At 41.9% G+C, this 64,239-nt stretch overlaps 1 protein-coding gene across 1 annotated transcript; it reads right to left on the bottom strand.

Moving 5' to 3' along the window:
• Window positions 1-22,581: 22,581 nt before the first annotated feature.
• On the bottom strand, window positions 22,582-49,468 carry LOC124123020 (bcl-2-like protein 2). Its single transcript, XM_046486263.2, has 2 exons — window positions 48,885-49,468; window positions 22,582-27,384 (listed from the first exon to the last, which is right to left on the bottom strand). Exons 1-2 carry the CDS (start codon window positions 49,323-49,325, stop codon window positions 27,244-27,246), a joined length of 582 nt encoding a protein of 193 aa, XP_046342219.1. The 5' UTR covers window positions 49,326-49,468; the 3' UTR covers window positions 22,582-27,243.
• Window positions 49,469-64,239: the final 14,771 nt, after the last annotated feature.

Raw genomic sequence — 64,239 nt, forward strand, 5'->3', positions numbered from 1 at the left:
ACTTAAATCATGTTCGGTTTCAAGGTATTTTTCTTCAAGAGTCTTAGTGACATGTAATTATTTTCGGAATCCAGTTTAACAACTGCACGTCTTTCTTGATTTTTCCGAAACATCTATCAACCCACATGGTTTTGATTTTCGCCTGATTGCTGGAGTCTGTCGACTAACAACATTTTTCAGCTTGTTGGGGGACATACCAAGAGCTTTAGAAACTCGTTTCAAGTATTTATTAATGGCATAAAGGGTTTTCCTCTTTCTGCTTCAGATTGAAAGAAATCATACACCTTAAAAATCATGTTTCGCATCAGCTGAGTAGCGCATCTTGTCAGTCAACAACGACGTATACTATGTAGCACGTGCAGGACGTGTTTGCGCTGTTCCTCCTGCCGTTGTACCCCCTCCGTTCAAGATGTCAACTTGCACACATAACAGGATGATAGTTCCTTCACAACTTTTTCCAGTAATGGGAAAAAATAACAAACAGCAGATATTGTTGGGTACAGGGTATTCATTGCCGTTGATCGTATTGACGGTTAATAGACTATTACCGAGAGTTATGTTGTCATTCGTCGTTCTCAGTTGGAGCCAACGGACTGTACCTGTCAGGACTTATGTGTAGAAAATAAAGTAATGTCCAAAAGAAAGTATACCACTTAAAACATTTCCACTATTTTCATAGCAAAATCATTATTATTAAGACTTAGATGTGTCGCACATGTACAACCAAATGTATTCGGTGACAAAAAACAGACTATTTCTTGTGAAAATCGTGCATTTTGACAAAACGACTATAGTCTGCGTATAACGAAGAGAACTTGCAAGAGGCACTTTATAAACTAAGCACCCAGAAAATATAACACGTTTAACGGCTATACAGAGGGAGAGAGTCGTTGGTATGGCGCAACAGGGAGTCACGCACGCCGCTATTGCAGAACGTTTCGATGCACCCGTGTCACCATTAACAGATTGATGCAACGTTTACAACAGACAGGACAGACATCAGACAGGCGTAGAAGCAGGAGACCACAGGTGACCACGCCCACTGACGACCGTCACATCCGGTCCATTCATCTCCGGAACGCTTAATTATAGCGAAGGCGACGGCGGCGGTGGCACTGGGGCACAGGGTCCGCCGACAGATAGTGTATAGGAGATTAAGAGAACGTGGTATCAGAGCACGTCGACCCTACCGCAGAGAGATATATGTCAACACCGACGTAACTAGCTGACATGGGCCAGGCGAGTTCGACGCTGGCAAGTGCGAGACTGGGGACGTTCTCCGATGAGAGCAGACATTGCTTGTACAGAAATGATTGTCGGCAGCGAGGATACAGACGAGTTACAGACCGTTTAGCGCCAAATTGTGTTGAAAGTTCAACCATTTGGAGGCGGTAGCGTCATGGTCTGGGGAACTATCTGCGGTCAGCACCATACCCGTGCTCGTGGGGTTCACCGAAGTGGTAAACGTCTGAGGCCTGCATCACTTGGGGCTTTCCTCCCACATTAAGCTGACACGCCGCGATATAACTGGAATACTGTTAAAAGCGGCGTTAAACCCAACTCACTCACTCACTCACTTAAATATCCTTACACTTTCTCCTTGGGGAATGGCAGCGGATCACCCCAACGTCATCTGATGTTTGACGTCATCGGTGCGCCGTCGTGTTCAGGCGTACATTAATGCACAAGGTGGACATAGTCGGTATAAAGTTGGTCTTGAATGTGCTTTTAGAGATTTTAAAGTCAAGTTGAACAAATGTTGTAACAGTGATATTGTGCAACTTGTCTTTCTTTACTCCCATGCGTCTTTGTGTCTCAGCCATTGGTAAAGTTTTTGCTTGGATACCACGAGTAGTTTAACACATTATGTTAAAACTCTGATGAAATATATACTAGTACATACTGACTTTCTACATGCTTTTGTTTTTCTTTCGTAGTCTTTCAAACTCTTGATATACTTTATTTTGGACATTAGTTCAAAATGGAAAATGGAAATTGAAGCTAAAAATAACAGCACAATATAAGCGTCGTTTGGGTAAAAAGCAGCGCTTGGCATGCGTGATCGATGACTGCCTTTAACCTGCGGGATGTTTGTACATGCACGTTCCTGATAATATAAAACACTGTACGGTGGGTTTATCGTGTTTATGTGGAACACGATAGTTTCATCTGTGGAGTTCAAGTCTCACTGTATGAATATCCCGGTTAATAATGTTAGACCTGCGTATCGGGCACTGATGGCAAAGTTGTCCGCGGCGCACAATATCGCCGGGCAGAGATACGTGTTTAGCTGCCTGGATCCAGTGATCGTTCGTATTCCCCCGATTATGCCCATGGTAAACATGGTAAATATAGTAAACATGGTAAACGTCGAGTACCTGTGCCACTTCGAGCTCCCGAAGAATATTAAGTCGACATGTGACATGTTAACTCTGTTCTCAAAACGTCAAAAAGCAAACTCCCCCTGTCACCGTCTTAATGCCCCTTCTGTCGTGGACCTAGATAAAGCGTCATTGGTTCTGTTTGGGTGTGTTTTGTTTCGCTGAAACTGACTTTTTTAAATAACCTTTCACATATTCAATCTAACAGTAAAATTTATAAATTATTAAATCCAACAAATAGTTCCTGTCTTCTCATTTATTGGATTCCAGGATATCGTTGAAAAAAAACACAAAATAAAACTTAGCGCTACGACGGCCGTAAGCCTTATTTAAGTTATGGGAGTTATGATGACCTTAACGCTAAAGTCGCTTTGTACAACGGCACCCAGAAGTAACCCAACGCCATGTCTCGTACCTATTGAGAACACTCAAACCTCCGATATACTTTCTAACTACTGGAGTTTTGCACTGGTGTTAACAGCATATTAATGACAACCACATCAACGGCAACACACTTTACTTAAAGGCGGACTATGCTCCAGTTTTCGGCCCAGGGCACACGTTGTCATCAATGGCGCGTGTCAAACTAAGACGTTGTCTGTGTATAATTAGAGTGCTCGTCAACTACAAGATTGATATCGATCGTAAAATGTAAGTTCACTGACAAGAAAGCATTTTTTTGTAACCATTGAAATCGTATTTGATAAGACTGTCAACGGACCCGGGCGTAGTCTCCCTTTAAACACATTCCATAGTCTTATGATCAGCGCTTGGGCTAACTACCACATTCACAAAATGTCAGTGTGAAAGGTGACTATCATTAATTTCACATTCCACGTTAATATACTTCATGTAGTTGCACTAAGGCGGTTTACAGATATATATTATTCACGATTCTCATTAATATTTACAGCTTAAGATCGACACAAGCGCTCGAATTTATAAATCACTGCAAAACCATCCGTGGAATGTCCCACGTGAAACCTACAACCCCCCAGCACGAACATAGGCCGTAAACAACCGACTGATTGAGGCAGTCTGGTGTTGGTTTGGTGTCCTTTTTCTATTGAACAGGTATCAGTTCCGGATCTGGTATCTTTGACTAAAGATAAGAAGGATAATAACATGCGATGCTGGTGGTACCTGAGGCTGTTTGGTCGAACTTGATCCATGTCGTCAACTCGGGATGAAAGTAGTTCTGATGAGACTTGAACTTGAAACGATGTCCGCAATGAGTCGTACACATGTATGAGCAGTCGCAATTATTACAATTGTTGGATGATTAGAAGTGGTTCCTTGAAACCAAATGGTCGTTTTATCTAAATGTCATCTCTGAAATTGATCTATGTTTGTTATGGATTGATAAAATGTCATGTTTTTTTCGCAGTGGTGTAGTGATAGGGTCGCCAAGTGATTAGAGCGTCCGCTTGCCATCCCGAAGACCGGGTTCGATTGCTCATGTGGTGCCCCTGTCTGGTCTGCCCGCCAGCTGTACTGTTGCTAGCCTTGCTACAAGGCTGTACTGAAAGAAAGGTGCATGGGTGTGTAGTAATTCTATCCTCCTAATAGGCAAGTCTAGATATGTGGACAGTTTTTGGACTCCAGTCTCTTATAGAGACAACTTGTTCTTATTTTTTACGTCATCTAGAAATTATTATTTAAACTAATAATTATTGCCTAAGAGACTTGTGCAAGCCTGTAGTGTTGCTTAAAGAAGGGTAAACCCTCACCCTCTCACCCGGGTGCAAGTTGGGTAAAGTAACCTCAACAGGGATCTTGTGTATGTTAAAATACACACTAAAGGACTCCAGGTTTTTTCATAGAAAATCCCATATTTTGGTTTTTTTTGTATTTGCCTCCAACTGGATTCCCAAATTATAAAAAAATATATTCCAATAGAGCTTCTAATTAATCTACGCTTGTCATATCATGTATGCTTTATGCCAGACGCTGCCATTTTGGTAGCTGACTATTGGACTATAACATGACCCGTTGTGTATCATTAGTCCGCCAAGTTTCTACCAACTGTGGTATTTTTGGTCGAGGGAGGATCATCGTCGTCGGTTGTGAAAGAGTGAGTGAGTGAGTGAATGTTGCGTAACGCGGCTGTTATATTCCAGCTATATTACATCGGCCGCTTTGAAATAGTCTCGACCAGGAAAATAAGTGGAACTCCACAGGGGAGACAACTATGTACTATGTACGTCACTGAGATATCCCTCAGCCCAAGGGGTGGTGCTTTCATAGTCAGTTAACTCCCTTGCCTCGGGAAGATGTTTGTTTGTTTGTTTAACGCCGCACTCAGCAATATTCCAGCTATATGACGGCGAGTTTGGAGCAGACAATCCAGTGATTGACATCATGAGCATCTATTCACGCAATTGGGATACGACGACAAACCGATCCCGTTAGTCGCCTTTTACGGCAAGCATAAGTTGTTGAAGACCTATTCTACCCCGGATGTTCACGGGGCCTCGGGAAGATGACGCACCTGTCAGCCCATTCGTTGTCTCCAACAGTGATTAGAGTGCAGGCCTAATCCCCCACACCACCAACACCTACGGTGTCTATGACCATTGGAGTCGGTGGGGTAGCCTAGTGGTTAAAGCGTTTGCTCGTCACGCCGAAGACCTGGGTTCGATTCCCACATGGACACAATGTGTAAAGCCCATTTCTGGTGTCCCCCGTCGCGATAGTGCTGGAATATTGCTAAATGCGGCGTAAAACCATACTCACTTACGTCAGCTTACAGTGTTTATTTACACTGATGCTGCAATTCTTAACACGAGGCTATCAGATACTGGCATCACCCCAAGTCAAACATTGGGTTTAATAATTCCACAGACCATTTTGATTTTGTAAATTCTAAATTCTTCCTTGAATAAAAGGGTACTTAAAATTCATGAATGGATGCCGTTCGTGTTCGGCAGCAATGGACGGACAATCCATGGTTACGTTAAAATCAATACCCAATTCCAATTTAATGTCAATCGTGGTGAAATATTCATTAATACAATTAAGATAAGCCTGCAAAATGCGGTCAAATTGTTTCACTGAGTCAAGTGACTGCACTGTGGTATAAATCTAACTGATAAGGCACTGCTTGATGCAGTCTGCCCCGCATGTGGCGTTATGTTGCTGACTGCAGCACAATACATCTGTGCCATTGAGGGGGTGGGGCTTGGTTGGAGGGGGGGGGGGGGGGGGGGGGGGGGGGTCCACACGAGAGGCTTGTCAATATTTCCCTACGTCAATATGGTTTGCAACAATGTCAAGGCAACTCAACCCACGGGAAGTTGGAATTGCTGGTGGTAAGGGGCGTCTAAATATAGATCGGATGGTCTAGACTGACAATTAGTCCCTGAATTAAAGTTATCTCATTTAAAAAATATATATATCTACAACATACATCAACAACAAATATCAAACTGGAGCCCAGAGCAATCCTTAATTTCCTAGAGGGCAGTCGGGTAGCCTAGTGGTTAAAGCGTTCGCTCGTCACGCCGAAGAACCGGGTTCGATTCCCGACATGGGTACAATGTGTGAAGCCCATTTCTGGTGTCCCCCGCCGTGATATTGCTGGAATATTGCTAAAAGCGGCGTAAAACCATACTCACTCACTCACTTAATTTCCTAAAAAATCTAGGCTTGCCAAATCATTCCAGACTTGAGTTGGACTTCTTTTTCAATTTTATTCTCTTGGGTCTGGGAGATAGCCTACGGACGGTCAGGCTTGGTGAATGGTAGATTGCGTGTCATCGCACCCGGATGTCGTGTGTTGCTCAAAATGCCGAGCACTTGTCTGTCTGGTCCAGTCTGGATTATTGACAGGCGACTGTCATACGGATGGAATATTGTGTGTGGCGGTAAACATCAACGTCAAAGCAACTCTGAGACTACCCAGAATGAATACGGAGGGAGATTGTGTCTCTGTAGTGTGATATTTTTCAATAATATCCGGCCTCGACACCAACGGTGGGTTTCACAAATTGCAGTTATTAGGGAATCGAAAACGGAGTTTCTCCTTGACGAGACGCTATGGCCACTAAGCGTTCCTACTTTTGTTTGATTTTAGCCGAGGTAAATTGTTAAAACATGTGTCTCAGATGGAGTGCACATCCATCTTCCCGAAACAAGGGATTTTGATACTCAGTTAACTCTCTTGACTCGGGAAGATGGTACACATCTAACGTGGATGAGAGCTATAAATATTAAAACACAGCACAAGTAACTTGCTGAAGATATCAAAGCCCAGTCTACAACACGTACGCCATGTCCACGGGTTTTAAGGTACAAACGGCATGTCGGCTGTCTGGGCGGCAACAGGTCAGGTAGGTCGAACCGTGTTAAAACATCGTCACAAACTATGTCCAGGGGGTACATGTCAAACGGATTCCAGGCCTCCATCATCCGTTACCTCGAGTTACGCAATGTTCGAGACAACCGAAGTGTCCAGATAGGGAGGTAACACATCAGACGGAGATCAACCGTGCATTAACCTCGAGTTATGGATGTTCGAGATAACCGAAATATTCAGATAGGGAGGTAACACATCAGACGGAGATCAACGTGCGTTAACACCGAGTTATGCATGTTCGAGACAAACGAAGTATTCAGATAGGGACGTAACACATCAGACGGAGACAGCCGTGCGTTAACATCGAGTGATACATGTTCGAGACATCCAAAGTGTCAAAATAGGGAGGACGGAGATCGGACCTCGAGTTAACCTCCAGTTATCCAATGTTCGAGACAACCGAATATCGAACCGTGAGTGAACATGGACATTCTGCTAAAATCAACAATTTCAATGAGAAGACAATACCAGTTCAATGATGAAACATTCCATGTACAATACATAGACATTCACCAACGGCCAGACTAAAATAAACACGTTCAGTATTTCGTAATTCTCAACTAGATTCTTTTTCCTGGGCCTCAATGCACTTTGTAAAACATTTCAGAATTCTTCATCTGGCTAGCCATTTATTACAAGATGCGTAAAATGATTTTTTTCAGCTTCTTTGTCGACTTCTATTTATGCTACATTCCGGCTGGTCAGCATACAGTCATTCGCGTCAGACTCCATCGCACTGATGACTCAAGATGCTTTAAAAACAATGCCTTGGGGATCTCCAGTTTCGTTTGATAGTTTTATACAATTACTCAACCGAACATCAGACACGTGGCAACACTTTTAAATGATGTCGCCACAGAAGTACTCATTAAATATTCACCTTTCCTTCTTATCGGTTCTTTAGAAATATTTATTCTCTTTAACTTGAACACAGAAGTAGGATGGCTTGCACAGAGCAATGATTATATGTAGGCAATTTGCATGAAACATTCATGGCACTGGTGCCTGCGACTGTGTCACGACAATACACCGTGTTTGCCCCAGTGTATACAACTACCTGGCGGTGTAATGATGTGGAAGATCCCACCAGTACCTTGACACCACGTGGACTTTAAAGCTTCTATTTAGGGGTCAACCATTTTGTATTTTCGGGTATTGGGATTAATTTTTATTGTACATTATCTTTTCCCAAAAATGATGCAAAAATATTCTGACCTCACCTTTTAAAAAGAAGAAGAATTTTCTTCTGAAAAAAATATAATGGGTACGTTCCTCCATCGCGGGTACGTTCTTCAATCACGGGTACGTTCCTCCATCACGGGTACGTTCCTCCATCACGGGTACGTTCCTCCATCACTGGTACGTTCCTCCATCACGGGTACGTTCTTCAATCACTGGTACGTTCCTCCTTCACGGGTACGTTCCTCCATCACGGGTACGTTCCTCCATCAGTGGTACGTTCCTCCATCACGGGTTCACAGACCCCGACTACGTTCAAGAATTCCCGACCCGTTAGGATCAGGGGTAGAATAGGTCTGCACCAACCCATGCTTGCGACTAACTAACATTTTTCAGAAACATATGGTAAGTCAATATAGGTACGCAATTATGAATAGATAATGCAGATACAATATAGATAGAGTAAACTACGGTTATATCGAACTCAAAGGGACCACTGATTTTAGTTCGTTATACAGCAAATGGACGGGTCCAAAAAGAGTTCGTTATAACCGCCAGTTCGATAGAACGTGTTCGTTATAAACGTAGTTTACTGTAGATTTGTGTCTTACCCTTTACCACTGGCATGGACATTGTTGGTGTGATGCTGACGGTTCAAAACACGAATCATGTTTAGCCGACATACGCGGCCACTGTGAGGGGTATATTTTTATGTTTAATTATTTTATTTTTTCCGAGAGGTATATACACTCTCCAAAAACAAAGAAAAGCACAGGTAGATTTTTAGTAAATTTATTGTACCGAATAAAGTCGATATATTTAATTTAATATCATAGATACAAATATGACATTTTGGAGCTCGATAGTCACATGTTGTCGTTGTACAAAGACACTGAAAACTGTTCATTGTCATATCACATAAGGCAACAAGGCTGCGCTGAACTCAGTATTTCGTGTGACCGCCCCGGGCAGCAATCACGGATCTGCATCTCCTCGGCACTGACTGGATAGGTGTACGAATTCTGTCCTGCGGAATTCTGCGCCATTCTGCTTGTAACGCGTTGGCCAGTTGTGGGAGTGTCTGTGGCGTGTTCTGACGTTGACGTACACGTCGATCCGAGTTCAACCCAGAGGTGTTCGATTGGGTTGAGATCCGGGGCTCCGGAGATATCAACGGCCAGGGCATGTCGTTGATGTTGGCATTATGAAGGTAGTCTACAGTGACATGAGCTGTGTGCGGTGGAGGGTTGTCCTGTTGAAACAGCTCCCTCTGGCGGTCAATGATTTGATGAAGGCGAGGTTGAAGAATTTTATTCATGTAGAGATTTGCTGTCAAATTTTCCTGAACCACAACCAAGTAAGATCTCGTGGTGTAGGATATGGCCCCCCACACCATGACACTACCGCCACCGAAATTGTCGAATTCACGTACACAATGTGGGTCAAAACGCTCACTTCGACGACGATAAACACGTTGTTTTTTATCTCGAAGGTGAAGAAGAAATCGTGATTCATTGTTAAACCACACTCGTCTCCAGTTTCTCAAATTCCAAGGCTGTAAGGTATGGGACCCAACGCAAGCGTCGCTGTCGATGGATCTGTTGCAAAACAGGGACGATAACTGGTCTTCTGTGTCGGATTCCAGCCTCGCGAAGATGGTTCCTGACAGTCTGGTCCGATATCCTCCTCAAACCAGGGATGCTTCCTGCAGTCTCCGTAACTGTGGCATTTCGATGACGTTGGTGGAACAGTCGAATGTAGCGATCCCGTGCAGGGGTGGTAACTCTTGGTCGGGCGGTTCTCGGACGGTCTGCAGTGGAACTGAACTGTGTGTATCGGTCACAAAGGCGGCAAATGGTGCTGTGGTGGACGTTGAAGTGGCGTGCAACAGAAGACTGCGATTCCCCTCTTTGGATACGCTGAGTCTCGGCATTTTCGAACTTGAAAAATGTTTACAATTGAATGACAAATTATTGGCGTATGCTTGCCTTTTTATAGCCACTACCACGAGTTACGAATGCCATTACTTGCACGTGCATTTTGCTCCACTGTTTTCCTCTATGACATTTTTTAACACGTGTGAAAACAATGCCGTTTAAGACATTGCAAATGGACAATGGCTGCGTTTTGACGCACCATTTATCGAATATCAGGCCAACAAAGTTTTCCAATAACATATATCGAATTTATAAACCGGATTTTTTGTGTAGTCAGGTTCAATGAACCACATACTACCTGTGCGTTTCTTTTTTTGAAGAGTGTATGTGCAGCTCTAGCACGTAACAGAGAATTTGGGTTTCAGAGATTGGACCGTGCGCTCGAACTGAATAAAGTTTGATCTGCAGGGAAACTGGTGTCGATATGGCAGCTTTATTTTAGAGCACCCACGTCAACATGGGATACACGTCATAACGTCAACACACGTCATCACGGTGTCTGTTGGTGCATCTGCTGGCAAGGTTTGCTCTGTGTCTCTACCGGGGCAATATGGCTCATGTCCCACTTACAGAACCAGGTGACGAGGAACATCAGGTATTAACTACAGACAGTGTCATCCAATTCACTCATACGTATTCCGTTTCATCCACCTTGTTTAATTGAACCCGAACGTATTTATTAGCACAATTTCAATAACAATAACCGTTTGGTTACTTGGCAACAAAACACTACGAAATTATATTGTTGTCATCCTTTATGAATTGACACCAGGGCACCAACACTACCACTACGACCATTACTGCCACTACCACTGCCACAGCCACTGCCACTGCCACTAACACTGCCACTGCCACTGCCACTGCCACTAACACTAACACTAACACTGCCACTGCCACTGCCACTATCACTATCACTACCACTACCACTGCCACTAACACTGCCACTACCACTACCACTGCCACTGCCACTGCCACTGCCACTGCCACTACCACTGCCACTATCACTACCACTGCCACTAACACTGCCACTAACACTGCCACTGCCACTGCCACTGCCACTAACACTGCCACTAACACTGCCACTGCCACTGCCACTATCACTACCACTACCACTATCACTACCACTACCACTGCCACTGCCACTGCCACTGCAACTATCACTACCACTGCCACTATCACTAACACTGCCACTACCACTGCCACTGCCACTGCCACTGCCACTATCACTACCACTGCCACTGCCACTGCCACTGCCACTAACACTGCCACTGCCACTGCCACTGCCACTGCCGCTGCCACTACCACTGCCACTGCCACTATCACTACCACTGCCACTACCAGTGCCACTAACACTGCCACTAACACTGCCACTGCCACTACCACTGCCACTGCCACTGCCACTGCCACTGCCACTACCACTACCACTGCCACTAACACTGCCACTGCCACTAACACTGCCACTAACACTGCCACTAACACTGCCACTGCCACTAACACTAACACTAACACTAACACTAACACTAACACTGCCACTGCCACTACCACTACCACTGCCACTAACACTAACACTAACACTGCCACTGCCACTAACACTGCCACTAACACTGCCACTAACACTACCACTAACACTGCTACTACCACTGCCACTGCCACTGCCACTACCACTACCACTAACACTAACACTAACACTAACACTAACACTCACACTACCAATACTATTTGAGGGTGTTCGGCTGGCCCAGTCGTCTAAGGCACCGCAATTCGCAATTGCGTCTTTGCTACCGTCCCATGGGCATGCCTCAAACCTATAATTGAGGATTCGAATCCCGGTTAGCCAAGCTTACGTTTCTCGGTTTGTCAGCACCATACCCATGCTTGTGAGTTTCACAAAATTGGTGAACGTCTGAGACCTGCATCACTTCAGGCGTTCCTCCAACATCAAGCTGACACGCCGTGATATGATATAACTATTTAAAATACTGTTCAAAACGGCGTTAACCTCAACTCACACACTACTACTACTACCGCTACTACTACTACTGCTGCTGCTGCTGCTGCTGCTGCTACTACTACTGCCGCTACTACTACTACTACTATTACTACTACTGGACATCTGCTGCTACTACTACTGCCGCTGCTGCTACTGCTACTGCTACTACTACTACTACTACTACTACTACTACTACTACTGGACGGCTGCTGCTACTGCTAAGTCGGACTATTGCAACAACAAATACTTTGCTACCGTCAGTATAGCATTGCTCTACTGCTGCAACTACTACAACAATACCTGCACTTACTACTTCTACATCTGCGACTACTGCCGCCGGTTGTCGTTATCACCATCCCCAGTGTTGCAGCAAACGCCAGTGTATATACAAACAGTATTCGGGGAGTGCTGAACGAAATTCAACAATGCGCACAGTGACTCACGCGATATTAGACAGCGCATATAAACACATGCGTGATAAAATCAAATGAAGTGTACTTAATTATGAATGATAATTTCATCGCAGCAAAGGTATCAGAAGAAACGGGGAATAATTACATCAAGGCTTAAAGTACCTCAAAAGCTGAAATGTTTATCGTTGAAGTGCAATTCGCGTTTCGGGTGCAGTCTTCAGAGGACTTGCAGTATATATCATGATATGCCTTGCATCCCATTGCGTGATTAACGGAAATCAATTAATTACCACTAGAACAAGCATATACAGAAATAACCATTAAGCGACATGACTAATAATTTACAAGGCATGGTACAGTATCATATTGACGTCAGTCTCACGTCCAAGTGGCACTTTGAGCGCTCTTTAATCTAAGCAGACTTATGCTGCTAAGCTAGATGTTAAGTAACACACATAGATTGATTACAGAACCCTCCAATATTGATGAACGTCTGCACATGTGTGAGGGACCATTCCAAATATTTAAAAAAATGTTTGTGTCATTAGCGCTGAAATTCTGACAGCCATGCATAACCAATGTGAAAAGAATAGGTAAAAACTATACAATACTGTGTTTGTGTTTGTTAAAGTACGGAAGGGTTATTGCAAAAGATATATCACTTTGAGATTTAATTGGAATTTGGATTTTGATACGTTCCCCGTAGCAGACGACAGCAATGGCGCAGACGACAATACGGGTACACATGTATTGACTGAATCGAGGTCGGAGGGTAGCTTCCCACGGCCGTTACACAATCCATTTGTCAAAGTGCCGTGCGTGAATGAGTTTAACGACAGATTTAAATAGATCTTATGTGTATAACATAAATTATAGAATTTAAAGTATGCGGACGAACACTATGGGTTTACATATGTTGATCAATTCCTACAGTGAGAGGCCTCAGTTGTGCAGACAAAGGCAACGGTAAAAATAATTGGCACTATTATTGAATTAGTTGTTTACGTTGAACAATACGGAGCCGTATTCAAAAGCTTAGGGTTAACAAAATAATGTCAACATGAATTTTTGAAAATTGTGTATAGTGGTACGCAAAAGCCCTCGCCACTTGAAAAGAGAATCACGAAATATCGCGGGGACAGAATCGGCAGTTTCATGACGTTTATATTTAGCAGCGGGTGCATCGCACGTACATTTCCAGCACAAAATGAAAGAAAATAACGTGTAGATGTGGTATTTTAAACGCTAGCGGCTAAGTTCACTGCCAATACATATAACCTCTTGCAGCCACCTGCCGATTCTTACCCGGATTGGAACCACGTGATCTAAACTCAATGATGTTTATCGCTAGCAAAATTACTTTTGAAAAGAGCACTTCGTATCTTTTGGTTATAACTGTAAGTTATATTACTTTTCGCCGGAATGGCTTAATTTTACTTTATAAGTATAAGCACTCATGGAGCCTTCTCCATTAATCAATCATCGCGATATTTCATGATTCTATTTCAAGTGGAGAGGACGATAGCCCCTTAGTCTAAAAGCAAGCAAAAATTCACACACTATTTTACCTGACCTGACCTGACCTGACCTGACCTGACCTCATCTCATCTCATCTCACCTCACCACACCATCACTTCACCTCATCTCACCTGACCTCACCTGACCTCACCCCACCCCCACCTCACCCTCACTGACTCATGGCACAAATATAGTACTATTGATATTTTTTGAGGTATTTACATATGAAAATTTAAGGGAGAGAATTTATGGATGCCAACTTCTTTATTATGTGGAACACAACGTTTCGGAGTATATACTCACTCCAATCTCATTAAAATCAGACCTTAGTTCTCGCTACCGCTTAATAAAGATCTGAAGACATCCCATTAGGGGTCACGTCAGACCGACCTTTCATCCGACCAATCAGTGCGTCGCTTACCAGATTATGAAAGTGACAGTCGGAATGTGATTTCTAATCATACAACCTCGAAAACTTTAACATGGGGTATACCGAACGATAGTTACGGGTTTAACGACTGATTCCTTACAATCTAGACAATCTATTGGCCATTCCAGAATGTTTTTTGTTCAGGTTTCAAATTTTTAATCGGAATTTGTCAAAATATGTTTCGAAGTGAAGTCGCCAATTTGAAATTAGTGCCGTAAAGCACGAGAAAACTGCCTTCTGATTGGTCCTTCCATTGGTCGGTCAAAGTTCGCGCAAGGTCGGTCTGACGTGACCCGTAATGGGACGTCCTCAGATCTTTGTTCAGCGGTAGCGAGAACTAAGATCTGATTTTAATGAGATTGATACTCACTCCTTATTCTGATGAATGAGAATAAACTTCCAAACGTTATGTTCCCCATAATAAAGAAGTTGACATGCATAAATTCTCTCTCTCTTATGCGTATCACATCTAAATGCCATTCACAGATTTAATTTGAAAGAAATACTGTAATACGCCCTCCTCTCACCTGTCTACCTGCACGCACCTGTGGATGGTATCACGCGGACATGGGTCCTGTCAAAGAATTTAGAAACCCATGCTTGTCGTAACAAGCGACTGTGCTTGTCGTAAGAGGCGACTAACGGGGTCGGGTGGTCAGGCTCGCTGACTGGTATACGATGACATGCATCAACAAAGTCAGCGAGCCTGACCCCCCGATCCCATTAGTCGCCTCCTACGACAAGCATATATAGTCGCCTCTTACAGCATGTATGGTTGCTGAAGACATATTCTACCCGGGATCTTCACGGGGCCCATCACTATCATGTTGGGGCTGTTCAGCCTTGGAAGAAGTTCATGATGCAACCATTCCAGGAATACCGTCCCATTCATTTAACTCCGATTTCCTGGCCTCAAAGACTAGGTCGCTGCTGTCTGTAAGACCTTTAGCCCAAGTGCCAAAATGGTGGGTCAGATAGCAGAACGGGGGAAAGCTGGGGGGCGTTAAATGGTGCCACATGCAGTCTGTGGCGTGATTCCTGTTTCCCCACGTTTCATCAAGACACACTAATTGAAAAACCTAGTTTCTGAATTCCAGGACAGTACGGAGATAGGTTGGCCTCATAATGAGGATGAAATACTTTTCCCTTGACGTTGCCCTATCGTCAACCCGCTTAGTGTATATATTACTCAGAATTTGCTATGGATCGAGTTTTGATAATATCAAAAAATCATCCAACAAATAAAAATTGAAATATTCCGATACACAATGATTCGGCAACCCCTATCGGACCTCAATTTCATTACGAACGGATAGAGGCATGCAGTCATGGGCACGTTGCGTAGGAGGCGCTTGAAAACCTGTGTTTGGATTTATCGGGACAGAATCACTGCACATCATTATCAGAGAGCACACCAACAGTTGCTACTGAGGATTGCAATAACTGAATGCACTTATGCCCCCTCAGCATCAAAGACGTCGTTGACGACCGAAGAATCAGGCAGAGGCATGCTTGAAACTGGGTCAAAACAAAATCACGTTACAAATTCCACCTCAGCATAGCCTTTTTTGGTGTCAGTCAAAGTGTGATCAGCAGGGCATGGAATCGACACCAAACGTTTGGATCAGCTACCCAGCGACATGCAGGTGGTCGACAGATTTCTATCACACACAACAGGAAAATAGGTTTCTCCTGACTGCCACCGCACACAGAAATGACCTGCGGAACGCCAAAAGCTTTTACGTTTCTACCTATAATACCCAGTCACGTTTGGAGTGGGGTGAAGATCCCGTCAAGTGGACAGACCATGACTGGGCTTCAGTACTTTTCACTGATGAATCGAGATATTGTCTAGACTTCACAGGGGGCACGGGTGGCCCCGTCGTCTAAGGCGCCGCAATTCGCTGTGCAGAATTGCGTCCCTTAAGCACGCCAGAAACCTATGATTGTGGGTTCGAATCCCGGTTCGCCCCGATTATGTTTCTAGGTTTGTCAGCAACATACCCCTGCTCGTGGGTTTCACCGAAGTGGTAAACGTCTTAGACCTGCATCTCTTCGGGGTTTACTCCCACATTAAGCTGACACGCCGCGATATAACTGGAATACTGTTAAAAGCGGCGTTAAACCCAACTCACTCACTCACACTAGACTTCACAGATCGTCGTACCCGAGTGTGGAGATTTCAAGATTCCAACGTAGCCGAACATGCCGATATGGAGGGGGCTCAATCATGATTAGGGGTGGGATCAGTAAGGGTGGAAGAGCCGATCGCCATGTCCTACAACGGGACACGATGACAGGTGTGTGCTACAGGGACGACATTCTGGATGTTTACGTGAGAACGTGTAATGGTGCAGTTGGACCGGACGTCATCCTCATGGACAGAGCCTACTTAGAGCAGGAGACCATTGTCCGCTTGGAGTGTCCTGACCGCTCACCAGAGACCGCTCACCAGACCTCAACCGCCTCGGTGGTCCTGTGGTAGATCGTCCGACCGGAGAGCGGAAGGTCCGGGTTCGATCCCCGGCCGCGTCATACCAAAATACGTTTAAAAATGGTACTTGTTGTTACCCTGTCTGGCGCTCGGCATTAAGGAGCTAAAACAAGGACTGGTTGGCTCGGAGTCAGTATACTGTGTCTGAGTGGGGTATTCATGTTAAACTGCTGCATGGTATCTCAGTGGGCTAGCACTATAAATCGGCATCATTCCGGACTAGTACAAGCAGCCACACACACACGTGCATGCACGTCGCTATATAAGTGGAATAATCTTGGACACGTCGTTAAACCCAATTTCACCTCACCTCACCAGACCTCAACCCGGTTGAACACCTGTGCAACTAGCTGGATACGGGTGTTCTGACTGATTAATGGTCACATGTTGTTTGATGGTATTGTGTGACACATGACAAGGGACTTGTTTATTAAACATGTCTTCAAGCAATATTGGCTTTGGCTATTTCAACAGATGAACACACTTTGACGAATGACCTTTTAAAGTCGCTTTAGTACTTTGAGTAGTATATTTGAACCCTAATTCCATCAAGGCAGGTACTAGTCAGCGAGTGTAGTTTTGGAGATGTTAACATAACCTTTAACCTAAAACCGAATCGTTTTACGAGATGGAAGCATGTGTACGTTACTACTGCATTAATTATAGTGTTCTTCGTGTTTGTACTCTTTCAGAGTTGATAATATCCGGAACAGACCGCCCCTGTAAAGTGTTTTCTCCCTATAGTAATTAACAAGCTCCCATTTAGCAATACGACTAGACGGACATCTAGTCTCTGGAATGAGTGAGTGAGTGAGTGAGTATGGTTTTACGCCGCTTTTAGCAATATTCCAGCAATATCACACAATGTACCCATGCCGGGAATCGAACCCGGGTCTTCCGCGTGACGAGCGAACGCTTTAATCACTAGGCTACCCGACCGCCCCCACGAGGGTCAGAAATGCACCTATGCATGTATGTATCCGTGTGAACATATTTAAGATCACTCATATATCTGACACTCGTGACGTATGTTGATCTAGAAACATTCAAGCGACAACACAAGAGCCTGTTGGTTGTAGTGTGGAAGCGAACCCGGTCTTACACTGTTAGGCGTGACGAACTGACGCTTTTACCACTAGACCCGTGAAGATCCGGGGGTAGAATAGGTCTTCAGCAACCCACGCTTGTCGTAAAAGGCGACTATGCTTGTCGTAAGAGGCGACTAACGGGATCGGATCGCTGACTTGGTTGATGCATGGCATTCTATCCCAATTGCATGCTCGTGCTGCCAATCACTGGATTGTCTGGTGCAGACTCGATTATTTTACAGACCGCCGTCATATAGCTGGAATATTGTTAAACCACAAACCAACCAACAACCAACTTTAACCACTAGACTACCTCGCTATCCCCAGCACTTTCAGTGTGTTAGTAATACCCGACCAGGCCCGGGGCAGACACAAAGTTGGCTGTGGAATGTTAATGTCCCACTAGCTGGAATGTCACCAGTTGGTGGTTTGGAAGACTCGTATTTTCTAAAATAGGTCAAGAGTTAAGTCCAGAAGGCGTTGTAAGTCGCCCTATGCAGTTTTATTGTCAGAACGTTATAATGCCTTCTCCCGTAACATAAGTGAGTGGGTTGGGTTTAAAAATGTTTTGAGTACCATAAGAGCTAAATCAAGGCTTGCAAGTTTAATATCGAAAAACACCAATAGTTGTGCGGTTCGCATACTAATTTGCCATTGGGTGAAAGTACCGAAGACGGGTATGGTGCTGACAGGCTAGTGATCATAAATATAGGGTTAAACCACCGATAAGCAGATCCTGGCACACGTAAGGGACGCTATATACCACGAATCAGCAGATCCTGGCACAAGAAAGGGGCGCTATATACCACGAATCAGCAGATCCTGGCACAACTAAGGGACGCTATATACCACGAATAGGCAGATCCTGGCACATCTAAGGTACGCTATAGACCACGGCGTGTCGGCTCAATATGAAAAAACGTCCACAGTATTTCAGTTCGTTTTGACGATAGCCACTCTGGTGAAAGCAACGAACACAGGCACAGTACCAACAGTCCAACAATCATAGACACACAGAATATACGATGCCACTCTGTGCTGTGAATTATGACGACGGACATGAAGAACTGTAGAAAACATCATCTTTTGAGTAGCGTAATTCTAATAACAAATACGGTTCGCAATGTTCAGCCTTAAACCTGTATTATACTTTGACCTTGACTGCCACGTATTGGGGTGCCGTGTGTCAGCCTCCATGTATGGAGATAATAAATGACACCATTTTATTTACATGTCGTAAAGGTAAAATGTAGACCAGAAAAATATAGGTCACATAAACAATCTAATGATATATTTTTGTGTGTCTGAATCGTGCGTCTAAAAATGAAGATGACGCATTTGCCTCTCAAGGCGTGTCTACATGACATACTGCAGTAATAACACTGTTAACACTGTCGTTTTATGTCCACAAAGGCGTCACTCTCAAGACACGGGGACACCATGTACTTTAAACAACTACATTTTAACTCCTGTGTGTATCATCAATACGTCCTGTCATACAATGGAATTTAGAAATACCCTCGCAGTGTGAGCTGAAATTGAACATATGCATTCCTTGCACGCTAGCTCCGACGAACGTTTAAGCGACATTCGGCTATTACAGTATGACCCCAGGTATCTCGGCTTGCAACGCCTTTGATGCGAAGATGTTGATGTCAGTTTTCAATAAGATGCTGACTCGCTGATGACACTTATATGGGACTGTTTACCCTGTCGGGAAAGTATCATTTTTCGGTAAAGAAACGACCTCCTTTTGAACAAAGACTGAAAACAATGAACGTAAAGTCGGTCACTAGACTGTATTCAAGTCACGATTGTTGTCGATGGGATCACAGTATCATTCGGCACAAATCGACCGTTTCCGTATGACTGTGCGATATCGGAGTGAAGGTTCCAGTTACATGACTTTAAAAAATAAACTCTGTGTTAAAAACGCAGTGAATGTGACCGATGCATCTAAGTAGATTATAAAGCTGATTGTAATCCACTCTTTCCTAAAATAAGCGAGCCTACTGGCGCGTATGTTTTTCAAGGACAAATCTTAGTTGGTTTAGGTGCATTTCGGACACTGAGAAACACGGGCTTATATTTCCCAGGGAACATTCTGGATATATAAATAGCAGACAATTCCTGTTATAACGAAGTCTGATATATCGAACCCGTAGTTAGACTATGTCCCCATCAGTCTACTGTTTGTCGTAAGATGGAAATATATGGATGTGTTGGTCAGGCTCGGTGATTTGCTGGAGCAATGCCTAAGGAATGGGTGAGTTGGGTGTGACGCCGCTTTAAACAGTATCCCAGGTATAGCACGTCGTATAATCACCAGGAATTACAGTATCTTTTTTCTTTATGTGAATAACAAATTTCGGATATAACGAATACATTTTGAGGATCCATTGAAGATCGTCATATTCAGAAAATGTTTCTTGAATTCCGTTCAAGTTTTAGTCGTTTGAGTGGGACTGGTTTGTTTTGTGTTAGTCTTCACGAGGTATACGGAGCGCTATGTCCCTTACCAGTACATCACCCACAGGTGGTGGGTTCGAAGCCCGATTATTACCGTAAGTCCTTGAATAGACGCCTGCCTTGAATACACGCAGAGTCTGACACACTCACAGAGTGAAATAAACAAACGCTCCAGCGTCTATTCGGATTTACGGTATTCTAGTTTTTCGCGCCATGACCGTGTCTGTCTTTCCTCCACATCAGGTTGACACACCAATTGATAACTGAAACATTGGTAAAATCGGCTATCACCATTATGCTAATCACAGTCTACAGGAAGAACAACGTCCGCTCATTTGTGCGCATGTCCCTGGACCACCACCATCTCAACCTCCCGTCTGGATCCGCCTATGCGATTCGTGCGTTTCTTTCATTTATGAAAGATGACACAGTCCACAGGAATAGCCAGCCACTTGAAATGTATCATATTATGTCTCTTATGCTTCCCCTGACGAAAGTAATGTTTACAGCAAATAAACTTGAGCGTTGATTGCCTTAGCTTGCTAGTCTCTAATACGACATGCTGACGATCCCTCATTTTGTTACAAAACTTTTATTGGTGGTTTAACACCGATCAGGCAGTCTATATACGATTCCCTGCACTCTTACGATAATGAGTATTGTTAAATCATAATTTCACATTTGAACAGGATAAAAATACACTGAATGCAACCTATCGAATTGGTTTCAAAATAGCAAAGTGAAATATCTTGATATGTCCCCTGTATTGATGGCTTGTGGATTCATTGTCATCCAGCCGAATAATTGTCAAGAAGGCGTGTCATGGTCATGTGGCGTCTGTAGTGGTCATGACATGCTGAATGAGATGAGAATCAGACAGTGATTCCTATTACACACATTTAACACACAGTCACCAAGCCTGACCACCTGATCCATTTAGTGGCCTCCTACCACAAGCGTTGGTCACCCAGGACCAATTCCATCTGGAATCCCCAACTGGTCAAAAGTCACAATCCTGTGAAGATTCCAGATCAGAATTGGTCTTCAGCAACCCATGCTTGTCGTGAGAGGCGACCAACAGGATCGGGTGGTCAGCCTCGCTGACATGGTTGATGCATCACATCCAAATTGCATAGACTGATGCTCATGATATAACAATCATTGCACAGTCTGGTCCTGATTCGATTATTTACAGACCGCCATCATATAGCTGGAATATTGCTGAGTGTGGGTTAAACAACAAACAAACAGTAGTCACAATCTGTGATATTTACCATGTCATCCTTTGTCAAGCTCAGTGACTGCTGCTCTTATTAATCACTGGTTTGTCTGGTCCAGACTCAACAGTTTACAGGCAGTCGTTACATAGGAGGACTTTTGTGAAGTGTGATGCCTAGCTGCAATTTGGTACAGTGAGGTAGCCTAGTGTAACGCATGTCCAAATCTGCTGAAGATCCGGGGTAGAATAGGTCTTCAGCAACCCATGCTTGCCGTAAAAAGCGACTATGCTTGTCGTAAGAGGCGACTAACGGGATCGGGTGGTCAGACTCGATGACTTGGTTGATGCATGTCATCGATCCCAATTGCGTGGAACAATGCTCATTATATCAATCACTGGAATGTCTGGTCCTGACTTGATTTTTTACAGAATGCCGTCTTATAGCTGGAATATTGCTGAGTGCCTATGTATACAGTGTTGACAGAGTGCAAAGATATGAATTTGTGGGAGTATTTGGGTCATACCATCAATTATTCCTTGATAACCATGAACTTGTTAATTTTAGACCTTGTTGATTTGTGTTACTGATTTTCTTAATCTTGTTTATTAATCAATATGTCAAGAGTGTTGAGATGATTGATAGAGAGGTAGGAGTGTAATAAAAAAATGCTGATTTGAGGTTAATATGCAAAAGAACAAACTTACAAACCAGATGAAACAAAATAAAACAGTTTTAGCCTTACCAGAGCTACCACTATGAACCGCCGTCATATAGCTGGAATATTGCTGGGTGCGGCATTAAACAACAAACCAAAAACCAAAACTGCCTTCAATTCTCTACTTGGGTTCAATGAGTAAATTCAAATCATCAACACCAGAGTATAATCAATCTCGATTATCTGCCGAAACAGACTCCATTGGGCGCGAAAGGCACAACAGTGATAAAAATTATATGAATGAGTCATTGAAAATCAGTGATGAAACCAGGTGTTTGCGAAAAGGATAAACATGTCCTGTGCTACTGGTAGCAATCACAAAGGGTGTTAGCTGCCTTTAGCATAAAAACATCCTCACCATACAGAAGTTCAATTAAGTCAAAACATGGGATGTTTTCTCTCTTTTATTCATGAAATGTATGATCTTATTTTACACTATAACACAGTCACAAGACACGGAGATGCATGGATTACTGGACTGAACTGATTCACATCTACATGTGTGGTTGTCTTTCCTTTAACAAGTAACAATTGAACCACCAGCCACAACTAACTGCCCTTTCCTTTGTACATTCATCACTGTTGTCATGGTGATTCTACCAAATTGTAGTTTGCCACAAAAAGACATCAACAAAAGCAGTATCTTTTAGACACTGAACACCAGGGACTCCTAAAACAAAAGGGCATCTTAATAGGTTTTAATGTATACAGGATGAACATAGGACTTAACAATATTAATAATTTAATGTTTTATCCATTTTGGCTCAAATAATGGTTAATAATTCAGATGTTTTAAATATTCTTGAAAGTTAGGCTATCCAAAAACAATGATTATCTTATAAATCACCAGATGACATTCTTCTATAAGGACAATGATATCAACAATACAAGAGATATAGGCTTCTTTACAAACTTGACATGATCAAGGGTTTTTGTCATCTCGAGTTGCTTCTGCAACATATACAAGAAAATCAGTATGTTTGTGAATAAACTTTTTCTGCTATTAATATTCAAAATATGACATAAAAATAAACCATTTCTTAAACATAACCAAAAACAACCATGCAAAGGTTGAAACAAATAAACCTGCTTTCACATGAAGCCAAAACTCGACCCATGGGTTCAAATTTCAAAGTAAAACTTTTTCAAACGTCTAATCTTTGAACTCAACATTTTTAAATAATTTGAAATCATTACCCAGGTATCAATCTAAGCACTATATGATCTTCAGTGACCACATATAGACTGATGCCCACAGACTCAATGACCAGGTATTCCATGTGAATATGAATTATTGGACCCATCAGAACATGGAGGGAAGATATATATACTGACATTGAAGGTGATGTGGATATAGATTGATATATATATACATATACCATGTTGCCATTAACATCAGAATCTATCGGCATGACAACACTATTCAGTCACTTGATGCCCAAACAGTTCAAACTCTTATCCATATTATAATTTCTATTGATTACATTTTGGCATCAAGCACCTGTTAGCATGGTTAGAATGAGCCTTCATATTGTCACATTTTGAAGATAATGAACAGAGCACTTGAGAAGACTTAGCACAAATACACTACACACTATTAATAATGACCTCAAACTGATGTATTTTGGCTCTGTCAAACTTGTGTAATTTAAAATGCTTGAAAAAGAAAATCCATAGTATATGTTGAAATGATAAACACGAGTACATCCTAAAAGTGGAATCTGATAACCATGATAACACTCTCAAAGTGGTTTTCCAGAAGTAAATCTAGCACTACATAATGGTCACCAGGTGCTTCCACAGCACTGTAAATGATCAATATCATCAATGCAATCGTACAACATCAAAAGTCAAAATAAATTTGGCACCTATCAAAAGTATTATATTCATATGGTGTCCAAACGCAAGGTTTTGAATATCATCACAATGTAAACTATATTTACAACAAACAACAATCTCAAATCAACAATTGCAAAATGAATGTGATCACATCAAGAAAACCTCCTACTCATCCAGGTTTGGGATGAACATTCTCATACCAATCAAAGACATCACAAATCCTTCACAATGATATCAACTTCTACATGTTCTAGACAAAGGTTCAGACAGTGTGTCATCTTACTTCATTTCTAAAGCCTGCGTTCATCAAACCATCCACAGGATCACTAAACCTTTTTTATCAAAGAAGTGATCAGTTGTAGACAGTTTTACTATTCCTTCAATAATAACCAACTTCAGGGCCATGTTCAACAAAGCGATCTTAGTGCTAAGACTATCGCAAGCAATGTTAAAATATAGAAATTACGACCATCTTAGTGCTAAGATTGTTTTGTGGAAAGGTGGCCCTGGTCACGAACTGGGCACAAGTGTGTCTTAATCACAGTATCAATGTTCCACATATAAACGAGGGACCCTGACTGATACACTATGTTTCTTGATCTAAAATATCTAATTGATTAATTTAACTTTTATTATGTTCAAAACTACCCAGAAAAGACCTCTTCTTGCTGCTGATTACATTATTCATGGTACTGAATACTGCTGTGTACCTTGTGACGTTAAACATGGCATCTGAAGAACATTATTGTGGCGTGGGATGGGTCGTTTTCAGGCTGTAAGACCCCATATACACATGACTATTAAGAGGGATCATCATAATTGCACATTCTGGATGTCTTGTGGACCATCTAACTCAAACGTTCTTCTGACCTACAAAAATATGTCAAGAAACAAGTCCGCAAGGAACAGGAAATAACATTGCATCAAGAAATAATATTCCCTAATATTTCCCGTTTCACATTAAAGGATAAGACAAAAAATAATGCAGCGTTAGAAATTGGTACTAGTCCTGCAGTCCTAGCCAAACTGCCCAATAGTTAAGGTATAAGAACTAGTAGAAATTTGCCAATTGGAGGTTTTTTCAATATGTTATCATTATAAAGACTGGTGGACTAAAATGTTAGCTTCTATCTCTGTAATGTTCGTCATTTGAAACATAATGAGTTCAAGAATAATGGGTTTTGAGTAATTATGTTAGCTGTATGTCTTGAACATTGTGTTGAAGACATCCTCCACATTCATCTAACTTTGGAATATTGCAATGAAGTTCTGAGACAGAAGCATGTCGATCCCAGGGTGGGGCAGAACGGACATCTTGTCATTCTGCAGGGTCAGAGGTCATGCAAGTACAGTTTAGTTATCAACTGAGTAACAACAATCTTTGTGCGATCAAACATTGGTCCTTGACCCAACTTCACCCACAGCCTTATCACTGCAGCTGTAGTGGCCAAACTCTGGATATTCTCCAGAGGACTTTTCAATAAAGTCTGTTCCCCCAATCAATAAATAAAATATTTTGCCCTCAATATTGATAGGGAGTGAACTGAGTGGCGCCATCATTACCCATGCCCCTGCTATTGATATGGGGAGCACATTATTATGATTATACATGTAATTGTAAAAAAGACACTAATTTACCATAATCATAGGCGGATCCAGAGAGTCCCCTGCCTTTTCATTGTAGCACGAACGCACGCACCCACCCACGCACGCACGCACACAGAGAGGCACACAGAGAGGATTTGGATACTTTGGACCCCTCCCTTTTAAGAATGCTGTATCCACCCTTGATAATTGTTTGAACCAAGTCCCTCGTCATTCCTTTTGGTGATCTAAAACGGTTCTTTAAGAGTTAAGTTTGATGTTGTGAATCTCGTCACAACCTCGGAAACTTTTCCAGGGCATTGTTCCACAAAGCGATCTTAGCGCTACGACTATCGTAAGCCAGTGTTAAAGTATGGGAGTTACGATCACCTTCGCGCTAAGATGGCTTAGTGGAACGGGGACCAGGGTAGTGTAGGTCAATTGTTAAAGCTAGGTCATCTGTCACATGCCTTCACATGTCATATTGTTTAAGAGTTTGTATGATATGATTCAATATAGGACAACTAAAGTACCTCATTTTCATGTGTTCATGATTTCTTTTATCGACTGGTAAATATAAATTATAAGTAATAGCATTTAACATTTAACAAAGCAAAGAAAATACATTTGCATTCCAGCTCCACCAATTATTTCTGCAAATAACAGTATTTCACTGTTTCGTCCCAATCTCATTTAAACTAACAACCTCAATTACAAAGGTACTGCAGCAGACAAGCACATCCACATCAGAATCTTTGTCAGGCCTTATACACTTAATATGTAACAACAGAAATAGGTCAATAAAATTCTTCATAATACTCAAAAACTGTTTCAGTAGGCATTGCATGACATTTACATACAATGAACACGCCTGCATCAGAAACAGATTGATGAAAACAACATAATAAAGAACAAAGGAAACGGTTGAAGAGTACCGATTGGCTAGCGACTAATATTTATGATGAATTAATTAATAAAATGAATGAGTTGTTGTGTAGGAAATAAATAAAAGGCATTCATAACATCAGATGAACATGTATCCTACAAATTTTGTAAAAACTTCCCTGAAAAGTTATTAAAATCACTTCGCCATTATGACTCACACTTGTGAATAAGTGTCGCACATGTCTGACGCCTGCTGTTAATAATTCAATATATATCCCTGTTTATCCCGTCTTGTGAATTAGTTAGCATTCAGCCATAATGAGTTCACTGCTCATGTCATAAGCATCTCACAAAAGACAAATGCCATATCCATTTCATGGCGTTTTCCCCCCAAGAATTTTAAAACTGTTTATACCACTGTCTTTTTCCCAACTGACATGTTGGAAGTATGAGGTCATCCAGAAGATTCTGTATACATGTATCCACAATACATGGAGAAACACCAAACTTTAGTTCAACTGTTGATCCACTTCCTGTATGGCTGTTGCATTCTGGGAGTCCAACTGATCATGTTGTGACACACAGACAGAGAGACAACAACAAAGCCAAATACCGCTAGAGAACTGATTTGGGTCCACACATTTAAAGCCAGATTTCACAACTGAGGAAATAAATATCACACATATTTATCTCCAAAGTATTGACAGAGAGTTTGGTCGCATGGTGTTGTTGTCCCTACTAGCGTCAGGACTTCTGCGTGAGAATGGCTCCCAGGGTAAGTACCCCTATGGCTCCAGCTGCGTATCCACAGATCTGCCGTAATGAAGGCCAAGGGTTCTCGTTTCGCTTCTCTGGGCCTTGTTCGTAAAATGCTACAAACCCTTCCTGAAAAATAGAGAAGAATGTGTAAGTGATAATTGTAACAAAATTATGACACGATTTGTTTTGCTTGTTTGTTGTTTAACGCCGCACTCAGCTATATGACGGCGGTCTGTAAATGCTCAAGTCTGAACCAAACAATCCAGTGACTGACATCATGAGCATCCACGCAGTTGGAATATGATGACATGCATCAACCAAGTAAGCGAGCCTGACCACCTGATCCCGTAGTCGCCTCTTACGACAAGCATAGTCACCTTTTACAATTATGATATGAAATTACTCTTTGTATACCATGGATACTGTGAAACTTCAAAAACATATTTAGGACATGTAACACAAACGGAATCCATATTGGTATGATAAGCACTATGGTGGAACAAAGGCTTTGCAAGCTTGTTTAGCTTCAGGTTAACTGAATTTTCTTTGTTGGTCACACCTTTGCCAGTTGTAATTAATTTCGTGACAAATCAGCCCCAAGATAGTGAGTCGTGGTTTACAAGTAGCTTTCACCAGTTTTAGTAATCATGGTTATATTACTGAGGTGGAAGGAAAGCCAGAATTAATGCAGGTCTTTCATGTTTAACACTTTAATGAAACTGTGCAGAGTTATTATGCTGACAAACTTGAAAACATAAGGGTTAATCTGGGGTTCAAACCTGTGTTCATAGGTTTCTTGCATGCCCAAGGGACACAACTCTGCAGCTTATCTGACAAGTTGGCCCAATTTAAAGTAAAATGTATATCCTTCATATGTTCCTTCTCATGCAATCCTTCATTCAATCCCTTTAGTTATTTAGTATTAGTTTCTCTCCTCTCTCGATCAGCCATTCCTCAGATACTTCCCCCCTTTTCTCTCTCTCTCTCTCTCTCTCTCCCTCCATCTCCATTCATTCCCTCGCTCTCAAAGTCTCATTCAATCAAATCAAATCAAACGTTCCATTCACATCATCCCATCTTGGTAACTAATTTGAAACTCATCAATGAAGAATGTTTTCAACAAATGGACACTGAACTTAAAGTCGCCTAAAGAGAAACTGCATCAAAATAGACAATAGCTGCTTCTGCCATCCTAGCAACCAATGTGATCTGCCCCGTGACGGAATCAATGGCGCCTACACGGAATACACAACACCAGGTGAGGAGGAAGAAGATAATGTATTGCACAAAAAATATCTCTCCATGGATTATTGCTACAAAACCCAATCAATTTTATTGATCTCCATGCAGGGCTGGTTTCAAAATATTTTATCTTATTCGTATCAGTATTAAAAATGAAGGGGGTCCTGCCCTCTTGGGTTTGTTCCTGCAGTACTTGAATCTAGGGACCCCAAAATGTTTACCCTTTAACATTAAAGCTATGACAAGGGGGACCCTATGACTTTGGTGCTTAATTTCAGACATTGATTACCATGACAGACAAGGTACGTAACATAAACATACCTAGCAGCGATAGAAACGATTTTTGTCCCCTGGTCCTTATAATGACAAGTAACAAAACATTTACAAAAGGCAAATTTCTACTAGTCCATATGACACCTTAACTATTGGGCAGTTTGGAAAGGACTGTAGGACTACTTCTATCGCTGTCTGGGGTTCAAACCCATGACTAGTGGATCGTAGTGAGTTGCAATGCCAAATCACTGGGCCACCTTGCCAATCATATGATCGACATGGTCATGATGAGATGTGTGTTTCATCGTTTTGGCTCAATTGTTACAACGGCAGGTAATTGTATCAATGTTTATCAAAGAAAACAGGTTCTTCTGGCTAACAGTATCCTCATAACATTGATTTAGCCTGGAAATTTCAACTTCAGGTTTATGACTGACAAACAGGGAATTTTCTGTGACTCTTTCCTTGGTATGACTGACAAGTATCTAATCACAAAGCACCGTTTAAAGTTATAGGCGTGCTTGAGGTTTGCTGCCATAGGCTCTGAATCAAGGGACCCCTAAATCTGTAACTCCCAATCACAAGGACCCCTCGACTTTTATGCCAAATATTGGACACTGCAAAGTTAATATTTACTCTTATGTTTGTTTGTTGTTTAATGCTGCACTCAGCATTATTAGAGCTATATGTTGCTGGCCTGTAAATGATTGAGTCTGGATATGACAAACCAGTGATTGATATTGCCATCCTGTACAATGACACGAAATCAACCAGTCACTGTACCTGACCACCCATCCATATGGTCGCCTCTTATGACACGCATAGGTTGTTGAGGACATTTGCTAACCCAGGATCCCCAGTGGGTTTATTTACTTTCAGCATACTAAGGTGATGTATCAGTGCAGCAACGAGTGGATCAATCAGCTGTGATTGTATCTATCTGCACTGAAACGTCTAAGCGTAAATAGGCATTGGGAGGCTGTCATCCACACAATTGTTCGTGATTACCTACATCAACCTGCGTACATTCAAGTCTTGATGAGTATCACCTCAAGGGGAACCCTAGACAAACCCTGATTAAGCTCAGAAACATAATAGTGTATAGCATGACTGATTACATGCTGTAACCATGACGATGAGGCGCGTGAGGAATAAAAGGTGGGCAGAAAGTTTTGAGATGGCCCCCCAAGGACAAAATGAATGCCTACATGCCCTGAATACTCTGAATACACTGAATACGCCTACACATGAGTACACATTGTACACCTTGACTCGAATGTCACCCTGAACATGGGCGCAAGATGGAGCCAGGAGTTCACAATGCCTGTGATTGGTCGATTGCCTCAGTTGATTAGTCACATGGAGAAAGATCTGCCATTATGACATTGGTTTGTCTCACTGCATCAAGTCACCAGTGTTGTAGATAGTATGAGGAATGGATTGAACTAGGGCTCGGACGAGTCCAATGTACTACCTGGGTACCCAACCCCTAATACCCGACCCTACCCGGGTACCCACTGTAGGTCTCAAGAGTTGGGAACAAAATGTCTGATTGGAAACTGTTTTACCGCAGCCCTGGCAAAAACTATTTAGATACATATATTTAACGATCAGATCATGCGTACACTGAAGTTGGCGGAAGCCTTATCTTTATTCAAACATATACAAGTCAAAAGGAATGTGCGCACCGTCATGAAATGCGGACATTAGCGACTGTTAGTGTAACCAAGCAGTGAGTTTTTGTCATTAAACAATTTAACACGTGACTAACCACGGGTCTGGGTAGTACTGTGGGTACCCGGGTCAAACTCTGGACCCATCCGACCTGAGTACCAGAGCTACCTGTCCCAGCCCTATATTGAACACTTTGATGGTCATCATATTTGGTGAATTAAGAATGAGAGTGACGATTAAGAATATTATGTACCAGATTAATATTAATGTTAGGTGAGGATTGAATATCCAGCATTATTTCCTGAATATATCCAAACTGGGCAACAAATGTCCAGATTTTCGTGTACATTTTCAAACTTTGCAATTTATTAGAGACATCTTTTCCTTTTAACATATTTAAGTATCTTTCTTTACAATGATAACAGATTTAGTTCCATTATAAGTTCATAGTGGTAGCTCTGGTAAGGCTAAAACTGTTTTGTTTCATCTGGTTTGTAAGTTTGTTCTTTTGCATATTAACCTCAAATCAGCATTTTTTTATTTAGACTCCTACCTCTCTATCAATCATCTCAACACTCTTGACATATTGATTAATAAACAAGATTAAGAAAATCAGTAATACAAATCAACAAGGTCTAAAATTAACAAGTTCATGGTTATCAAGGAATAATTGATGGTATGACCCAAATACTCCCACAAATTCATATCTTTGCACTCAACACAGAAACTCAAATAAACAGTGGTGCTGTCAATACCAAGGATCATAAGCAAGGCCAATCTGGGATTCAAACACTGATCAATTACATTCTAGCACTGAAGGGAAGAATCATATATATAGTGAATGGGTTCAACATAGTGCTTCTTACTTCAGATCAATGCTCTTGAGGGTGTTGAGCAAACAACATGATACTAAGAGGTGTAATACGGGATGTTATCTTGACTGACCCTACACATGCAGTACACAATATCACAAATCAATTAGCAATTGCACAGTTTCCCCAATACCTCCCATATACCACTTTCCACACCACTAGCTAGCTATAGGCTATACCACTTTCCACACCACTAGCTAGCTATGTAGTATATACTGTGTGTGCTTTACACAACCACAAGATCAATACTGTTTCAGGCAATATCTGGTTCGGCATATTCAGTTGGAGGACACCATTAATTATTTGGGTCTAATCCATATCACCAGTCTGCTAAAGTAAGATTTGTTTGTTCACCCACATCATAAATACATGTAGTAGAATATTGCTTGTAAATGACAGTGCTAGAGATCATATCACCAGTTGGCAAGCCTAAGATTTGTCTTATTGAACTTACCATTTTCCATTTATAGTGCCTTATGGTCTCATAAAAGTCATAAATGTCCACAACCTATGTCCTATTTGGCTGTTGTGTGAAGGAGTGGGTTTGGTTTAATGAACAGCATTTCAGTAATATCACAGGATATCAGGGATAGTATTTTACACAAGCCATTTACCCAGAGTCAAGTATACGGCATCTTAAAGACTGGAACAATTACAGAATTAACACACAATGCCATTTAGAAAGTGGCCAAATGTAACATGTGTTATATTTGGGATAACACTTTCTGAGTAAAGTACAGATTCTCGTACTTTTTTGGGTTGAGTCCCGGCCCGGGATTTGAACCCATACTGCCAGAGTGAGGCACCTAATTGCCTTCACATGAAAGTCCGACAACTGGTAGTCTAGATCACGCATGAGAATCTGTACTTTACTCAGAAAGTCATCCCATAACTATGTGTGCAACTATTGGGCAGTTTGGCAAGCGCTACAGGGCTAGTGCTGCTTGTGGGTCCTTTAATACTAATAATAGTCGTGGGATCCTTTGTGGAATGTTGTTTATATGTGACTTTCTTTCAAGAACTCTGTGTCAGCCTAGGACCCTTTACCTTGAACCCAGGAGCAACAAGTGCTGGGGGGAGAGACAAGATTCTGCAGGGCATGTCCAGCTACCCAGTGAGGGCGATCTCGGCACTACGCCTATAAGTCTATGTTAAAGTAAAGGAGTTACGATAAGATCGCTGAGCTTGCTTTGTGGAACAGTGCCCAGGCAGGTAGGAGAGGCTCTGATTCCTCAGGAACCAAGGACACACAAAAACTGCAGATAACAGCCACTTGCAGTATTTCAACAACCTCCTACAGGGCATACCTTGGTACACATTGTTGTATGTAATGGAGGTCAGCACACAATGGCATCAGTGCAGCTCTACTTATGTTTACAGACTACTTGTAGCAGGGAGACATACTTCTCCAGCATGAACAAGACATATTCCTCCAGCGTGAACAAGACATATTCCTCCAGCATCAACAAGACATATTCCTCCAGCATCAACAAGAGGCATTTCTCCAGCATCAAAATGATCAACAAGACATATTCCTCCAGCATCAACAAGAGGCATTTCTCCAGCATCAAAATGATCAACAAGACATATTCCTCCAGCATCAACAAGAGGCATTTCTCCAGCATCAAAATGATCAACAAGACATATTCCTCCAGCATCAACAAGACATATTCCTCTATCATCAACAAGACATATTCCTCCAGACATATTCCTCCAGCATCAACAAGACATATTCCTCCAGCATCAACAAGACCTATTCCTCCAGACATATTCCTCCAGCATCAACAAGACATATTCCTCCAGACATATTCCTCCAGCATCAAGAAGACATATTCCTCCAGCATCAACAAGACATATTCCTCCAGCATCAACAAGACATATTCCTCCAGACATATTCCTCCAGCATCAACAAGACATATTCCTCCAGCATCAACAAGACATATTCCTCCAGCATCAACAAGACATATTCCTCCAGCATTAACAAGACATATTCCTCCAGCATCAACAAGACATATTCCTCAAGACATATTCCTCCAGCATCAACAAGACATATTCCTCCAGACATATTCCTCCAGCATCAACAAGACATATTCCTCCAGACATATTCCTCCAGCATCAACAAGACATATTCCTCCAGCATCAACAAGACATATTCCTCCAGCATTAACAAGACATATTCCTCCAGCATCAACAAGACATATTCCTCCAGCATCAACAAGACATATTCCTCCAGCATCAACAAGACATATTCCTCCAGCATCAACAAGACATATTCCTCCAGCATCAACAAGACATATTCCTCCAGCATCAACAAGACATATTCCTCCAGCATTAACAAGACATATTCCTCCAGCATTAACAAGACATATTCCTCCAGCATCAACAAGAGGCATTTCTCCAGCATCAAAATGATCAACAAGACATTGAGTTGGTGTTTAATACACCAGGACACTGAAACTGCAACTTTTTCATAAGTTAACAAATGTTTAAGCAATAAACTCTATTGAAAGAGAGTAGATTTTGTAGCATGTTACAATTACTCTGAATAGTAGCAGTTTGTATATATTATTAATAAAAACTTTAGTAATTTGACACTGTAGCCCTTCAAGCTCAAAGTTCCTAGAGGAAGACAGCAAATCAAATATTGATATGATCCTGTAGAGCAGGCTGTTTACATCAGGTGAGGTGAAATGGGGTTTAACATCGCATTCAAGATTATTGCACTTATATAGCGATGTGCATGCACATGTGTGTGAGTGTGTGTGGCTGCTTGTGCTAGTCCGGACTGATGCCGATTTATAGTGCCAGCTCACTGAGATACCATGCCGCAGTTTAAAATGAATACCCCATTCAGACACAATATACTCCTAGCTGACCAGTCCTTGTTTTGTACCCTTAATGCCAAACACCAGACAGGGTACAACAAGTACTATCTTTTAACGTCTTTTGGTATGACGCGGCCGAAGATCGAGCCCCGGACCTTCCGCTCTCCGGGCGGATGCTCTATCATTAGACCATGGAGGCAGTCCTCTTTACATCAGGTAAGGCACAAACCCTACTGGCTATTTCTTGCCTTGCAGAAAGCTTGTGTGTACATGTGTCATGAGAGGCAACTAACAGGATTGGGTGGTTAGGCTTGCTGACTTGGTTGATGCATGATCGATGCTCATGATATTAATCACTGGATTGTCTGGTCCAGACTCGATTGCTTAGAGACCGCCGTCATATAGCTGTAATATTGCTGAGTGCGGCGTTAAACAACAAACCAACCTACCAACATGTATCATGATGTATGACAATGACGGTTTTTTTCATAGTCCATTTGACATTCTGAAAATGAAGTTGACACTTTCCAGAAATTGCTGTTTCGGTAACATGGATATTGGATACGCATTTTTGTTTTGATTATTTTCTTTTTTCAACTATTGGCTAATTGTACATAAAAACATAAGTCTGTTAGATGACTTTAAGAACCCATGGGGAGTTTCAAATCAATATAACTGGGACCAACAGCACAGCTCGCTGATGAGAGTGAGTGAGTAGGTTTTCATGGTGCTTTGTAGCAATTTTGCAAAAATATCCTATGACACCCCATGCTGGGAACTGGCCCCTGAGTGCGTGACAAGGAATCATTGCCAACACTAATCGACACATTGCCCCGAGAAACTCGTTGACGGAAAGAGAAAAATAAACAAAAAAATCAGAGATAGGAAACAACATCACCAGTCAACAACAACACTGTAGGGCTTTAACGGCACACCACAATCCATTTATTGATAGATATCGATCTAACCCGGATCTTCACGGGTTTACAACACAGCAATAAGAGGGGAAAGCCCAAACTGATGCAGGTCTTAGACGTTAGTTTGGTTTGTTGTTTAACGACACACTCAGCAATATTCCAGCTATATGACGGCAGTCTGTAAATAATCGCTTCTGGACCAGACAATCCAGTGATTGACATCATGAGCATCGATCCACGCAATTGGGATCAATGACATGCATCAACCAAGTCAGCGAGCCTGACCACCCGATCCCGTTAGTCGCCTCCTACGACAAGCATTGTTGCCTTTGATGGCAAGCATGGGTTGCTGAAGACCTATTCTACCCCGCATCTTCACAGGTCTAGGTCTTAGACGTTTGCCACTTAGACAAGCACTGGGATGGTGTTCACAAACTTAAAGAAATATAATCAAGGAAAATCTGGGTTTCAGATATACGCAAGGAAATTAACAGCAGCCCAACTAAAACATATATGTAACTTCGTAAGATCATAGTCAAATAATAAAACAGTGGCTTGAATAAAAGAGACAAAAACGCATAATCATAAGAAATCTCTGCAGAACTGTCTTGAAAGCTCTTGTACATGTTGTAAATACAAGCAGAAAGTAAAATACAATTTTATTTGTAATATTCATACCATGTTAGTCTCACCCTTGTTGATACATGATACGATACTGATTTGGTGGCACAGAGTATTCCGTGCACCGGACATTTGGTGGACTACTAAACATGCTGACCCCAAGAATACAGGCACCTGATTTACAGCGCGGGTGACGGGTATGGTCATTGAATCAATACACACCTACCATAGTACACTACAGACACCACTGGGTGGTCAGGTAGCCTAGTGGTTAAAGCGTTCGCTCGTCACGCCGAAGACCCGGGTTCGATTCCCAACATGGGTACAATGTGTGAAGCCCCATTTCTGGTGTCCCCCGCCGTGATATTGCTGGAATATTGCTAAAAGCGGCGTAAAACCATACTCACTCACTCACTAACTCACTCACTCACAGACAGACACCACTAGAACTGGAGCAGAAAATCATAGCTTCTCAATGAAGTGTTTTGGAATTTTTCCAAAGCCAAACAAGCGCCCCCCAGGTTAAGGTATTCTGCTACTCAAGTCTTGACTTATCCAACTTCAAAAGGTGAGTCAATAACAGTTGGACAAGAACCAAATATCTATACACTACTGCGGCAGGCTCAAAGCCCCTAAAGCCTCCACTTGTGTTATTCTATTACCTCTGTGGCTAAACTCTCCACCTGATCACAAGGATATACATATCTACCTATTAGCACGCAGATTTATTTGAAGTAATTTGACAGACAGGAAAAAATTTCAAAACAAGTCTGGAATTCTGTACTGGAACTCTTGATAAAAATTTCAAAATATTTCATACTGTTACGAAATTCCGAGGAAATAGTATTGAAATATGGTATATTTTTTTCTACTTGAAATATACTACTAAAAAAAAGTTAAGGACCACATGATTCATATTGAGTGAGTGAGTGAGTGAGTGAGTGAGTGAGTATGGTTTTACGCCACTTTCAGCAATATTCCAGCAATATCACAGCGGGGGACACCAGAAATGGGCTTCACACATTGTACCCGTGTCGGGAATCGAACCCGGGTCTTCGGCATGACGAGCGAACGCTTTAACCACTACGCTACCGACAGCCCCACATGATTCTTAACTATAGTAATATGAAAGAATCGGGTGGTCTTCAACTTTTTTTTAGTAGTATGCTTTGGCACGATCTCCACGCAGGTAAGTCAAATTTGGTGCCACCCTGACACCCAGAACACCCCTATTAAAGTGGAGCAGTATTCATCCAGTCTTGAGGCACAACCATAGCAGTCAAATATAAGAAGATAAACAGATCCAATTAGAAAAATCAAGTGACAATGTATCATATTGTATGACACACTCAACAATATTACTTCAGTATCATGGCAGGATGGGAACCATAGAAACTGCAACCTATGGGTTGATAACATGAGCACCATTCACATCAGTTATATATATCACACAGTGTCAGCTTAATGTGGGAGTAAAGCACAAGTGATGCAGGTCTCTGATGTTTACCACTTTGGTGAAACCAACGAACATCGGTATGGTGCCGACAAACCTAGAAACATAATCAGCTAACTGGGATTTGAACCCAAGATCATAGATTTCTGGTTTGCCTAAGGGACGCAACTCTTCACATTGACTTTGCAGCACCTCAGACAACTGGGTCACCCATGCCCGGGCTGTACCCTAGAGATCAAATTGTATCAACTTTAGGTATTGTATTCTGTGTTGAACCAAAGCAAGGAGTCTATGACCACCCTCAACTTGAACCACTGCTAGTGTCATTATACATTGGTTTATTAGACTTAACTGATCATAGAAGTTGTATCATGTACTGGTCTTCTGTGGTTATAATTAATTGGGTTATCAGACACTGAGTGTGTTCCTACTGATACCGTTGTTGTCATTTGAGCCAGATACTCCCAACAGTGAGAGACTCCCTTTAACATGTTTAAGAACTGACCCCAGGTGAAAACACTTTGGATGACTGCCAACGTTTGTACACATTCTGGTTATTGAGGGGCAAGATATTCCTGATTCCTCCCTTCGCTATGATCTGGGTGGCTACACTTTGGACCAGTGCCAATAACAGGTGCTTGTAAATATTCAAGTTAAGGAGAATCCATTCATCCATAGAGACTTCAGCCCAATTCATACAGCAGTATATTCACACATGACTAGCCCACACAGCACAAGTCAGTTCCCAAGGGAAAGTACAATAGATTCAAGCCTATTCAACCATCACGTCTTCAAATCAATAACTCCACATTCAAAGCAAACTCATACTACAGTTTTCAATTAAGATCTGTTCAGAACGTAGAATTCAACAGACATGCCAGTAAAAAGATGAAAACGAAAGCAATGTTAGATAACTGATGGTACAACTTGCATTGATAAGACGGCAGACATGCCAAATAGGCAGTGCAGAGGTAATGAGTGAATCTATCTATTAGTGTGATGACAATCGTTACCAATAACTCTGTCATCGTTTACACAAACATGGTATTATATGGTCATTAGGAAACCAAGCTACAGTGTACAGGTCATGCGAACATCTAAACTACCTCAAGATCACGACAACTAGACGAGCATAATCATCTGTGAATCAATACAGCTAAAGGTCAGGTGTGTTTGGGAAATGTTAATGAACCCACTGACAACGACCAACAAGTGCATATATGTTGCAATGGAGTATACTGGATTGTTAGTGTTATCGATAGGCTATGAGTATGGTTCTAATGTCAGGGAATGACTCTGAATCTTGGATGTATGGCGTGTTTGTGTGCATGTTTGTGTGCATGTTTGTGTGCATGTGTTTGTGCATTTGCATGGGTGTGCTTGCGTGCGTGTGTGCATGCGTGTGTGCATGCGTGTGTGTGTGTGTTTTTCATTTCTGACAATATCATCATTTACGACTGAACGTGCCCGACTGACCACATTCTTTAATAAAAAATGAATGAGACATTATGAAGTAGCATTTTCATATCATTGTATTTGTAACACACATGGCATCTCGTCTGAATAATTTTCATAAGCTGTATGCAAGTTGAGATTCAAACCAGGACCTCCTGAATAATAAGCAAACACTTTGACCACAGAGCCACCAAATCAGTGCCTGGTCAAAATGCCGACCCATGCAGTTAGTTCAAGGCTGTAACGGATGTAATACGGAAGAATTTTATCCCGCCCCCCACAACGACTCTCATCGTGTGTCTTCCTCAATCTCAAGTCATGTGAGAGGTCCTAATACTTTCCTTAGCCAGCGCCCTACACAACCCTGACTCTATTAGAGCTGTTTCGAAGCATGTAATTAACTCACAGGAATGTTGGCACAGGGCCAGATCGTTCATGGTCATTTTTCCCAGCTAGTTATCTATCAGTTGCTGGTTAACTCCATACCAACAATAAAGCTGACAGGTCACACAAGGGGTCCAAGTACAAGCTGACTGCTCCTTGTACAGAACTAGCCTGTTAGCCCAAGGCTACATAAAACCAATAAGGAACAGTAAACTGCTGTTGGACATTGTTGTCTAGTAGCTATTATTGCTTTCACAGTGTCCACCGATTTCTTTTTCATATGATTATCAAATTTCAGATTGACCCACTGACCGAAAAGTGAAGTGGAATGGGAAATAAAACCATTTCGCCATTATCACTGATTATCAGGATGTAAGAGAGTTATCAGCTACACTTCACTTCATACATGGTACTTCCTGTATGGGGAGTGCTTCAAACACTCAACAGTACTACATAGCAGTGTTTCTAAACATAGAGTTAGAAACTAAAGGGGTTCTTAAAGCTTGCTGTAGTCCTGCACCATGACTGTTGAATATATTTATTTTAAGAAAAACAAAACAATCTAGATATGTATACAAAAGCAAATCTAGCTAGCTCTATTCCACACATCAGCATCGGGAAAATTATTTGTTTAATATAAGAGTCGAGAAGGGTATTGTGTAACATAAGATTTCATAGACTAAATGTTAGTTTAAGCTTGCTGTTATGGTATAGGAATCTAGGGACTCCCCGGAATCTTTAAACATGTTGGTTATGACAAGGACCCCTTGAGTGAGTGAGTTGGGATTTTAAGGACACGCTAAGTAATATTCCAGCAACACTATGGCTGGGGACACCAGAAATGGGCTTCACACATTGCACCCATATGGGGAATTGAACCCGGCCTATAGCATGTCAAGCAAATTCTTTAACCACTGGGCTAGTCCAATGCCTCAAGGCCCCCTTGATTTTCATGCTTAATTTCAAACACTAACACTGTATACATGTATTAACCTTTCGACAATTTTAACTTGCAATAGTTTTCACGCTTCTATATTTTTTTAAACTAAGCATAAATGTTAGGGTGTCCTTGTTGTCATAACCCACGCCGCTGTGATGTTGCGGGAATATTGCCAAAGGTGACGTAAAACTTTACTCACTTACTCACTCACTCACTCACTGGTCCACAGCCAGTCAAGGAAAATTCTGTTCCACCTATGAAGCTCTGCTGAAAATAGCCCTTATTATATAACACTAAAATATACCGAAAATGATTCTAAAAGCCAAGTTCAGACTTGTCAACTCAACAGTTCACAGACAGAAATACCGAAGCACAAATCCCACCAATGTAAACATGGTAAAGGATCCTGATTGTTTCAAGTGTTCTAACACTGCATCTTTTAAATGTTCGTAAGCAACAGATCTTGTAATGTTGGTAAGCCTTTACTTATCTATTGTACACCTTGCTTGTCAATAAGCCAACAGTAGTGTCATGTGACTGTAGACATTGTTGATGGAACCCTTGTCACAGCTGCAAGATATCTCACACACCTGTTTCCATGATTAAACTATACCTGCCACACCTATCACCACTCCAGAGTAATAAGCACAAAACCACAGACATCCTGGTGGTATATGCAAAACGCAGACCTTTCACTATACAGACTTAAAGGTGAACTTCGTGAACAGACACTGAATGAAGGTTGAGACTTGTGTCAAATATTGACAATATATCATGATGAATCATCTGTGTATTGGCATATAAACCAGTTATACCCCACAACACTGACACCAGGACTGCCAGATGGCCTTGGATCTGTGTAAGCCAATCATTAATGATACAGGCTTATGTTCTATTGACTATCCTATTGCCTACTGACCATGTTGACAATATACAACATGAATCTTATGTAATCCATATCTGACAGGTGTTAGCGACATTGAAAGTCGCTCAGAAATGATGGAGTTGAGTACAAGCCTAACACCATTGAACACTGTGCTGATTAGTACTTTATTTATATCACAGTGTATCAGTCTAATACCCCATTCACATGCACAACATTTACTAACGTAAGTAATTTTACACATGTGTAACTATACATAAGTGCGTATATGTAAATTTACAATGCGTTCACATGAAAAGCATCTCAGGTGTGTAAATAAAGTATGTAAATTGTGTAAGGCACACAAATTGTCAGTCTGTTCGCGACTTTCAACACAAAACAGGTTGTTTTCCAAACAACGTTGAATGAGAAGAAAGTTACTTTACCAAAAATTCTCATGTGAAGCAACATGTGTTTGATTTCATTTGTACACAAAGTTTTGACTCATTGCAACCAAAAGAAAACACTGTCCACTCAACTCTGTATATACTCATAAAAGTTGGCAACTGTTCACAATTTGTTTGGTGTTGGCAAAAGAACAGATATTAATTAGATCATCCTCTTACTTTGACATAAAGGTTCACATTGCTACCAATACACACAGTGCAAATTAACATTTACATTTGCACCTGATTGCACAAGATTGTCTTGTCTGTTAAACCTTCTTTTGGGTCAGTTCAATATTTTAGAGGTAACACAGCACTTGACTTATGTGCAGTCAGCTGTAAATTTGTTTTGATAAGGGTGTAGGCGAAATGAGGACAGGCCTGCTCCAGACATGATGCAAATTTGCTCCTGGTGTAAATATACACACATGAGTAAATGCGTTCACATGACAAGTATACTCACGTATGTATTTCTACACACGTATGCACATATACACACATATGTATAGAGGCGCATTTGAACAGGCTATAAGTGGGGAGAAAGGTGACACTTCTGAACTGTCATGATGTGCTAATCTGTTTCTGCATCCAGCCCCTAGTGGATGTGGATGTACAATAGAATTTATCTATATCTTATCTACATTACCAGTTTATGAAAACCACAAGCATTTTTTTTGTTTTTTTTGTTTAACATCCCACTCTGCAATCCTCCAGCTTTATGATAGCGTCCTATAAATAACAGAGTCTGGACCAGAGAGTCCAGTGATTGATATTACAATCAACAATCCATGCTGTCAGAACAGTCTAACCAGGGTTTTAGATCAGTTCATTTTCAAGGACATTGACTGATTGTCATCCAAAATGTCATTCAGATTTTGTTCAAATTTGGTAACAATATCAAAGAATGTCCAATCAAAAGGTGACAAAATCATGAAAATGTCTGAATGCAATTTGTCCTTTGACAAGTCACCAAGTCTGAGGGTGAACAAGCACTTGTATGCTGATCAAGGATCATAATCTGTGACAGATTTTAGCATGGACATCAAGAGGGCATTGTCAGACTGTCAGAACACTAATATTAAAAGTTAAACATTTAAGTGTCCCTAGATTCAAATACCATAGCAGACAATCTCAAGGACCCGGGGAACTCTCTTAATTTTGAATACTTCTCCAGCAGTAGAAACTAACAGTTTTACTCTACTAGTCCTTATAATGATAACATATAGCAAAACCCTCAAAAAAGGCCAATTTCTACTAGTCCTTATGCTACCTTAACTATTGGGCAGTTTGGCAAGGACTACAGGACTAGTGCCAATTTCTAACACTGTGCTCCCTATAATCGATAATGACAAAACTACCACATGTACTAGCCCTGCAACTATTTACTAGCCCCAACCTGCCACTTCAGGCCTCAAATGGCCAGTCACCTTCAAAGTTATATTCCACAGCAGAAAGACATAAATGTTCTTATCCCCTCCCTGGTATTAGCTCTGTCAAATAAATATTGCATGAACCAAGAATATGAACAAACATTCATAAACAACAACCTCAGAGACTGTCTAAAAGAAATTTCAGTGGCCTACATTCACATACAACACTGTTTTATGGTCAAAGTAAAGCTCGCTGTATTACAACGTTAACCGTCAAAATCCTTGAAACCATAAACCCATAACGCCAAGCACTTTACTAGCACATCCAGCACCAAATACTTCCCCCAATATATTTAGCCTCAACCACCTGTGAACCATACGGAACTGAGAGCAGCCAAACTTGGCACTTGTTCATACAGTACTGCAAGCGTACTCCGATATAAACATCAGCACAATTTCATCTGTTGACTCACACGAGGATGTTGGTTTTTCAATGTTCCTCGACAACATCCTGGTTGTTTAACAAGATCTAGTTGATGGCGTTAAAGTAGGAATGTAAGCAGTTATTGGGTATAAAACCCTGTTTCAGTATTACATGGAACAAGCATCACTCTGTTAGAAACAACTGATTTGTACACAAAAAATATAAGATATGGTCTTTCATTAGTTACAGGCGCCAAATTGGAGGCTGATATAAATCAGAAAAAAATACTGAGTTACAACACTCATAGCCTACTCAAAATGATTTGAAGAGTGGCATAACTAATTTATTTGTTTGCTTGTTGTTTAACGCCGCACTATTTCAGCCATATGACGGCGGTCTGTAAATAATCTAGTCTGGACCAGACAAACCAGTGATTGACATCATGAGCATCAACCCACGCAATTGGGATACGATGACATGCATCAACCAAGTCAGCAAGCCTGACCACCCGACCCTGTTAGTCACCCTGTATGACAAGCATAGTTGTCTTTTACGGCAAGCATGGGTTGCTGAAGTAAGAAAAGACTGACAGTTATATACATATGAAGGTGTCATATTGCACAAGATTCATAAACACTTCTGAAATCTTGTCACAACATCTTTACTTTCATTTTTTGGTGAAATTTGTGATGATATTGGTACAATATTGGCCCTGCTTATGAAATCTATTGCCACTGAGGTATTTTCATTAACGGTTCAACTGAATCACAGTACAGCGATATCAGAGGATAAAATTCACAGTGCTTGATCAGAGATCAATACAAGTTCCATTTAGATTTAATTCGTTTCACAATTACTTCAATTATCTGCTTATCCAGATGTTCTACAATTGCTGCACCACTGAAGTCCCACTATCGATCTGTGCTGACACTGCCTGGAAATTTGATGTTTGGAAAAAAACAAATTCTAGTTGACCGACTTTCACAAATGGCAGTGTCAATACATCATGATATTTATCACCTTCGTGTGTCAAGGCTAGGTGTTCCCGTGGTATCCTGCCATGCTTGGCTGCAAACTGATGACTCCCTCCAGGGCACCTGCAACCTTCCCAGCATGCTTTGCATGTGTGTGGTGACATCGCCGTCATTCTCTATATGCAGGCCAAAGGCATTACGTCTGCACCCTAGCTTGAAATATTTAAATCTTTCGTAATGACGAATAACAGATATTTAGGGCGTCCACAGGCAAAGCTGTCTGAGACATACACACCTATTTTGAAGCCAAATACGAAAGAAACTTCTGTTGATTTCTAATCTTCCTTTCCAAGCTCATCATCAGTGATCATAGTCTTCAAATTCAGCCGCTAGTCCAAAGCCCAAGTAAAATTTTGCTTGGTCTGGTACATCCAGCAAACAATAGTTCATATATTTACACTTACAATCTACTGAAATTGATGCCAAGAGACCATTTCAAATAAGCAGATTCAGTGGGGTTTTTTGTTTGGGGGCACAAAACTGTAATGATAATCTTGAAGTCATGAATAAAATATGAAAATTATGTCAACAGACAAGTATGGGACAGATTTTGTTCAGATCAAAAAGTGATTGTCAAACACCTGAGAACCCCTGATGACCATGACAATGCTTAATTACTTAACTACTGGCAGCGAACAAGGTCTGACAAATGTGCTCTCCCACACAATAAATGCCAGTGAAAATGTATCAGGTACATTCACATAAAACAGGCTAATAATAATATTCACATTTCTCGAACACTGAGTGAGGAACTTGGTTTCAATATCATTATCAATGTTTGACATAATGCATGAAAGTCATGGCGTCCTCACAACCCTATCGTGAAGGCTAAAAGTTGATCATGTTGACGGGTCCCTAGATTCAAATACCATAGGAACATATGGAACCTCAAAGACCCCAGGACCCGCCTTTGACTTCAAACACTGAATATAGTTCTTTGACATTGATCATGTCACATTAGACCTGACTACAGACACTTGTTATCAGTGAATTGTCACGCAGTTTACAAGATGTCTGCATTTGCTGTTAACAGTGTGACTGTGACTGTGACCGAGGAATCAGCAACAGCAAGATAATGGAAGGGGTGGCTGTTGATAGCCCACAAAGAGTCTGATAACACACCTTCAGCCGGAATGTGTGGGGGTGTTCAGTTGCCACGCTTGGTAAACAGGCAGACATGTGATTTCATAAATAGCCAAAATAGCAAGTAACAAAAAAAGTTCATCAAAATGGGAGACGATCAGTTGGTACTCTCACCAATACTATGACCTCTGTGACCCTATTTGATTGAAAGTCTACCGTATTTGCTGTAATAAGCATGATAAGTGCCCTGGTCACTAAGAAAATTTATAAAGGGGGTGAATAACTAAACAGTAACTTGACACATCAATGTTATATTTTGTTTGTTTGTTTGTTGTTTAACACCGCACTCAGCAATATTCCACCTATGGACGGCGATCTGTAAATAATCTAGTCTGGTTCAGACAATCCTGTGAATGACATCATGAGCATCGATCCACGCAATTGGGATGCGATGACATGCATCAACCAAGTCAGCCAGCTTGACCACCCGTTCCCGTTAGTTGCCGTTAACGACAAGCATAGTCGCCTTTTACGGCAAGCATGGGTTGCTGAAGACCTGTTCTAGATGTTCAAGGCATGAAAGTGCAATATAATCAATGTGTACATGGTGTAGCGGGGACAGAAATCTCGTCAGCTAGCCCGAGTCTGCATCTAGATTACTCTGCAGTTAAAGCTATCCTTAGAGCTAGATGAATTTCATGTTTTTTATGGGTCGTCTTCCTGTGTTGTACTTATTGGGGTGAGTAAACATTTCAGGTTATTTCACACAATTGTGCAATGTTAGAAATCTGCTGTTACTAACTTAACATTAATCATGTTAATAGAATCTTTCAGAAAGGATTTGAAAACTGCATTTGGGATGAACCATTTGATATTCTGAGCGGGGTGGTGGGGTGGTCATGGTGGTGGGGGCTGGAATTTTGTATTGAGACCAGATATTTTTTCAGCTATAACTGCAAAACAGGATATATTTTTTTCTAAAAAACACATTGCAACAATGTCATTTTTGTCGCAGATAAAATCACAGGCCACTCCTCGAATATTAAATGGTCAGCCCCTTAGGCCTCTTTGGTTACTAAGATACAAATAACATTGGGTTAATGCACGTCATGACATGGTAACCCTATCCTGTAGATCAATGCTTATGATGGTAATCCAGGATAGAGTCATTTACAGATTGCTGTCACATGGCTGGCATATAGCAGAGTGCAGTACAAAGCAACAAACAAACACTGTATTCTACTTTGATACTGGGAGAGAGGTTCCACTGCAACCAAGACAAATATGTCTATGTCAGCTTATAGTCAGGGTTCCAAACTGAGCCAAAACGACAATGGGTCCCTGTTGTGACTCTATGTTAAAAACCGAAACTGACTAGTGATCCGTAGATTCAAAGACAACACTAGTACTCCAGGGCCCACTTGCACAAAGCAATCTTAGCGCTAAGACTATTGTAAGCCTATGTTAAAGTATGGGCGTTATGATCATCTTAGCGCTAAGACTTTTGTAAGCCTATGTTAAAGTATGGGCGTTACGATCATCTTAGCACTAAGATCGCCTTCTGCAAGTGGGCCCAGGACCACCCTTACTTTCAAACACTGGGAAAGGGTTTTTTCAAAATATCCCTGAACAATAGCTTAAACATGTTTAAGCTGGATGATGAGAAATCTGAATTATGAACATACTGCAAATGTTTGCATCAAAAACTTACAACAAAAAGTCAAAGCCCCTCTCACTGACTTTAAACTTATTTATAGTTGTGTGTTGCAAGTCATTTACCTTATTTACCTCGTCTACCATGTTTACCTCGTGACACATACGCTCGGCATTCTGTTCATCTGCATCATAACCTACTTAAAGGTAGGTCAAGCGGTGAAAAGTTAATGTTATAAATGGAATGCATGCTGTTATTGCCTATGAAATTCAATAGGAGAGCTGGTTATTAATAACATTACCATGTGGTAATAGAATCAGTTGTTTTCATACTGCCCAGGGTAACCAAATTACACGTATGCCCATTATCATGTGGTTGAGGTAATGCAAACATCAAATATCAAAGTTCAGTACTACTTTGATGTTGTGGATTAATGAGTTATCGAATTAGCAATGAATAATAACAGCATCAAATATTATCATACCCAGTCTCCCATTAGGCTAGGAAAAATAAATTGGATATTCTCATCCCCATCTCCATCAACAGCTGATCACTTCAATCACTTTTACTTCTCTACTCAACATAATCAACAATCATGACAGTCACTGATACTGATAATCATCTTATTTTTATTTTAGAACACATTTTTTTAAATGTAAACAGACTGTAAGTAATATGACAAGAATCCATTGTAAATTCAAAACCTCATTTTAAATTCATCTTGTACATGGTTTAAAAACAATGAAGTTCAAAACCAATTTTTTATCACTCAATTTTTACGGTATATATGATTTTCACCATTTTTGTCATTACAAAAATGGAAATATAATGCCACGCATACTCTGTACACAGGAATTCTTAGCTGTACATAAAATATCAACTTTTTAATCCCCGTGTCCCATGATTGAGATCTCGAAGATACATGGGTTAATATGTCAATTGATATGTACAGTTGTGAATTCCTCGTAGAATTCAAAATTAAGCAGGGGGTACTTGTAAAGTTGAAGGTTTGTTGGGTCCTGGAGTCATCAGATTCAAACACTGCCAGTGATCTATATCGTTCATGCAATGTTCCAACTTAAATGAAAATCTATGGGAATTGTCATAACCCTAAAGTTAAACTTTAGAGATGGAGGGGTTCTCCACTGTCAAATCATAAGATAATATTTATAGCAGAAAATATTCTATTACTAAAACATTATGATTCACATACACACATACATACAGTTATTCATGAAGGAGCAAATCTCTGTTCATGTAAATATAGAATTGAGGCAATGTGTTGTAACCCAATGAATCTGTGTGTCATTCTCCACTCCCAGGTAGAGATATCAAAGACCACAAAACATTCCACCAAAGCCTTACGCAGCTCTTGTCAATAGCAACAGCCTATCACTGAGATATGCCAATTGTAAAGTACCCGGAATGCCAATTGTGGGTGTACCGTTGACATAGTTTAAGCTAGCATATAAATATACATTCGCATATCGGGTAACCTAGAATCAAGTTCTGGTATCAAACTTGAATATATTATTTCACAGCTTAGTATCAGTTATACATGGTTCTTACTAAGCAAATCTATGATATGAAATATATAATTTTGCTTACTTGTCATGTTATTTTTAAAACAGTATTTGGGACGCATGCCAAATTTTCATGGTAAATCTGCCATTTTAAAATTTAAAGAAATAATTCTGCTTTTAAATCTTTTACCTGCTTTTGTTTTTCGGTGCATGTCTATTTATTTAATTTCAGTTTGGAACTCTCATTCAGCTGGATAGGTCTACATCAGCAACAGGTTTTGTCTTGATTTCGTTATGTTAGATAGGTTGCTGATTTTCTTCTAAAAGAAATCCGGTTGTCACCTAAAAATTATGACAAAAGGATTTTCACTATCGCTAATATTGTTAATTGCAGATGTCAGGTGGACAGGTGGTGAATGTCACGTGGCAGGGCATGCATTGTTCTCACGTTCAATGAATCGTGAAGCCGACCCAGATACAAAAACGTAAACAAGAAACATTCATAAGACACACTTAGAGATCATGCATCTAGGCCTATTGTTTGAAATGAAATCTTCTGAAAAACAATACCTACCCATCCACTTTGACCGGAAATCCATTGTGATAAATTATTGTCTGCATATGTAGAAACCCAGTCAATTATTGAATCCACAATCTGGGGCATATCTTGCTCAAAACACCTCACTGCGAGGGAGCCCCCGAAAGTAAACAAAGCGACCACTCGGCCCCAGTTCACACCATCCGCGAATAGCTCATTGACAATTGCATGAAATGTTGGATACGCTGTAGTTGGCGTAATATGCAACTGATTTCCCATTTCTTCAAACTGACTCCGGTATCTCTCCTCGAATTCATCGCCTATACTACGCATAGTGTTGCAAACTCTGCTAGCCCCATTTTCCATCGCAGGTCCATTTTGCCACACGTAGCCATTTCGTTCCAGACGATATTTGACATAGTCCACAACAATATTCCGCGTATCCATTGTGTCTCCTGGATTATTATTGAAATACATTTTCACAAATCATTGCTGGATATTCGTAAATGTCTGTGGGAGCTTCACACACCATTACAGAGAGTAGCCGGAGCCGGTTTCCACTAGCCCTTCCTTTGCCACTGAGCTCGTCTGTCAGTGAATGAAGCCGGTCAAAGGTCACGGGTCGAAGTTGAATCTGTAAGAGCCAATGATATTGTTGAAATTGTGAGTTAGGGCTACTACTTGAATACTGACTAATAACATATCACGCAGAACATTCTAGAATCATCTGTCGAACTCGGAGTAAACACATTCCCAATGCTAAAACAATAATCTATTAAAATTGTTCCTCAAAGTGATGTTTACTTCACATATATATTGACAAAACCGGAAGATTATTCTGGTTGTATCTTTACACTCAAATCAGTATTTTCTTCTCCATTTATAATCTTCGTCAAAATCCCAATTATACATTCACAGATAAAACAGTTAACAGACAAACATGAAGCCAGTCAACGGCCTTGTCTAACACAATATCCGAAAAAACGTTGAAATTATGAGCCATAAGACATAAGACTGGTACCGGGGCAATCCCTTTTGTCCCTTTTTTTTAATGTGAGAGTATTAATCTATTTTTGTGAAACAGCAAACCGATTCAATGAACTCATCTTGAGTCATAATTAACTGCGCCTTGAATTCCCAAATTAAACAGAATAAAATATATTTCCAGTTTTTCATTCCCTTCTTAACTTTATTCAGTATGATCATTATGTTTGTACTCATTCTTAATTGCTAAGTTCACATGTCCGCGTTGTTGTCGCACGACGATTCAACCAAAGCTCAAGCAGTTATTCTGTTGCGTCATAACAAATTGATTCAAATTTATTTAAATATATTTTTAAAAATTTGAATATCCTTCTAAAGGGGTTACTAATTTGGGCAAATAGGCAGATCTAGCAAGTTTGGTTCTATTCGTTCACCTATCACGTCGTATAAGAGGTGAGGTGAGGTGAGGTGAAATTGGGTTTAACGTCGCGTCCAAGATTATTGCACTTATATAGCGACGTGCATGCACGTGTATGTGTGTGTGTGGCTGCTTGTACTAGTCCGGACTGATGCCGATTTATAGTGCTAGCTCACTGAGATACCATGCCGCAGTTTAACATGAATACCCCACTCAGACACAGTATACTGACTCCGAGCCGACCAGTCCTTGTTTTAGCCCCTTAATGCCGAGCGCCAGACAGGGTAACAACAAGTACAATCTTTTAATGTCTTTTTGTATGACGCGGCCCGGGATCGAACCCTGGACCTTCCGCTCTCCGGGCGGACGCTCTACCACAAGACCACGGAGGCGGTCACGTCGTATAAGAAAAAGTACAGCTTTATGGATAACAACTTCTGGTTTATTGCATATAGCGACGTTTCGATGTACATTCTTACACCGTTATCAAGCTGGAGTGAGTGAGTGAGTGAGTTGGGTTTAACGCCGCTTTTAACAGTATTCAAGGTATATCACGGCGTGTCAGCTTAATGTGGGAGGAAAGCCCGAAGTGATGCAGGTCTCAGACGTTTACCACTTCGGTGAAACCAACGAGCACGGGTATGGTGCTGACAAACCTAGAAACATAATCGGGGCGAACAGGGAATTGAACCCACAATCCCAAGGGACGCAACTCTGCACAGCGAATCACGGCGCCTTAGACGACTGGGCCACCCGTGCCTCCCTCAAGCTGGAGTGTCTACAAGCAAGTGATGAGATATATGTGCATGATATGTTGTGATAAGCAGATTAACATTAACAACAACAGGTAATAGATAAAAAGTAGCATACAGATATATGTTGTTAAACAAACATGCTTGTTTGTTTGTTTCTAATTATTCTAAATACAAATAGACATAGCCTTGCACACACGGCACTAATGACTAAAATCTCATTAAAATCATTTTTTCCCACTACGATCGGATACGTTTCTATGTGAGGGGCATCGCATCGGAGTAAAAATTCTGGTATTAATGAGATTGTGATTACAACGTCGCTTCAGATACAGTCAGTCAGCCCACATTATGAACCGAGAATTTCTTTTAGAAAGCGGTTAAATGTAACATATGTTATATTTGGGATTACACTTTCTTAGTTCCAGTATTTTGTCGGGTGCAGTCCCACCCGGGATTCGAACCCATGCTCCCACATACTTTCTCATCATGGTTTCAGGGGCGGGCGGGGAGCCTAGTGGTTAAAGCGTTCGCTCGTCACGCCAAAGACCCGGGTTCGATTCCCGACATGGGTACATTGTGTGAAGCCCTTTTCTGGTGTCCCCCGCCGTGATTTTGCTGGAATATTGCTAAAAGCGGCGTAAAACCATACTCACTCACTCATGGTTTCAGGATAAGGTTAATCTGGATAGAGCGGGGTGGTTCACATTCGTGACCAACTCGTGTTATTCCGGGACAAGTCTTCTTGCAGGTTACGGAAAGGGGCGAGTGGTGACGAATGGGGTGGTTCAGTGTTGCTTTTTACGCTCTCAAAGACAATGACATAATTAGGATGAACATGGCTAGTTTCACTATCTCAAACGAATTCGGGTTTGTCTCGAAAAAGCAAATAAAATCCAGGAAATGCGTCACATACGAATAGGTGCATATATCAGTTTATGTCCTGTTTGTCTAACGATACGACATTTCAAAATACAAGCTAAGAATTATTTTGTCTTAAATAAAATAAACATATTAACTTGAATATATACTGGTATTTGTTTTTATGTAGGGCACTTATAAATACCCAAACACTTCGTGAGTGTATTCATTGTCGAAAAATATTTTATCCGAAAACAAATATTTCGAAAACTCGTCAAGGCCCGTATGTGAAAATGATATTGGTTGCTTGACAAAATACAAAGGGAGGTGTTATTGAACTCAATATGGCCGATGAGCTCACAAAAACCGGGATGAAGAAAGAACATGCTTATACGACGAAGTGGGACCTTTACATTAAACTTTCGCTGCGCGTCCACTCCTTATGCGTCGACAGACGGCCAGTGTGGGCCCAGTCATGACGAGCTAGTTGTTAGGAAACTACTACCTTAGACTTACACGCTGAGAAGCAACATCTCTGTACTACATTAATTTGTAAATTTATCTCAAAATGCAGTACTTTACTGAGTTGTAAATGCAACCTGCTCATAGTTTTTATATATCTATTGCAGTTTATAACCAAACTGTCAATTTGGGATATATGAAATAAATTGTCATTGATATTTATTAGCAAAGGTGAAGGCCGGATATTTATGGATTCTATAGCTTTGTTCAAATAACAGTTCCGCCACACTTTCAGGCCAAGCGCAGCGCCGTGGCAATATTGTCACAGAAAGCGTTTTTGAATACAAGCTTTTTTGTTTATATATTAATCATTTGGTTGTTCTTCAGAGTAGATTGTTGGCATTAGTGTGTTTGTCATCCATCTTTCCCATGACTAGATTTCCTGTTTTTATCAACACCGACTAATTGACAATATTCCACCTTAGTTTGTTTGTTGTTTTGTTGTTTAACGCCGCACTCCAGCAATATTCCAGCTATGTGACGGCGGTCTGTAAATAATCGAGTCTGGACCAGACATTGCAGTGATTGATATCATGAGCATCGATCCACGCAATTGGGATACGGTGACATGCATCAACCAAGTCAGCGAGCCTGACCACCCGATCCCGTTAGTCGCCTCTTACGACAAGCAGGGTCGCCTTTTACAGCAAGCATGGGTTGCTGAAAACCTATTCTACCCCGGATCTTCACGGGTCACTTTTCATGCAAAAAGTGTGGTCAGATGCATATGTTAGGGGGTCAAGCTTTATATGGATCTCACCATATTATACAGGACATATATTAACCTGAGCATATTGATGTTAACTGGCATTGTCTAAAGCATCAGGCATCTCTCTCTCTCTCTCTCTCTCTCTCTCTCTCTCTCTCTCTCTCTCTCTCTCTCACATATGTGACGGCGGTCTGTAAATAATCGAGTCTGGACCAGACATTCTAGTGATTGATATCATGAGCATCAACCAAGTCAGCGAACCTGACCACCCGATCCCGTTAGTCGCCTCTTACGACAAGCAGGGTCGCCTTTTACGGCAAGCATGGGGTGCATAGAGTTCCCTTCACAACAAATGACTCACAACCACACCCGGAAACGTCCGTATCCATGTCCGCGACGGTCTGTCATATGTCCAACGTGTCATGATTTTGTCAGTTTGTAACGGAACAAGTACACCTGAAGAGGACACAGTTACAATCTAGACACGTTGTACTAGGTAAACACGGAGCACGGGGTCTTGAGTAGAGGTTGGGTGGGGTTTAACGCGCGCGTGCATGTATGTGTGTCCAAGTACTAGTCCGGACTAATGCCGATTTTATAGTCCACTGAGATACCATGCCACAGTTTCACATTTATACCCCACTTAGACACTTGTTTTATACCCTTAATGCCGAGCATCAGATAGGGAAACAACAAGTACCATCTTTTGACGTCTTTTGGTCTGACGCGCTGTGATCCACGGGGTTGTAAAATCGTACGTGCGTTACATAAATGATATTTGAGTGACCTGAGTCAACCGAGATTACACCATTTCTGTCACCAGGATTTCTGTCACCAGGATTACTTTGGCCAACCGAAGTAGGACATAAATCAGTTAACATGTGCTAACTCTGGTCAATATAACGTAAATCAGTTAACATGTGCTTACTTTGGTCAACCGAAGTAGGACGTAAATCAGTTAACATGTGCTAACATTGGTCAACCGAGGTAGGATATAAATCAGTTAACATATGCTAACTCTGGTCAATATAACGTAAATCAGTTAACATGTGCTAACATTGGTCAACCGAAGTAGGATATAAAGCAGTTAACATGACTGTGCTGACATTGCTCAAACAAGATTAACCTGGGTTTTACCACGGTCAACGCGGGTTCCCCCTAATTAAAATCAGATCTCAGTTCTTTAGCAACAACCGCCTCCGTGGTCTAGTGGTAGAGCGTCCGCCCGGAGGGGTCATACCAAAAGACGTTAAAACATGGTACATGTTGTTACCCTGTCTGGCGCTCGGCATTAAGGGGCTAAAACAAGGACTGGTCGGCTCGGAGTCAGTATACTGTGTCTGAGTGGGGTATTCATGTTAAACTGCGACATGGTATCTCAGTGAGCTAGCACTATAAATCGGCATCAGTCCGGACTAGTACAAGCAGCCACACACACACACACACACACACACACACACACACACACACACACACATGCATGTACGTCGCTATATAAGTGCAATAATCTTGGACGCGACGTTTAATCCCATTTCACCTCACCTCACACCTTTAGCAACAACTAAGATCTGATTTTATTGCGACTGCTTCACCTGTGTCGTCCATGGTTTTGACATCGATGGCAGGCACTGACGCTTAAGTGTCCAAGGTGTACTCTACATGAGGATTGCGAATCAGCCCCGTTGATTGCAGCATCCTTTTTCCACAAAACAACAATCTACGTTAAAGAAGTAAGGGGAATAGCAAAGTGTGCTGTACTCACGTATGTAGACTGAATGCTTGGCCATTCTTGTTGATGCTCGGTGTCAAGTAATATGTCGCAACATGCATATACCCACGACACATCCTGTTATGTAGCGACGAGACGGACATCTCCGACGTGGGTAAATGACGCCTTGACCGGTAACGGACCTCGGAGGTCACCGTGACCTCAGTGCGCCAAATGCTTGTCTCGCGACGAGCTTACCCATTACTGTGTCACAAACTGTGCGTGTGTGTGTGTGTGTGTGTGTGTGTGTGTGTGTGTGTGCTCGTGTGCGTGCGTGCGTGCGCGCTTATGCGCATGTGAGTGCGCGTGCGTGTGTGCGCGCGACCCTCTAGATCTACCATTAAATCTACCACTGTCACACACGCACTCAAACACTCGCTCTCACTCACTCACGCATGCGTCGTGTGTATACCACCACGTATACCACATATCACAACGTATAACAGCTAATATACAACATATATAGTTACATATACCACCCCATATACAACAGCATGTATACCGCTACATATACCACCACACATACAACCACAATGTGACATGTATCACTACATATACCGCTACATATCAGGGTATATATATATCATTGCTGATACCACTACGTACTTTGACGACTCTCTTGCTTGGTGTGGAACACTGATTTTATGGACGCTTCAATACCGAAAGCGAAACAACCGCACAGGGACTCGGTCATCAAATCAATCTCAGCGCCAAGGTGATCGTAACTCACACGCTTTAACATAGGCTTACGATCATCTTAGCGCTGTGATCGCTTTGTGGAACGGGGCCCTGGACCATACCATGATATTGATTAAATAACTATATGGGTTTTTTTCTTGGTTTTCGTTTGGTTTGGGTTTTTTTTTGGGTTTTTTTGTGATCCAAACTATTTATAATATCTCTGTATTTCCTCTGTCAATTTCCGAGAGTAGGCTTCCTAGGATGAACTTTTGGCAGTTGTTTTATTGATAATAGTTAGTTAGCATTCAAGCACCCGAAACACCTTACAGCCATGTTAAATAGTTCTACATTCTCTTTTCAAAGATAAACACTGCTTCTAGTGGGCCGCCCATCTTGAACTACAGGAACTATATCATTCGTGAACAACTCGTGTTATTCCGGGACAAGCCGAATAGCGACTCGTGCCCCTCTCATCGCCATATTTGCGACCGGGTTCCGTCTTAGCGCAAACGGGCATACCTAAAACAATTGTCAATTCGTTGCGAAATGGTTCACATACATTTCCCCATATATTACAAATATTTCAGATGCAATTTAAAGCACATCGGGACGTACGGAATTATACAGTATGATTGATCACATTTAACTGTATCTTGGGTATATTTTTAGATGCAAGACATATGTAAAATCAAAAAATATTTCTGAGGGATTCTTTGACAAAGAACTTGAAATCATACGCGCATTCTGATTGGTGTGTCGTATTTTCGCACATACCATTCATCGACAGGGGGACGAGTCTTCTTTCTGGTTACGGAAAGGGGCGAGTGGTGACGAATGGTGGAGTATCAACAACTAATTTACCCGCTCCAGACTCTATACTTTCTTCATATGACTAAAGTTAATCTATCATGCCCTGACACATTATTTATTGTCACATGAACAAACTGGGTGTTCTTTAACTTCTTTTGAGTATGGGGCCCAGTCGTCTAAGGCGCCGCGATTCGCTGTGCAGAGTTGCGTCCCCCTATCATTGGGTGTTCGAATCCCGGTTCGCCCCGATTATGTTTCTAGGTTTGTCGGCACCATACCCGTGCTCGTGGGTTTCACCGAAGTTGTAAACGTCTGAGACCTGCATCACTTCGGGCTTCTCTCACGCATAAAGCTGACACGCCGCGATATAACTTGAATACTGTTGAAAGCAGCGTTAAACCCAACTCACTGACTCACTCTTTTGAATAGTATAGTATCAGTTGTTGACTGTGACGTAAAACTGAAATCCAGCGACATCAACACCAAAGCAGTGATAATTATAACTTGATTTCATTACCTTGACTCCATGCCTACAGTGACATCTGTCCTAATTATGTTGTGGGCGGGTAGCCTTAAGAAAAGTCGGAAATAGAAAGGCAATGATTTTCCCTAACCAAGAAAGGTGGTAAGTCTTAAAGATATACTTTTGACCGAACAAGAGTTAAGTAATTAGGTGGGTATCCGAAGGGTTTCATTCCAAACTGCGTTGGGGATTTTTGGGAAATAAACTCTAATATTTGCAGAAAACCTTTGACCAATCTAGCTGTAAGTGATACAAAATAAGTATCTGTTAGGAGTCGTTATTGCAAGGGAAGCATTTATGATTGATTCTTTGGAGTTAAACTTTAATGCTTTCTTAATATAATATATTTTATATGCTCCCATATACTATCCTTCAAGTGTATTCAAGTGTGTATACACGACAGCCTCGTAAGAGACGAGTAACGGCGTAAAACAACAAAATATTGTCATTTGTCGGTGTTGATAAAAACAGGAAATCTAGTCATGAGAAACATGATGACAAACACACACAAACAACAAAAAAACAAACGAACAATAAACAATCTTGATGTCATCGCGGGTCGTTGGCACGTTGGAAAAGTAAATTGGGGAAGAACAAAACCAAAACAGTTTTTTCAATTGTGTGATAATACGATCAGCGTTCGAGTAAAAGAGGAAATGATAAAAAACACACTTGTTATAGGATCTGAGAGGTTACAATCTTCAAAGGATCTAGGTTACCCAAATATGTCCTCGTCGACCTATTACACAGCCTGTGAAAAGACAGACGCTGAGACACAAGTCATTGTCAAGTGACACCCAGTGTTTAATTAACCCAAACCATCTTGTATATGACAAATTAGGTAGGATTTTGAGTAAATATCTATACTCTTTGCACTGTCAAGGGTTATATTAATTAAATACCAATTTTAACAGAACACTGGGTGTCTTCTGTTATTGACACCACAGCACGGGGGCGGGTCTCCACGTGGGTGGAAAGATTGGAAAGTTTAATCGGTTCCTGTTTAGTTCCTCTTCCTCAATGAGATTGTTGGGTTTTGGGTTTTTTTTGTTTGTTGTTTAACGTCACACTCAGCAATATTCCAGCTATTTGACGGCGGTGTCTAAATAATCGAGCCTGGAGGAGACAATCCAGTGATTGATATAATGAGCATCGATCTATGCATTTGGGATATGATGACATGCATCAACCAAGTCAGCGAGCCTGACCACCCGATCCCGTTAGTCGCCTCTTACGATAAGCATAACGCCTTTTATGGAAAGTAGGGGTTGCTGAAGACCTATTCTACCCTGGATCTTCACGGGTCCGATTAATAAGACACTGTTGGTGAACGTTGATATCTACTGTGACGGGGGTCGCAGACACAGTCAACTGAGTAGGTTTTACAGTCATTGATCAAGACAGACACTTTGTTTTCTATGATTTTGTTTGCTAGCAGCAATAGTACAGCTACATGACGGTGGCTTGCAACTGGTTGAATCTGGACCAGGCAAACCAGTAATCGATATGTGAACAAGGAACCACGGTGCCAGCCACGCAATCGAATCTGACAACCCGATCCATTTAGTCGCTTCTTACGACCATCATATATAGGTTGCCGAGGAGGACCGTCACTAACCCTGACTCCCCACGGGTAGACCAGCATGTGCAGAGTTGCGTCCCTTGGGCAAGCCAGAAACCTATGATTGTGGGTTCGAATCCCGGTTCGCCCCGATTATGTTTCTAGGTTTGTCAGCACCATACCCGTGCTTGTGGGTTTCACCGAAGTGGTAAACGTCTGAGACCTGCATCACTTCGGGCTTTCCTCCAACATTAAGCTGACACACCGTGATATAACTGGAATACTGTTAAAAGCGGCGTTAAACCCAACTCACTCACTCACTCACCCACTCACTCACTCACTCACCAGCATGGGATGCGGAGGACCAACTCTAACCAGACTCCCCACGGGGAGACCAGCATGGAATACTGAGGACCAATTCTAACCCAGACTCCCCACGGGGAGACCAGCATTGGATACTGAGGACCAACTCTAACCCAGACTCCCCACGGGGAGACCAGCATGGGTTACTGAGGACCAACTCTAACCAGACTCCCCACGGGGAGACCAGCATGGGTTACTGAGGACCATCTCTAACCAGACTCCCCACGGGGAGACCAGCATGGGTTACTGAGGACCATCTATAACCAGACTCCCCACGGGGAGACCAGCATGGGTTACTGAGGACCAACTCTAACCAGACTCCCCACGGGGAGACCAGCATGGGTTACTGAGGACCATCTCTAACCAGACTCCCCACGGGGAGACCAGCATGGGTTACTGAGGACCATCTATAACCAGACTCCCCACGGGGAGACCAGCATGGGTTACTGAGGACCAACTATAACCAGACTCCCCACGGGGAGACCAGCATGGGTTACTGAGGACCATCTCTAACCAGACTCCCCACGGGGAGACCAGCATGGGTTACTGAGGACCATCTATAACCAGACTCCCCACGGGGAGACCAGCATGGGTTACTGAGGACCAACTCTAACCAGACTCCCCACGGGGAGACCAGCATGGGTTACTGAGGACCATCTCTAACCAGACTCCCCACGGGGAGACCAGCATGGGTTACTGAGGACCAACTATAACCAGACTCCCCACGGGGAGACCAGCATGGGTTACTGAGGACCAACTCTAACCAGACTCCCCACGGGGAGACCAGCATGGGTTACTGAGGACCATCTCTAACCAGACTCCCCACGGGGAGACCAGCATGGGTTACTGAGGACCATCTATAACCAGACTCCCCACGGGGAGACCAGCATGGGTTACTGAGGACCAACTCTAACCAGACTCCCCACGGGGAGACCAGCATGGGTTACTGAGGACCATCTCTAACCAGACACCCCACGGGGAGACCAGCATGGGTTACTGAGGACCAACTCTAACCCAGACTCCCCACGGGGAGACCAGCATGGGTTACTGAGGACCATCTATAACCAGACTCCCCACGGGGAGACCAGCATGGGTTACTGAGGACCAACTCTAACCAGACTCCCCACGGGGAGACCAGCATGGGTTACTGAGGACCATCTCTAACCAGACACCCCACGGGGAGACCAGCATGGGTTACTGAGGACCAACTCTAACCCAGACTCCCCACGGGGAGACCAGCATGGGTTACTGAGGACCAACTCTAACCCAGACACCCTTCGGGCTTTTGTCTATGGAAATCGTCTTTGTCTTGTAAATCGTAAGGCCAATAAGAGAAGAGCTCAGTGTGAATGAACAGGACATATGTCAGTCTCACCTTTTAAGGAAATATTTCTCTCACTGTACTCCCTGGTTGAGCTTTGGTACAAGTACATGCGGGCGTCGTGTTCAGATCATAACTCACTGTAATATAAACGGTTCTGTGACGCTGACACCTTTATACAAGTGGTGCGGGAAATCCCCGGATTATCTTTACACCAGCGAACACACAGACGCTCAGTAACAATGACTTGTGCATGACTCTGAAACTTGGTGAAAACCCGGAAATGAGATCGTGATTGTGCCAGCTACACGTCACCTGTTTAATTCCATTTGGTCTCAGTAATCTATTTCAGTTCAATACACGAACCTAAAAGTTACCTTATCTTGTGAAAATCTATAGCATGGAGATCATAAAAAGATCCACGTATACGATGGGTGAGTGAGTGAGTGAGTGGGTGGGTGAGTGGGTGAGTGAGTGAGTGAGTGAGTGAGTGAGTGAGTGAGTGAGTGAGTGAGTGAGTGAGTGAGCGAGCGAGTGAGTGAGTGAGTGAGCTTTTTACGCAGCTGTAAATCATCTACCCGAGGGAGTTAGCTAACTTTAATAGTCCAGTTTCCACCCTTGCCGAATGTTTCATTAAAATGGGATGTACAATGCCGAATTCCCCTATAATTTTCCCACAGTTCCTTGTCATCAAACAGCACTTTGTTTCCTGTCAAGCGCATTGACATAGCTGCATGTAGATGAAAACATCAGGTTTCTCGACTCGAAAGTTTGGCGAGTCATAATTGCAAAACACATCCCTTCTGTCGGTCATTTTGTGAAGCACTTTTGTGCTTTGGAGGTTTATGTGTAACATACAATGTTTGTTTTATTTATCGGAACCCTGCATTGTATCGTGTTAACTCATATATCTTTAGGCATGTTGGTGTAGTTACAGGTTCACGCACGCACGCACGCACGCACGCACGCACGCACGCACGCACGCACGCAAACCCTGCATAAGTAATTGGCCTTTAACGTACTAACGGTGTATTTAAACGTTTGATGCAACCGAAATTGATGGTACATTAACACAAAAATACACAACTCGATCCACACAACGTAACTCAACATACATAAACACGCACACACACACACACACGCACGCACACACACACACACACCTCGACACAGCGACGCACACAACACACACATGTCGACACACACATCACACAATATGCATGAACACACACACACACCTCGACACAGACACACATCTACACACAACTACACACAACACCACTCAACATATATTAACACACCTCGACACAGCGACACACACACACACACACAGCTCGACACACACCAAATACACAACTCGACACACACGCTCACACACACACACCCCTCGACACACACCAAATATACAACTCGACACACACGCTCACACACAGCACTACACTACAGCCCACATCACACTGTAATGGGGAAATAAATCATACATGTCACATTTATCAATGTACAAAACTCATATCAAAATGAACACGCAAAATACCATCACAAAATACCCTTTCATCTATACAAGGCCTAAACCAGTCACTGATTGGCAACGATAAACAAAAGACAAATATACCCTACACCACGCCACGACCACGTCATATACCACTAACTAAACTTAACAATACAGCACCTTTTATTCCAGAACGCGTAAGCCATACCGCCACTGTTGTCAAGGTCATGCGATATGCTTCCTGACATTTCGTCCAAAGGGAAGGCCCGTTGCCTACGCGTCATGCGTGCACGTATTGTGATTTTCATTTTTATTTTTTTTTAAAGTGTTTCTTATAGTTATTACTTGGTTTACGATCAGAGCAGGAAAAAGCGTTGAAGATCGACACAGGTTCCTGCTGGCGTATCGAACCAATCAACTTTGAGAACTAGTGAGTGAGTGAGTATAGTTTTACGCCGCTTTTAGCAATATTCCAGCAATATCACGGCGGGGGACACCAGAAATGGGCTTCACACATTGTATCCATGTCGGGAATCGAACCCGGGTCTTCGGCGTGACGAGCGAACGCTTTAACCACTGGGCTACCCGACCGCCCCACTTTGAGAACTAAATTTCACATGTGATTTTCATTTATTAATCTAGTTTTCTCCAACGTTATTGAGCAATGTTGAAAGCGGTTTGGTTGTTGCCAGGGCACATTGACGAAGGGCTGGTAGGCGCGGGATAATGTGAGTGAGTATGGTTTTACGCCGCGTTTAGCAATATTCCAGCAATATCTCAGCGGCGGGACACCAGAAATGGGCTTCACATATTGTACCCTTATGGAGAATCGAACCCTTATGGGGAATCGAACCCAGGTCTTCGGCCTGACGAACCACTGGGCTACCCCACCGCCCAAGTATGATACAAGACAAACACCAGTTTGATTGTCTGTGAACTGAAGCTATATGATCCGTTGTAATCAAATAATGAAAGATCACAGGCACTGCACAGACAGTGTCTGTTTCGTTCATTGTATTTATTACTACGACTAGACTTTAGAGTGGACATGGTCACACGACTGTTGAGAGTAATAGTTTTCTACTACTGGAATAACTAGAACCCCTCAGACCGCCTCCATTGTGAGTGAGTGAGTATGGTTTTACGCAATATCACGGCGGGGACACCAGAAATGTGCTTCACACATTGTACCCATGTTGGTAATCGAACCCGGGTCTTCGGCGTGACGAGGTGAGGTGAAATTGGGTTTAACGTCGCGTCCAAGATTATTGCACTTATATAGCGACGTGCATGTACGTGTGTGTGTTTGTGTGGCTGCTTGTACTAGTCCGGAATGATGCCGATTTATAGTGCTAGCCCACTGAGATACCATGCCGCAGTTTAACATGAATACCCCACTCAGACACAGTATACTGACTCCGAGCCGACCAGTCCTTGTTTAAGCCTCTTAATGCCGAGCGCCAGACAGGGTAACAACAAGTACCATCTTTTAACGTCTTTTGGTATGACGCGGCGGGGGATCGAACCCCGGACCTTCCGCTCTCCGAGCAGACGCTCTACCACAAGACCATGGAGGCGGTCGTCGGCGTGACGAGCCTCCATTGTGTATACATATAGACTAGAGAGTCTGACCCGTCTGCGTCAGATCAAAAGACGTTAACAAGCTTTGTTTTGTGGTAGTGAGAACTGGGATCCAAGTTTTATATGATTGGTCCACACGCATTGGTTAGAACCGGCGTCTAGGGCTAACCTGGAACTGGATGTTTGCACGTTCCTCATGGTTGTCCACTTAAAGGGGAAGTGTACACGCAAAAATCACTTTCTTTCTTTTTCTAAACAAAACGCAATTTTAGAATTAATTAGTATCTGTGTTTGAAAATATACACTCATTTTTTTCACAGTGAAAGTAGGAAGCTCACAATAGTGTGAAAATGATATGCCGTTATGAGGCCTTCGTTTTTCGAGCTAAACAGGCCTGAGTTATCCCCCTTAGATTATGACGTAATTGGTGCCAATTCAACTGGGTCCCTGTCTATTCTCAACGCAAAAGATATCAAGTACCAGTTTGCGGTAAAACAACATGGCCTACGACACACTCCGGCGCAGTGGTGACTCAGCATAACACTATGCTGGCTGGCATCTGAGACGCTAGAATCACACACCTAGACCTACACCACGTGAAGCGGCTCTAACAAAGCATGATGACGTCATAATGTTTATCAATTGGCACCAATGACGTCATATTGCAAGGGGCATAAGCCATGGTGTTTTTGTTGTGGAAATAGAACACTTGGTAAATGTGAAAAATATAAATCGTTTTAATGCGAGAAATATGTTAATTAATTGTGATATTTTTATATTTTTGTCTATGACACTTCTAGGTTAACACTTTTAAAGTGGAAAAAGTACAAGAAAAACAGGTTAAATATCCGTGTGAACTTGCCCTTTAACAAAGGTCACAGAACCTGATTATATTACTGACTTGTCACAACGAAACATTTTGCTCAATCGATATTGTGTTTGTGGATATACTTCGGTGACGTCATTAATGTCCACAACAAAAAAATCCACAATTACGCAATTCATTCTATTGTATGTGAGGCTTAGAACTTATCAATCAGCCCCCGTA

The sequence above is a fragment of the Haliotis rufescens genome, unplaced genomic scaffold, assembly GCF_023055435.1.
Source record: "Haliotis rufescens isolate VD_foot unplaced genomic scaffold, xgHalRufe1.0.p SCAF_10, whole genome shotgun sequence".
NCBI lineage: Eukaryota > Metazoa > Mollusca > Gastropoda > Lepetellida > Haliotidae > Haliotis > Haliotis rufescens.

What these genes read in the sequence shown, in the direction of transcription:
- LOC124123020 (XM_046486263.2), bottom strand. Translation starts at nt 49,325, where the DNA reads ATGTATTTCAATAATAATCCAGGAGACACAATGGATACGCGGAATATT. An exon ending in TTTCCGGTCAAAGTGGATGG is followed by an intron (nt 27,385 to 48,884) that starts GTAGGTATTGTT and finishes TCTATTTTTCAG; the next exon opens with GAAGGGTTTGTAGCATTTTA.